The 72,089-nt window shown below is 43.9% G+C and overlaps 2 protein-coding genes and 1 pseudogene across 2 annotated transcripts; 1 reads left to right on the top strand and 2 right to left on the bottom strand.

Annotated features, from left to right (window-relative positions):
* The first annotated feature begins 26,682 nt into the window (after positions 1 to 26,682).
* On the top strand, positions 26,683 to 28,476 carry LOC123058677 (polyphenol oxidase I, chloroplastic-like; annotated as a pseudogene).
* Positions 28,477 to 37,400: 8,924 nt separating this feature from the next.
* LOC123062288 (pentatricopeptide repeat-containing protein At1g61870, mitochondrial) lies at positions 37,401 to 40,670 on the bottom strand. Its single transcript, XM_044485743.1, has 2 exons — positions 39,407 to 40,670; positions 37,401 to 37,679 (listed from the first exon to the last, which is right to left on the bottom strand). Exon 1 carries the CDS (start codon positions 40,592 to 40,594, stop codon positions 39,422 to 39,424), a length of 1,173 nt encoding a protein of 390 aa, XP_044341678.1. The 5' UTR covers positions 40,595 to 40,670; the 3' UTR covers positions 37,401 to 37,679; positions 39,407 to 39,421.
* Positions 40,671 to 44,268: 3,598 nt separating this feature from the next.
* Positions 44,269 to 46,314, bottom strand: LOC123062287 (probable serine/threonine-protein kinase PBL23). Its single transcript, XM_044485742.1, has 5 exons — positions 45,987 to 46,314; positions 45,713 to 45,894; positions 45,426 to 45,615; positions 44,954 to 45,345; positions 44,269 to 44,862 (listed from the first exon to the last, which is right to left on the bottom strand). Exons 1-5 carry the CDS (start codon positions 46,249 to 46,251, stop codon positions 44,557 to 44,559), a joined length of 1,335 nt encoding a protein of 444 aa, XP_044341677.1. The 5' UTR covers positions 46,252 to 46,314; the 3' UTR covers positions 44,269 to 44,556.
* Positions 46,315 to 72,089: the final 25,775 nt, after the last annotated feature.

Here is a 72,089-nt window from a genome sequence, read left to right as displayed (position 1 = left end):
ATGCTATTGGGTAGTTGTGGATTGTAGAAATACTTTTGTTGAGGTTAGTGATTCCCGTAGCATGCACGTATGGTGAACCGTTATGTAACGAAGTTGGAGCATGAGGTATTTATTGATTGTTTCCTTATGAGTGGCAGTCGGGGACGAGCGATGGTCTTTTCCTACCAATCTATACCCCTAGGAGCATGCGTGTAGTACTTTGTTTTGATGACTAATAGATTTTTTGCAATAAGTTTGTGAGTTCTTTATGACTAATGTTGAGTCCATGGATTATACGCACTCTCACCCTTCCATCATTCCTAGCCTCTTCGGTACTGTGCATTGCCCTTTCTCACCTCGAGAGTTGGTGCAAACTTCATCGGTGCATCCAAACCCCGTGATATGATACGCTCTATCACACATAAGCCTCCTTATATCTTCCTCAAAACAACCACCATACCTACCTATGGGTGACACTCTGGTCCGGGCCAAATACCAAATAGACATCGCACAAAAGACTAACATCTAACGCCGGATGCCCCATCCAAAGCCACATAGGCGGGACTGGGTGACACTCTGGTCCAGCGCACTATTAGTGAGTACCACACGCACACGCTGCAAAGGGCCGTCACCTCTATCTTTCCTCGATCCATCCTCAAAGCATGTACTGACGTATCGACCTTGTCAGGCCTCTCTGCCATCAACGCCACCACGACGCCAGACAACGTCGACCCCCTGCGCGTGTCGATCGCCACACATCTGACGCCAAGCCTCCACTGCTCCATGCCACCGAGAACCGCCGCCATGAATATGTATAAATAAACACCGCTCCACCGAAGAAGCCATCCGCTGGTCCCTCGAGCCTGAGTGCTACTCCAAGAATGCCACTCCCAAGGGGGTAACGACACATGAATGTCGTCGTCATCCGATCAACTGATCTAGGGTTTCCCCCGAAGGTAGTGGGTGGGGTTGGGAGCTTCACCTTGATGATGCCTTCATGAAGGAAACGATGATAAGGGCATCATCATCACCGGCTCCGGCCAACGACCGAACACCAAGTTTGCACCCGGATCTGTCCCAAGAAATCCACCTGACAATCCATGCACTGTCTCGACCGCCTTCAAAGCCCAAGATCTAGCGGTCTAGATCCGGCGAGCCACCGCAACAGCAGCGCCACCGTAGGAGCCCTGGCGCACCGGCCACTGCCTGAATGCGCCACCACTTGAGCCTGGGAGGAGGGCTCCCACCCCACCTCGCCAAACCGCAAGAGCCGCCGAGATGGGTCCCGCGCGCTCATCACCGTCTCTGATCTGAACCAATCCGCGGCAAAACCACGAGATCGGCGATGTAGATCCGCCTTGGATAGGGACAGCACCACGCCATGCCGTTGCGGGAAGCCCGAGCTTCACCCGCTGCCACCTTCTAGGGCTGCTGCCCCAGGATCCAGCCGCCACCGACAGGCCGAGCCACCGACCACCGCGACCAAGGCCGCCATGACCCCGCGAGCCCATCGAACGGCCGGCGCCACCAGATCTTCCTCGGAGCCTAGCAGCTCCGCCGCCCCCGCCCAGCACCACGCCGTTGCCTAAGACGTCGTGCCGACGTGACATAGATCGGGGGAAAGCGCCCCGATGCCATGGGTAACCTGCGCTCACCAATCTGGCGCGGGAGGAAAGAGAAGAGAGCCTCCACCGCCGCCATCAGCCGCTTGGGGCTTCGCCCGGCAACCTCCTCTAGCGGCGGTGGAGGGGAAGGGGAGGATGGACATGCCCGGCGGCGGGGGGCTAGGGTTTCCACCTGAGCCGCCCTAGCGGGAGGGCGACACGGGGGCGTGTAGTTAGCATGACATGACTAACCATATTTTGACGAGGAGTAATCTTCTCAAAGGTGATCTCACGGAGCTCCATTTTACTTTTGATCGCATGAATAAGATGACAATCATCTACTACAACAAGCTTTGCCCGGCTACAATGAGGGAGGGGCGATGATGGTGGCATGTCTTCAACTCATTCCAGTGCTTTTAGTCATCGCTACATGGTCAACGGATCCTGATGTATTTTTAACTTCTACTGTTCTTTGTACTATCTTGCAATTGATGAATAGATTGAAAGTTTTCCTCAACAAAAAGGAAATAATAAGATGCCTATATATAAACGACCACAAATATCAGTCCACTGCAAGGCCAGCGCAACTCCTTCCATGGTCCATGGCTGCAGAAACCTCCACCTCATAGGCATCAACACAAGTAAACAAAACATCGGCATGACGTAAACATCATACTGCCATCACTGTCACGCAGTACCATACAATGCGTCCTCCTCCAGGAACAAGTCATCCACAGACAATATCACTCACCAAGGCGGTGATTTTGGCCAAGGTAGGCCATTCAGGAGCCGGCGACGCATGATGACCCGACGCCGGACAAGGAACGGCGGAGGACTTCCCTCCCAAAAATGCCATCTCCATCTTCCTGTTGAATTTGCATCGGCGACGAAAAGTAACCATTGAGAAAATAACATCGCGGAGCTGCCACGTCCATCAGATGATCGGAAGAACCATAGCTTTGAGAAGTGTGAGATGACGGTTGAAGATGTCATGCATGGCCAGGCAGAACCACATCCATGGCGTGTCCGGATGGTATCTGATGAATGTGTTTCTCCTCCCGTCTCTCTATCTACGTGCGTGTGTCGTGTGATTCTCTCTCGCGCTGCACATGGAAAATTCGTAAGCGAGAACCTTGTGCATGGGAAGACATTTTTCGTTGCCAAATACTCCATAGAACAATAGATAGATGTGCGAAAGGTTGGACGTAAACGCGTTATGATTTTACACAAGCTAGACATCTTGGCTTGGTAACCACATATTTCCTCGAATAAGGTCTTTTCTAACTGGTTGCGCGTGTAACCAGTATCATCAGTGCATACGGGGGGATACAAGTCCTGTCGTATCTGGCGTCCTACCTACGATAGCGCCTAGCTCGTACTCGCCTACCTCCCCCGTCTACTACCCGTAACCAGGCTGCACCATCCACCCAAGCTGGAGACAATTCAAATTTTGAATCCCCTTAGGCACAGGCAGCTGCATTGAGTGAAGGAACCACACCCTCCCCGTCCCCGCGCCTGGTTCTCAAGAATTCTTCACGATTCGCCAATGAATTTCGGTGCGGAGTCATTCATCGATCTCTTGTTCAGGTTTCTTATCTCACAAGATCCACTTTTCATTTCTTGCGTTTTCTCCGGCGAATCCTCAAATCTTCATCTTGGCATGCCCATGGGCAGCTTCTGTTCCCAGCCGGTTGATATGTCTCCAACGTATCTATAATTTTTGATTGCTCCATGCTATATTATATACTGTTTTGGGCAATATTGGGCTTTATTTTCCACTTTCATATTACTTTTGGGACTAACCTATTAACCGGAGGCCCAGCCCAGATTTGCTGTTTTATGCCTATTTCAGTGTTCTGAAGAAAAGGAATATCAGACGGAGTCGAAACGGAACGAAATCAACTGGAGAAGTTATTTTTGGAAGGAAACACACCTGATGGACTTGGACCCGACGTCAAGGAAGGAAGGAGGTGCTCACGAGGGTGGGGGCACGCCCCTGTCTCGTGGGGCCCTCGTGGCTCCCCTGACGTACCTCCTGTACCCATATATACCTACGTGGCCTAAAACTTCCAGAATGCAACATAGATCGGGAGTTCCGCCACCAGAAGCCTCCGTAGCCACCGAAAACCAATCTAGACCCATTTTGGCACCCTGCCGGAGGGGGCAATCCTTCTCCGGTGGCCATCTTCATCATCCCGGAGCTCTCCATGACGAGGAGGGAGTAGTTCTCCCTCAGGGCTGAGGGTATGTACCAGTAGCTATGTGTTTGATCTCTCTCTCTCTCTCTCGTGTTCTTGAGGTGATACAATCTTGATGTATCACGAGCTTTGCTATTATATTTGGATCCTATGATGTTTCTTCCCCCTCTTCTCTCTTGTAATGAATCGAGTTTCCCCTTTTGAAGTGATCTTATCGGATTGTCTTTAAAGACTTGAGAACACTTGATGTATGTCTTGCCGTGGATATCTGTGGTGACAATGGGATACCACGTGCCACTTGATGTATGTTTTGGTGACCAACTTGCGGGTTTCGTGACATTGGGAACCTATGCATAGGGGTTGGCACAGGTTTTCGTTGTGATTCTTCGGTAGAACTTTGGGGCACTCTTTGAGGTCCTTTGTGTTGGTTGAATAGATGAATCTGAGATTGTGTGATGCATATCGTATAATCATACCCACGGATACTTGAGGTGACATTAGAGTATCTAGCTGACATTAGGGTTTTGGTTGATTTGTATCTTAAGGTGTTATTCTAGTATGAACTCTAGGGCTGTTTGTGACACTTATAGGAATAGCCCAACGGATTGATTGAAAAGAATAACTTTGAGGTGGTTTCGTACCCTACCATAATCTCTCCATTCATTCTCCACTATTAGTGACTTTGGAGTGACTCTTTGTTGCATGTTGAGGGATAGTTTTATGATCCAATTATGTTAGTATTGTTGAGGGAACTTACACTAGCGAAAGTAAGAACCCTAGGCCTTGTTTCAACGCATTGCAATACCGTTTACGCTCACTTTTATCACTTGTTACCTTGCTGTTTTTATAATTTCAGATTACAAATACCTTTATCTACTATCCATATACCACTTGTATCACCATCTCTCCGCCGAACTAGTGCACCTATACAATTGTTGGGGAACGTAGCATAAATTCAAAATTTTCCTACGTGTCACCAAGATCAATCTATGGAGTCATCTAGCAACGAGGGAGGAGTGGATCTACATACCCTTGTAGATCGCGCGCGGAAGCGTTCAAGAGAACGGGGTTGATGGAGTCGTACTCGTCGTGATCCAAATCACCGATGATCCTAGCGCCGAACGGACGGCACCTCCGCGTTCAAAACACGTACGGAGCAGCAACGTCTCCTCCTTCTTGATCCAGCAAGGGGGAAGGAGAGGTTGATGGAGATCCAACAGCACGACGGCGTGGTGGTGCAAGTAGCGGGATTCCAACAGGGCTTCGCCAAGCGCTGCGGGAGGAGGGAGATGTGTCATGGGAGGGAGAGGGAGGCGCCAGGGCTTTGGTATGGTTGCCCTCCCTTCCCCCCACTATATATAGGGCCAAGGGAGAGGGGGAGGGCGCAGCCTTGCCCCTTCCTCCAAGGAAGGGTGCGGCCAAGGGGGGGAGGAGTCCATCCTCCCCAAGGCACCTCGGAGGTGCCTTCCCCTTTTAGGACTCTCCCCTCCTCTTGTCCCTTTGGCGCATGGGCCTCTAGGGGCTGGTGCCCTTGGCCCATGTAGGCCAAGGCGCACCCCCTACAGCCCATGTGGCCCCCCGGGGCAGGTGGCCCCACCCGGTGGACCCCCGGGACCCTTCCGGTGGTCCCGGTACAATACCGGTGACCCCGAAACTTGTCCCGATGGCCGAAATAGCACTTCCTATATATAATTCTTTACCTACGGACCATTCCGGAATTCCTCGTGACGTCCGGGATCTCATCCGGGACTCCGAAAAACTTTTGGGTTACCGCATACTAATATCTCTATAACCCTAGCGTCACCGAACCTTAAGTGTGTAGACCCTACGGGTTCGGGAGACATGCAGACATGACCGAGATGACTCTCCGGTCAATAACCAACAGCGGGATCTGGATACCCATGTTGGCTCCCACATGTTCCACGATGATCTCATCGGATGAACCACGATGTCAAGGACTTAATCAATCCCGTATACAATTCCCTTTGTCTAGCGGTACGATACTTGCCCGAGATTCGATCGTCGGTATCCTGATACCTTGTTCAATCTCGTTACCGGCAAGTCTCTTTACTCGTTCTGTAACACATCATCCCGTGATCAACTCCTTGATCACATTGCGCACATTATGATGATGTCCTACCGAGTGGGCCCAGAGATACCTCTCCGTCACACGGAGTGACAAATCCCAGTCTCGATTCGTGCCAACCCAACAGACACTTTCGGAGATACCCGTAGTGTACCTTTATAGCCACCCAGTTACGTTGTGACGTTTGGCACACCCAGAGCACTCCTACGGTATCCGGGAGTTGCACAATCTCATGGTCTAAGGAAATGATACTTGACATTAGAAAAGCTTTAGCATACAAACTACACGATCTAGTGCTATGCTTAGGATTGGGTCTTGTCCATCACATCATTCTCCTAATGATGTGATCCCGTTATCAACGACATCCAATGTCCATGGTCAGGAAACCGTAACCATCTATTGATCAACGAGCTAGTCAACTAGAGGCTTACTAGGGACATGGTGTTGTCTATGTATCCACACATGTATCTGAGTTTCCTATTAATACAATTCTAGCATGGATAATAAACGATTATCATGAACAAGGAAATATAATAATAATAACTAATTTATTATTGCCTCTAGGGCATATTTCCAACAGTCTCCCACTTGCACTAGAGTCAATAATCTAGTTCACATCGTCATGTGATTAACACTCATAGGTCACATCGCCATGTGACCAACATCCAAAGAGTTTACTAGTGTCACTAAACTAGTTCACATCATCATGTGATTAAGACTCAATGAGTTCTAGGTTTGATCATGTTTTGCTTGTGAGAGAGGTTTTAGTCAACGGGTCTGAATCTTTCAGATCCGTATGTACTTCGCAAATTTCTTATGTCATCTTGTAGATGCAACTACTACGCTACATTTGGAGCTATTCCAAATAACTGTTCTACTATACGAATCCAGTTTACTACTCAGAATAATCTGGATTAGTGTTAAAGTTTGCATCAGCGTAACCCTTTACGACGAACTCTTTTACCACCTCCATAATCGAGAAAATTCCTTAGTCCACTAGTTACTAAGGATAACTTTGACCGCTGTCTTGTGATCCATTCTTAGATCACTCTTGTACCCCTTGACTGACTCATGGCAAGGCACATTTCAGGTGCGGTACACAACATAGCATACTGTAGAGCCTATGTCTTAAGCATAGGGGACGACCTTCGTCCTTTCTCTCTCTTCTACCGTGGTCGAGCTTTAAGTCTTAACTTCATACCTTACAACTCAGGCAAGAACTCCTTCTTTGACTAATTCATCTTGAACACCTTTAAGATCATGTCAAGGAATGTGCTCATTTGAAAGTACCATTTAAGCATTTTGATCTATCCTTATAGATCTTGATGCTCAATGTTCAAGTAGCTTAATCCAGGCTTTCCATTGAAAAACACTTTCCAAATAACCCTATATGCTTTCCAGAAATTCTACGTCATTTCTGAACAACAATACGTCAACAACATATATTTATCAGAAATTTTATAGTGCTCCCACTCACTTCTTTGGAAATACAAGTTTCTCATAAACTTTGTATACACCCAAAATCTTTGATCATCTCATAAAAGCATACATTCCAACTCCGAGATGCTTACTCCAGTCCTTAGAAGGATTGTTGGGGCTTTGCATACTTATTAGCATCTTTCAGGATTGACAAAACCTTCCGGTTGTATCACATACAACCTTTCCTCAAGAAAATCGTCGAGGAAACAATGTTTTTTGACATCCTATCTGCAAGATTTCATAAATAATGCAGTAATCGCTAATACAATTCCAACAGACTCTTAGCATCGCTACGAGTGAGAAAGTCTCATCATAGTCAACTCCTTGAACTTGTCGGAAAACATTTTAACGACAAGTCGAGCTTTCTTAATGGTGACATTTACCATCATTGTCTGTCTTCCTTTTAAAATCCATCTGTACTCAATAGCCTTACGACCATCGAGCTGTTCTGCCAAAGTCTACACTTTGTTTTCATACATGGATCCTCTCTCGGATTTATGGCCTCGAGCCATTTATCGGAATCCAGGCCCACCATCGCTTCTCCATAGCTCGTAGGTTCATTGTTGTCTAGCAACATGACTTCCAAGACAGGATTACGTACCACTCTGAAGTAGTACGCATCCTTGTCATCCCACGAGGTTTGGTAGTGACTTGATCTGAAGTTTCATGATCACTATCATAAGCTTCCACTTCAATTGGTGTAGGTGCCACAGGAACAACTCATGTGCCCTGCCACACACTAGTTGAAGAGACGGTTCAATAACCTCATCAAGTCTCCACCATCCTCCCACTCAATTCTTTTGAGAGAAACTTTTCCTCGAGAAAGGACCCGATTCCAGAAACAATCCCTTATTGCTTTCGGATCTGAGACAGGAGGTATACCCAACTGTTTTGGGTGTCCTATGAAGATGCATTTATCCGCTTTGGGTTCGAGCTTATCAGCCTGAAACCTTTTTCACATAAGCGTCGCAGCCCCAAACTTTTAAGAAATGACAGCTTAGGTTTCTCTAAACCATAGTTCATACGGTGTCATCTCATCGGAATTACGTGGTGCCCTATTTAAAGTGAATGTGGTTGTCTTTAATGCCTAACCCATAAACTATCGTGGTAATTCGATAAGAGACATCATGGTATGCATCATATCCAATAGGGTGCAGTTATGATGTTCGGACATACCATCACACTATGGTGTTCCAGGCTGTATTAGTTGTGAAACAATTTCCACAATGTCTTAATTCTGTGCCAAACTCGTAATTCAGATATTCATCTCTATGATCATATCATAGATATTTTATCCTCTTGTCACGACGATCTTTCAACTTCACCCTGAAATTACTTGAACCTTTCAATAATTCAGACTCGTGATTAATCAAGTAAATATACTCAACATCTACTCAAATCATCTGTGAAGTAAGAACATAACGATATCCACTACATGCCTCAGCACTCATTGGATTGCACACATCAAAATGTATTACTTCCAACAAGTTGCTTTGTAGTTCCATTTTACTGAAAACGAGGCTTTCAGTCATCTTGCCCATGTGGTATGATTTGCATGTCTCAAGTGATTCAAAATCAAGTGAGTCAAAACGGTCCATTTGCATGGAGTTTCTTCATGCATATACACCAATAGACATGGTTCGCATGTCTCAAACTTTTCAAAAATGAGTGAGTCCAAAGATCCATCAACATGGAGCCTCTTCATGCGTTTTATACCGATATGACTTAAGTGGCAGTGCCACAAGTAGGTGGTACTATCATTACTATCTTATATCTTTTGGCATGAACATGTGTATCACTATGATCGAGATTCAATAAACCATTCATTTTAGGTGAAAGACCATTGAAGGTATTATACAAATAAACAGAGTAACCATTATTCTCTTTAAATGAATAACCGTATTGCGATAGACATAATCCAATCATGTCTATGCTCAATGCAAACACCAATCTCGATGGTAGAGGGAGCGTGCGATGCTTGATCATATCAACATTGGAAACACTTCCAACACATATCGTCAGCTCACCTTTAGCTAGTCTCCATTTATTCCGTAGCTTTTATTTTGAGTTACTAACACTTAGCAACCGAACCGGTATCTAATACCCTGGTGCTACTAGGAGTACTAGTAAAGTACACATTAACATAATGTATATCCAATATACTTCTATCGACAGCCTTCTCATCTACCAAGCATCTAGGGTAATTCTGCTCCAGTGGTTGTTCCCCTTATTACAGAAGCACTCAGTCTCGGGTTTGGGTTCAACCTTGGGTTTCTTCACTAGAGCAGCAGCTGATTTGTCGTTTCATGAAGCATCCCTCTTTGCCCTTGCCCTTCTTGAAACTAGTGGTTTCACTAACCATCAACAATTGATGCCCCTTCTTGATTTCTACTTTTGTGGTGTCAAACATCACAAATATCTCAAGGATCATCATATATGTCCCTGATATATCATAGTTCATCATGAAGCTCTAGCAGCTTGGTGGTAATGACTTCGGAGAGACATCACTATCTCATCTGGAAGATCAACTCCCACTCGATTCAAATGATTGTTGTACTCTGACAATCTGAGCACAAGCTCAACAATTGAGCTTTTCTCCCTTAGTTTGCAGGCTAAGAAAATCGTTGGAGGTCTTATACCTTTTGACGTGGGCACGAGCCTGAAATCCCAATTTCAGTCCTTGGAACATCTCATATGTTCTGCGATGTTTCAAAAACGTCTTTGGTGCCTCAATTCTAAGCCGTTTAATTGAACTATCACGTAGTTATCAAAATGTGTATGTCAGATGTTCGCAACATCCACAGACGACATTCGAGGTCCAGCACACTGAGCGGTGCATTAAGGACATAAGCCTTCTATGAAGCAATGAGGACAATCCTCAGTTTATGGACCTAGTCCGCATAATTGCTACTATCAACTTTCAACTAAATTTTCTCTAGGAACATATCTAAACAGTAGAACTGAAGCGCGAGCTACGATATAATTTGCAAAATCCTTGACTATGTTCAGGATAAACAAGTTCATCTTATGAACTCCCACTCAGATAGACATCCCTCTAGTCATCTAAGTGATTACATGATCCGAGTCAACTAGGCCGTGTCCGATCATCACGTGAGACGGACTAGTCAACATCGGTGAACATCTTCATGTTGATCGTATCTACCATACGACTCATGCTCGACCTTTCGGTCTTCTGTGTTCCGAGGCCATGTCTGTACACATGCTAGGCTCGTCAAGTCAACCTAAGTCTTTTGCGTGTGTAAATCTATCTTACACCCGTTGTATGTGAACGTTAGAATCTATCACACCCGATCATCACGTGGTGCTTCGAAACAACGAACTGTCGCAACGGTGCACAGTTAGGGGGGACACTTTCTTGAAATTTTAATGAGGGATCATCTTACTTACTACCGTCGTTCTAAGTAAACAAGATGTATAAACATGATAAACATCACATGCAATCAAATAGTGACATGATATGGCCATCATCACTTTGCTCCTTTTGATCTCCATCTTCGGGGCTCCATGATCATCATCATCACCGGCATGACACCATGATGTCCATCATCATGATCTCCATCATTGTGTCTTCATGAAGTTGTCTCGCCAACTATTACTTCTACTACTATAGCTAACGGTTAGCAATAAAGTAAAGTAATTACATGACGTTATGTTGACACGCAGGTCATAAATAAATTAAGACAACTCCTATGGCTCCTGCCGGTTGTCATAATCATCGACATGCAAGTCGTGATTCCTATTACAAGAACATGATCAATCTCATACATCACATATATCATTCATCACATCCTTTTGGCCATATCACATCACATAGCATACCCTGCAAAAACAAGTTAGACGTCCTCTAATTGTTGTTTGCATGTTTTACGTGGCTGCTATGGGTTTCTAGCAAGAACGTTTCTTACCTACGCAAAAACCACAACGTGATATGCCAATTGCTATTCACCCTTCATAAGGACCCTTTTCATCGAATCCGATCCGACTAAAGTGGGAGAGACAGACACCCGCTAGCCACCTTATGCAACTAGTGCATGTCAGTCGGTGGAACCAGTCTCACGTAAGAGTACGTGTAAGGTCGGTCCGGGCCGCTTCATCCCACGATGCCGCCGAATCAAGATAAGACTAGTAACGGCAAGCATATTGAACAAAATCAACGCCCACAACTACTTTGTGTTCTACTCGTGCATAGAAACTACACATAGACCTAGCTCATGATGCCACTGTTGGGGAACGTAGCATAAATTCAAATTTTTCCTACGTGTCACCAAGATCAATCTATGGAGTCATCTAGCAACGAGGGAGGAGTGGATCTACATACCCTTGTAGATCGCGCGCGGAAGCGTTCAAGAGAACGGGGTTGATGGAGTCGTACTCGTCGTGATCCAAATCACCGATGATCCTAGCGCCGAACGGACGACACCTCCGCGTTCAACACATGTATGGAGCAGCAACATCTCCTCCTTCTTGATCCAGCAAGGGGGAAGGAGAGGTTGATGGAGATCCAACAGCACGACGGCGTGGTGGTGGAAGTAGCGGGATTCCAATAGGGCTTCGCCAAGCGCTGCGGGAGGAGGGAGATGTGTCATGGGAGGGAGAGGGAGGCGCCAGGGCTTTGGTATGGTTGCCCTCCCTTCCCCCCACTATATATAGGGCCAAGGGAGAGGGGGAGGGCGCAGCCTTGCCCCTTCCTCCAAGGAAGGGTGCGGCCAAGGGGGGGAGGAGTCCATCCTCCCCAAGGCACCTCGGAGGTGCCTTCCCCTTTTAGGACTCTCCCCTCCTCTTGTCCCTTTGGCGCATGGGCCTCTAGGGGCTGGTGCCCTTGGCCCATGTAGGCCAAGGCGCACCCCCTACAGCCCATGTGGCCCCCCGGGGCAGGTGGCCCCACCCGGTGGACCCCCGGGACCCTTCCGGTGGTCCCGGTACAATACCGGTGACCCCGAAACTTGTCCCGATGGCCGAAATAGCACTTCCTATATATAATTCTTTACCTCCGGACCATTCCGGAACTCCTCGTGACGTCCGGGATCTCATCCGGGACTCCGAACAACTTTCGGGTTACCGCATACTAATATCTCTATAACCCTAGCATCACCGAACCTTAAGTGTATAGACCCTACGGGTTCGGGAGACATGCAGACATGACCGAGATGACTCTCCGGTCAATAACCAACAGCGGGATCTGGATACCCATGTTGGCTCCCACATGTTCCACGATGATCTCATCAGATGAACCACGATGTCAAGGACTTAATCAATCCCGTATACAATTCCCTTTGTCTAGCGGTACGATACTTGCCCGAGATTCGATTGTCGGTATCCCGATACCTTGTTCAATCACGTTACCGGCAAGTCTCTTTACTCATTCCGTAACACATCATCCCGTGATCAACTCCTTGATCACATTGTGCACATTATGATGATGTCCTACTGAGTGGGCCCAGAGATACCTCTCCGTCACACGGAGTGACAAATCCCAGTCTCGATTCGTGCCAATCTAACAGACACTTTCGGAGATACCCGTAGTGTACCTTTATAGCCACCCAGTTACGTTGTGACGTTTGGCACACCCAAAGCACTCCTACGGTAACCGGGAGTTGCACAATCTCATGGTCTAAGGAAATAATACTTGACTTTAGAAAAGCTTTAGCATATGAACTACACGATCTAGTGCTATGCTTAGGATTGGGTCTTGTCCATCACATCATTCTCCTAATGATGTGATCCCGTTATCAACGACATCCAATGTCCATGGTCAGGAAACCATAACCATCTATTGATCAACGAGCTAGTCAACTAGAGGCTTACTAGGGACATGGTGTTGTCTATGTATCCACACATGTATCTGAGTTTCCTATTAATACAATTCTAGCATGGATAATAAATGATTATCATGAACAAGGAAATATAATAATAATAACTAATTTATTATTGCCTCTAGGGCATATTTCCAACAATAATTTACCACTGTATTGGGTGTGTTGGGGACACAAGAGACTCTTTGTTATTTGGTTGCAGGGTTGCTTGAGAGAGACCATCTTCATCCTACGCCTCCTACGGATTGATAAACCTTAGGTCATCCACTTGAGGGAAATTTGCTACTGTCATACAAACCTCTGCACTTGGAGGCCCAACAACGTCTACAAGAAGAAGGTTGTGTAGTAGACATCAAGTTCTTTTCTGGCGCCGTTACCGGGGAGGTGAGTGCTTGAAGGTATATCTTTAGATCTTGCAATCGAGTCTTTTAGTTTCTTGTTTTATCACTAGTTTAGTTTATAAAAGAAAATTAAAAAAAAGGAATTAAGTTTGTCTCATATGCTTCACCTTTTTAATATCTTTCATGAGTATGATAGAAAGGAAAATTATGCTAAAGTTTTAGAAGAAGAAATCTACAAAATGTTTGGCACTAAATCTTTGAATGATGAGCATGATTTCAATGTTCTTAGTACGAATTCTTTGAATATCCATGATGCTAATGATGATTGTACTAGTTATGATGAAAATACCTCCTATAAACATGTCAATTTTTGTGGAGTAGATTGGGTTTGCAAGTACACACCGAATAGGGAAGATAGATATTGTAAGAGGCATAAGTACTTAGAAACTAAATTGTTGCAAGAAAGTCTAGATGAATGTGCTGAAAGATTCAATATTTTCGTGCCCCTTGTGAACTTTGCAATGAACATGGTCATTTAAAGCTCCAATGCTATTTGTTTCATGATCAAGTCGTGTCCAAACATTGTGATAATTTGATTACCCTTGAGCATCATAAAGAGCTTAGCCTTCTTTTGGGTTATGAAGAAATGAAACGTATAACTGAGGGTATTCCAAAGTTTAATCTTGATAGAGTTCTTGATTTTGATCTAGAGAATATTTATATGTATTGTGTGGTGAATTGCATTGAGAATCCTTATATTGCCAACTACATAAAGAAAATGAAACAAATAGAAGATGAAGAGAATGCTAATAAAAGGGAAGAGACTTCCCAATATCCTCCTATTATCTCTTATGATGAATCAGGTAACGAGGAGGAGCCTCCTATTCAACTAATCTCATTAATAAGGAGCTCCAAAAATAGGATTGAACCCACACACGATGTGGTAAAGAAGAAGAAAAGAAAAAGGAAGAGAGGTAAAAAGGTATCTCTCCCAAATAAAGTTGCTCCTATTATTGTTGTGCCTCATGAAAATGAAGATGATACACTTGATGATGATCTCATTATGCCTATTGCTTGTTGTGATGATTATGATTGGGAAGATAATGATACTTCTTATGATCTTGAAAATCTTTTTGGTACTTGCTTGGAAGAATATAATAATTGCTATACTATTGGTGCTATCCATGCTATTAATGATGAGAGTGATTATGCTTATGATACGAAAAGGCCCAAGCTTGGGGAAGCTATGTTTGATGAGGATGACATATTTGAGAATATATTTGCTACAATTAATGTTTGTCCCAAGCTTGGGGATGCTACGCTTAATGATGATATTTTTAGCCTTCCATGTTTAGATATGCAAAGTGATTATGATGAGAACAAAGTTGCTACTTATGATGATTATTGTGATAAAACTTATGCTATAAAGAGTAGTGATGATTATATTTATAAAACTTGTCATGATTATGAGTACCCTTTCTCTAAACATTACTCCTTTAACGTGGAAACAATTTATAGTATTCAAGTCTCTTATGATACTCCCACTATTCCGAATGAGAAGAATTTTGCTTATGTGGAGAGTAGTAAATTTTCTATGCTTGTAGATCATGAAAAGAATGATTTAGGTGCTGGTTATATTTTTGAATTCATTCATGATGCTACTGAAAATTATTATGAGGGAGGAACATATGCTTGTAGGAATTGTAATAATATCAAGTTTCCTCTCTACGTGCTTAAAGTTTTGAAGTTATGCTTGTTTTACCTTCCTATGCAAGTTGATTATTGTTCCCATAAGTTGTTTGCTCACAAAATCCCTATGCATAGGAAGTATGTTAGACTTAAATGTGCTAGTCATATTCTTCATGATGCTCTCTTTATGTTTCAATTCTTATCTTTTATGTGAGCATCGTTGAAATCATCATGCCTAGCTAGGGGCGTTAAATGATAGCGCTTGTTGGGAGGCAACCCAACTTTATTTTTATTCCTTGCTTTTTGTTCCTGTTTAGTAATAAATAATTCATATAGCCTCTGTTTAGATGTGGTTTTATGCTTTTAATTGGTGTTTGTGCCAAGTAGAACCTTTGGGAAGACTTTGGGAAAGTCTTGTTGATCATGCTGTAAAAAAACAGAAACTTTAGCGCTCACAAGAATTGCTGACATTTTTATTTGGAGAGTGCTATTTAGTTAATTATTTTTTCAGATGACTAATAGATAAATTCCTCAGGTCCAGAAATTTATTTGAGAATTTTATGAGTTCCAGAAGTATACGTTTGATTTAGATTACTACAGACTGTTCTGTTTTTGACAGATTCTGTTTTTCGTGTGTTGTTTACTTATTTTGATGAATCTATGGCTAGTAAAATAGTTTATAAACCATAGAGAAGTTGTAATACATTAGGTTTAACACCAATATAAATAAATAATGAGTTCATTACATTACCTTGAAGTGGTGATTTACTTTCTTATACTAACAGAGCTTACGAGTTTTCTGTTAAGTTTTGTGTTGTGAAGTTTTCATGTTTTGGGTAAGGATTCGATGGACTATGGAATAAGGAGTGGAAAGAGCCTAAACTTGGGGATGCCCAAGTCACCCCAAGGTAATATTCAAGGATAGCCAAGAGCCTAAGCTTGGGGATGCCCCGGAAGGCATCCCCTCTTTCGTCTTCGTTCATCGGTAACTTTACTTGGAGCTATATTTTTATTCACCACATGATATGTGTTTTGCTTGGAGCATCAATTTATTTTGTTAGGATTTGCTTGCTGTTATTTAGAACAATGTTTTGCATCTTTTATTTCAATAAAAGTGTCATTAATAGTCTTTACTATGCCTATGTTACAAGTATACATGTTGCTGTTTGAAAACAGAAAGTTTACCGCTGTTGCAATAATTCCCTAGAAAAGTCAGAATGTGATAAAATGTTGAAACCTTTTGCATATTAAGCTCTGATAAATTTACTACAGTGGAAATTTTCTTTCATAATTTTTGGAGCTAGGGAAGTATGGATGTTGAAGCATTCTTTACAGATTATCCTGTTTAGGCAGATTGCTGTTATGTTTGCATTGTTTGCATATGTTTGCTTCTTTAATGATTCTATTTCAGAATAGAACTATTAAATATGCAGAGGCATTTAGTATGCAATGTTGAATAATAATTTTAGTGATTTTATACAGTATAGTATGATAAGGTTTGGCAATGGTTTATACTAATTTATCTCACGAGTCCTTGTTGAGTTTTGTGTGGATGAAGCTTTTGAGATTTAGGGAGACCGTGATATGAGAGGAATTAAGGAGACAAAAAATCTCAAGCTTGGGGATGCCCAAGGCACCCCAAGATAATATTTCAAGAAGTCACAAGCGTCTAAGCTTGGGGATGCCCCGGTTGGCATCCCACCTTTCTTCTTCAACAACTATCGGTTAGTATCGGTTGATCCTAAGTTTTTGCTTCTTCACATGATGTTTGCTATTCTTAGATGTCATTTTATTTTGCTTTGCTTGCTGTTTGAATAGAGTACCAAGATCTGAAATTATTAATTGTTAGAGAGTCTTCACATAGTTGCATAATTATTCGACTACTCATTGATCTTCACTTATATCTTTCGGAGTAGTTTGTCATTTGCTCTAGTGCTTCATTTATATCCTTTAGAGCATGGCGGTAGTTTTATTTTGAAGAAATAGATGAACTCTCATGCTTCACTTATATTATTTTGAGAGTCTTAAATAGCATGGTAATTTGCTTAAAATCCTAATATGCTAGGTATTCAAGAATAATAAAATTCTCTTATGAGTGTGTTGAATCCTATGAGAAGTTTGATACTTGATAATTGTTTTGAGATATGGAGATGGTGATATTAGAGTCATGCTAGTTGAGTAGTTGTGAATTTGAGAGATACTTGTGTTGAAGTTTGTGATTCCCGTAGCATGCCCATATGGTGAACCGTTATGTGACGAAGTCGGAGCATGATTTATTTATTTATTGTCTTCCTTATGAGTGGCGGTCGGGGACGAGCGATGGTCTTTTCCTACCAATCTATCCCCCTAGGAGCATGCGCGTAGTACTTTGTTTCGATGACTAATAGATTTTCGCAATAAGTATGTGAGTTCTTTATGACTAATGTTGAGTCCATGGATTATACGCACTCTCACCCTTCCACCTTTGCTAGCCTCTCTAATACCGCGCACCTTTCGCCGGTATCATACACCTACCATATACCTTCCTCAAAACAGCCACCACTATTATGGCATTTCCATAGCCATTCCGAGATATATTGCCATGCAATTTTTCACCACCTAGTTCATCATGACACATTCATCATTGTCATATTGCTTAGCATGATCATGTAGTTGACATAGTATTTGTGGCAAAGCCACCATTCATTATTTCTTCATACTTATCACTCTTGATTCATTGCATATCCCGGTACACCGCCGGAGGCATTCATATAGAGTCATACTTTGTTTCTAGTATCGAGTTGTATCATTGAGTTGCAAATAAATAGAAGTGTGATGATCATCATTCAATAGAGCATTGTCCCAAAAAAAGAAAGGCCAAAAAAAGGCCAAATAAAAAAATAAAACAGGGGCAATGCTACTGCCCTTTTACCACACGTGTGCTTCAAAGTAGCACCATGTTCTTCATATAGAGAGTCTCATATGTTGTCACGTTCATATACTAGTGGGAATCTTTCATTATAGAACTTGGCTTGTATATTCCAATGATGGGCTTCCTCAAAATGCCCTAGGTCTTCGTGAGCAAGAAAGTTGGATGCACACCCACTAGTTTCTTTTGTTGAGCTTTCATACATTTATAGCTCTAGTGCATCTCTTGCATGGCAATCTCTACTCACTCACATTGATATCTATTGATGGGCATCTCCATAGCCCGTTGATACGCCTAGTTGATGTGAGACTATCTTCTCCTTTTTGTCTTCTCCACAACCACCATTCTATTCCACCTATAGTGCTATGTCCATGGCTCACGCTCATGTATTGCGTGAAGATTCAAAAAGTTTGAGAACATCAAAAGTATGAAACAATTGCTTGGCTTGTCATCGGGGTTGTGCATGATTTAAATATGTTGTGTGGTGAAGATGGAGCATAGCCAGACTATATGATTTTGTAGGGATAACTTTCTTTGGCCATGTTATTTTGAAGAAACATAACTGCTTGGTTAGTATGCTTGAAGTATTATTATTTCTATGTCAAAATGAACTTTTGTCTTGAACCTTTCGGATCTGAATATTCATATCACAAGTAAGAAGAATTACATTGAAATTATGCCAACTAGCATTCCACATCGAAAATTATCTTTTTATCATTTACCTACTCGAGGACGAGTAGGAATTAAGCTTGGGGATGCTTGATACGTCTCCAACGTATCTATAATTTTTGATTGCTCCATGCTATATTATCTACTGTTTTGGGCAATATTGGGCTTTATTTTCCACTTTTATATTACTTTTGGGACTAACCTATTAATCGGAGGCCCAGCCCAGATTTGCTGTTTTATGCCTATTTCAGTGTTTTAAAGAAAAGGAATATCAGACGGAGTCGAAACGGAACGAAATCAACTGGAGAAGTTATTTTTGGAAGGAAACACACCTAATGGACTTGGACCCCACGTCAAGGAAGGAACGAGGTGCTCACGAGGGTGGGGGGCGCCCCCCCAGGGCGCGCCCCCTGTCTCGTGGGGCCCTCGTGGCTCCCTTGACGTACCTCCTGCACCCATATATACCTACGTGACCTAAAACTTCCAGAACGCAACATAGATCAGGAGTTCCGCCGCCAGAAGCCTCCGTAGCCACCGAAAACCAATATAGACCCGTTCCGGCACCCTGCCGGAGGGGGCAATCCTTCTCCAGTGACCATCTTCATCATACCGGAGCTCTCCATGACGAGGAGGGAGTAGTTCTCCCTCGGGGCTGAGGGTATGTACCAGTAGCTATGTGTTTGATCTCTCTCTCTCTCTCGTGTTCTTGAGGTGATACAATCTTGATGTATCGCGAGCTTTGCTATTATATTTGGATCCTATGATGTTTCTTCCCCCCTCTTCTCTCTTGTAATGAATCGAGTTTTCCCTTTTGAAGTGATCTTATCGGATTGAGTCTTTAAAGACTTGAGAACACTTGATGTATGTCTTGCCGTGGATATCTGTGGTGACAATGGGATACCACGTGCCACTTGATGTATGTTTCGGTGACCAACTTGCGGGTTTTGTGACATTGGGAACCTATGCATAAGGGTTGGCACACGTTTTCGTCGTGATTCTCCGGTAGAACTTTGGGGCACTCTTTGAGGTCCTTTGTGTTGGTTGAATAGATGAATCTGAGATTGTGTGATGCATATCGTATAATCATACCCATGGATACTTGAGGTGACATTGGAGTATCTAGGTGACATTAGGTTTTTGGTTGATTTGTATCTTAAGGTGTTATTCTAGTATGAACTCTAGGGCTGTTTGTGACACTTATAGGAATAGCCCAACGGATTGATTGAAAAGAATAACTTTGAGGTGGTTTCGTACCCTACCATAATCTCTTCGTTCGTTCTCCACTATTAGTGACTTTGGAGTGACTCTTTGTTGCATGTTGAGGGATAGTTTTATGATCCAATTATGTTAGTATTGTTGAGGGGACTTACACTAGCGAAAGTAAGAACCCTAGGCCTTGTTTCAACGCATTGCAATACCGTTTACGCTCACTTTTATCACTTGTTACCTTGCTGTTTTTATAATTTCAGATTACAAATACCTTTATCTACTATCCATATACCACTTGTATCACCATCTCTTCGCCGAACTAGGGCACCTATACAATTTACCATTGTATTGGGTGTGTTGGGGACACAAGAGACTCTTTGTTATTTGGTTGCAGGGTTGCTTGAGAGAGACCATCTTCATCCTACGCCTCCTACGGATTGATAAATCTTAGGTCATCCCCTTGAGGGAAATTTGCTACTGTCCTACAAACCTCTGCACTTGGAGGCCCAACAACGTCTACAAGAAGAAGGTTGTGTAGTAGACATCACCGGTCGCAACAGAGGGCATCCCAGATCTGGATTGCTAAGGAGGAGGAGGAGGAGGACGAGTAAATTCATCCTAATTTCGAGAGCGATTCTCCTTCGTCAAGCCAAGATGGAGAGAAATATGGTGCTACCGATTCAGGATCCCATGAATACCAGGCCATGCCAGATTTCTCCAATGCCCCAGATAGTGACAAGACCGACAACCACATATTTGAGGATGCTCATCTAAATCGTTGCGCACTCCAACTCCGTGGCCTCAAAGGTACTGGCGTACTGAATATCTCCCCGCCATGGGTTGCTCCACATTCAGTGAACTAGGCATTTTTTCAGTATTGGCTTTACCTCGATTTGTCAATACTGGTCGGCCCAAATTTAGCATGGTCAGTGACATGTTCAGTTTCTAGTTTTTGGATTAATGAATGTTAACATCTATGCAGTTGTTGAATATGTAAAAGAAATTATTGATCTTGTTCAGTTGTTTGCTGACAACAGTTTGTTTATTTGGAGCAGATTATTGTTATTGTGCAGTAGTCGAATGATGTTACAAGACCACCCGTTATTATCAGTGATCATAAACAGCACATTATTTCAAATTTTGATCTGTGTCAAGGAATCATGTAACTCGGCTCTTGGTTACAGTAAATCATATAGTCAGAGTTTGCTGCCTTTTTTGCAGGCTTTTATACTGTCAAAATTGGCGCAGGCATTTATACTGTCAAAATTGGCGCAGGCATTGGCATGTACAGTCTGCAGAGGGATCAAAGTAAAGAAGAATCTAGCACCCCATGTATTGAGTTTAGTCAGGCAAACACTAGTTGCAAATGTACCATTACCATCTCGTTTGGAATGCCTACGGTTTAGTTGGTTGTCTCTTGTTTATTTTTTCTTGCTGCAATCAATTTCACGCATGCAGTTTATGCATTTTTTTTCTGTTGACTTTTAAGTTCTGGAGCTAGCTAGATGGACTTCTGTCCATAGAAAAGCTAGCACACAACAGCCTCTCTAATTATTTGTTTGCACTAACTACAAGTTTGTGGATGGAGTTGTGCCTGAATATAGGTAGTAGGACGTTTTAGCCTTTCACTCTATTGGGCTTTGTTCAGATCAATTAAGCTGCAGCTTATTCATCGTGTTTTTGCTTGCACTGAAATAGGACTTTCACGTACTCTGACCGGTCCTTTATGGCCGAGGTACAAGAAATTTAGTGGCACACACTGAATTCTGTATCTCAACAACGCCTTTTGAAGGTCTTTCATGACATATGTAGAAACTTTAATGAGACACCCAAAGTCTACAAATGACACAAATGAGCTACCTCGATTTCTATGTTGGGCCATTCACGTCATGCTTAGGAGAACTTTAACGATTCACGCTTGAGATCGGGACTCTCCTCTCCTATGTTGATACTGTTCTCGGCAAGCGAAACGATATTTTTTTGAGTTCGCCAACGCACTTGAAATATGAACTTTGACATACTATGACCAGTCTTGTATTGATTAGGTAGGGCATATGTAGAAGAACTACAACAAGACACACCCAAGTCTAGTAATCACACACATAAGCAATCTCGGTTTCTATGTTGGGCCCTTCATGTAATGCATAGGAGAACTTCAATGATACATGCCCGAGATCGCGACTCTCTCTTCTATGTCGGTTCCATTCTTGACTAGGGAAAGGATATTATGTGAGTTGGCTATCGCACCCAAAATATGGACTCTCATATAATATGACCGGTCTTTTATGGACTAGGTAGAAGAACTTTAGTGGCACACGCCGGATTCTAGATCTCAACGATGCCTTTTGAAGGTCTTTCATGGCATATGTAGAAGAACTTAATTGAGACAGCCCCAAGTCTACAAATCACACCAAGAAGTTGTAGGGCCCTTCATGTTATGCTTAGGAGAACTTTAACGATATACTCTAGAGATCTCCTCCCCTATGATGATACCGGTGTCGGCTAGTGAAAAGATATTTTTATAAGTTAGCTATCACACCTGAAATATGAACTTTGAAATACTATGACCGGTCTTTTATGGCCTAGGTAGAAGAACTTTAGTGGCACACACTGGAGTCTGGATCTCAGCAACGCCTTTTGAAGGAATTGCATGACATATGTAGAAGAACTACAATAAGACACACCCAAGTCTAGTAATCACACAAATAAGCAAGTTCGGTTTTTATGCCGGGTCCTTCATGTCATGGATAGGAGAACTTTAATGATACACGCCCGGCATCGGTACTCTCCTCTCCTATGTCGATTCCATTCTCGTCTAGAGGGAAGACATTATGTGAGTTGGCAATCGCACCCGAAATATGGACTCTCACATACCATGAATGGTCTTTTATGGCCTAGGTAGAAGAACTTTAGTGGCACACACCAGATTCTGGATCTCAACAACGTCTTTTGAAAGTCATTCATGGCATATGTAGAAGAACTTCAATGAGACACCCCCAAGCCTACTAATCACACAAAGAAGCAACCTTGATTTCTATGTCGAGCCCTTCACGTCAAGCTTAGGAGAACTTTAACGATATACTCTAGAGATCTCCTCCCCTATGATGTTATCGGTCTCGGTTAGCGAAAAGATATTTTTATAAGTTGGCTATCACACCTGAAATATGAACTTTGAAATACTATGACCAGTCTTTTATGGCCTAGGTAGAAGAACTTTAGTGGCACACACCGGAGTCTGATCTCAACAACGCCTTTTGAACGAATTGCATGACATATGTAGAAGAACTACAACAAGACTCTCCCAAGTCTAGTAATCACACAAATAAGCAAGTTCGCTTTTTATGTTGGGTCCTTCATGTCATGGATAGGGGAACTTTAATGATACACGTCTGGCATCGGTACTCTCCTCTCATATGTCGATTCCATTCTCGTCTAGAGGGAAGACATTATGTGAGTTGGCAATCGCACCCAAAATATGGACTCTCACATACCATCAATGGTCTTTTATGGCCTAGTTAGAAGAACTTTAGTGGCACACACCAGATTCTGGATCTCAACAACGTCTTTTGAAAGTCATTCATGGCATATGTAGAAGGACTTCAATGAGACACCCCCAAGCCTACTAATCACACAAAGAAGCAACCTTGATTTCTATGTCGGGCCCTTAACGTCAAGCTTAGGAGAACTTTAACAATACACTATAGAGATCGGGACTCCCCTCTCCTATGTTCATACCATTGTTGGCTAACGGAAAGTTTTTTTTTGAGTTAGCAATCGCATCCAAAATATGAACTTTGACATACTATGACCTGTCTTTTATGGATTAGGTAGAAGAACTTTAGTGGCACACACCGGAGTCTCGATCTCAACAACATTTTTGATGGCATATATAGAAGAACTGCAATGAGACACATCCAAGTCTATTAATCACACCAAGGAGCTACCTCGATTTATATGTTGGGCCCTTCACGTCATATATAGATGAAGCGAGTTTAAGTACGGTCCATATATAGATGAAAAATAATATGGGAACAATGACCGAAAAATTTCTAAGATAAGATGGGAGCAGACGACAGTAACCTCTGTCATGGTGATTAACTTGCCGAGAATAATGCATAACCGTAGTGTCTAGACATTGCGAGGAGTTCGAGTGGCTGCGAGCTAGCAGGAGAGACGAATCTAGCTTAGCGGTGAATGAAAGAGGAACGACAAGGACGAGAGCAGCGAGCACAAGATAGAGTAAAGTGTTGTAGATAGGGATGGCTAAAGTATGAGGTAAATACACCGATGGTGCTTGAACTTGCCATGGACGTTCATTTTAGTGTGTGAACTTGAAAAATACATAGAACTGGTTCTATAACTTGGCATGTACGTGCAAATACGGTTCAAATCTCATATGTATACATCCATGACGCTGATGAGGCGTTCCAACATGGCACGTGGCCCGCTGTCAGTGACTGGATGGCAGGAAAGTGGGCGTGTGGCCTAGTTTTTCAGGAAACCCCTGAAATTATTATTTTTCTTAGAAATAGGACCTTGGAGAAAAACAGCAGACATCTGTAGAATAAAAATTACAACTGTAGGGAGTTTGAACATGGGTACTGTTGTTACGATGCATGTGTGGCTAGCCAATCGACTACCAAACACTTGATGTTTGGAGGGATTGACACCCTTTATATACACTAGGCGGAACAACATAAATTAAAGAAGTTTAATCCATAAAAAATAGTGCCGGGTCTGTGATTCAAACATCCGGCCAAATGCTATATAGCAACCTTGGATACCACTCCAACCAAAAAGATCTCATGTTTCTAAAGTATAATTAATATTTATGACTGTATAACAAACATAATTTGAAATAATTTGAAAATTTACGTGTCATTTTAAAAAGTATCCAAGTGTTACTTAAAAACATAATCATACAATTTAAAATATTTATAAATTGTAACAAATTATATGAATCAAATATTATTCATGTAACGATCTGCAATCTGAGGGCGCACTAGAACACACAAACTTTTATATACTATATAAGCTTTTTAAAACAACACAATTTTTTTAAAGCATGAACACTTTTATGTACTACATGATTATTTTATTAAAAACATGGAAAATTTGAAACAAATACGAGAATTTATTTAAATATACGAAAATTTCTAAAATTACTTTAATATTTTATTAAAAATGAGAGCACTTTAGAATTATAAAATTATTTTCGTAAAGTATTTTTGTTATGTGTAGATATTTTATGAAATTATACAACTTTTCAAATATTTTTTTTTATAACACATGATTATAATTTACATGTTTTTGGAAATTTCTAAATGGAAAAAATGAACACGTTGAAAGTGGGTCGTGGTGTGGTTTGTTTTACCCACACGAGCACATTATGTTGTAAAGTTAAATTTATCTTTTGTAACATTATGTTTCTTGGGTTGTATTCATATGTGGGGCCGCTATATAACCTTAGGATACATGTTCGAATAATTGACCCATTATTATTTTTGTTGGAATAAATTACTTTGTTTATGTCGATCAGCCTTATGGTATATAAAGTATTCAAACATTTACATGTGTATAAGGCCTTGTACAATGGAAGATGCTTAGGGGAGGTGCTTAGAGAAATAAACCGGTGTTTTTTAAGCACCGGTGCTTATTTGTACAAGATAAACGCTTAACTAAGCGTCTCTCCTATAGAAATAAGCACCGGTGCTTCAGAAAAACCCGGTTTATTTTTCTAAGCATCTCTCTAAGCACCTCCCATTGTATAAGGTCTAAATGTGATTAGCTCTACTGGTTAGCCACGCCTCATGCGAGCGATAGGTCGCGGGTTTGAACACCCCCCCCCCCCACCCTACCATTCTTTTACAAATTTGTGTTGTTTCTCTCCTATTTGTAAGAAAAAAATATAATTCCAGGGTGTTTTTGAAAAGAAAATAAACAGGTCGCGCGCCCTCCTCACTGCCATCTGGTCGCTGACAGCGGGCCTAATGCCATTTTGGCTGCCACATCAGCATGGTGGATATATACATATGAGATGTGAACCGCATCCGCACGTCCATGTCAAGTTATGAAACCAGTTCCATGTATTTTGCAAGTTCAGACACTAAAGTGCACATTCATAGCAAGTTCAAGCACCAGTGGTGTAATTACCTCCTAAAGTATCGATCCGTGAAGTAGGGAAACTGTACCTCGCTTGCGTCGAACTTTCCGTCTTCAGTCAGAGAACTTTATATCGTCCAAACGATTACCAGATTGCGCTAAAAAATCAAACTGGTCCATGAAAACTGTCCACCCACCTTAATTAGTGTTGCGGCTCATTATTTGTGCATAACAGTTCTTAGCGATGTACTGTCACCTAAATGAGTACATCGTGGGAAAAGGTAGCATGCGTCAGGCATGTGGTACCATGCGTACGACAGAGAGGAAGTAATATACATAGGACCTCCTAACAAAGGAATCTAGAGGACCTCGTATGTAATACGGCAGAAAATACGAGCTATAGAAATGCCCATGGCGGTAGAATCTCATGCATGGCTGACAATGAGTGGGCCTATGCGATTGGACAGCACGCAAGATGAAGGGTGAGGATACAAGTTATGCGCGCAATGTGTTAGGAAAAATCCACTGAGCTTTACATGTCCGTCCTCTGCTGCTCCGAGACAAAGTAGATGTAGGCATAGCCAAACAAAATAGCCGGCGGAACGCCTGTGCGAAGCAACAAGCTGCTAGCACCTGAAGCCATGGCCAATGGACACCGTGCTCCACTCGCGGCCTGCGTCTTTCTCATCTGCGCCTCCGCCGCAGCCACGGTCATCGTCGTCTACACCGCCTTCCTGGTCTCCCTAAACCCATGCACTTACTCTCTGCCCAGAGCGCTCATCACCGTCTCCGGCCTCGACCCGTACATCGTCTCATGCGCAGGCGACGCCGACACCGCCCCACTCTCCGACGGCAGCGGCGGCAAGAAGAAGATTGGCGGTCCTCTCGTGACCAGCCTGCACACGTGCGTCAAGGTGACGCTGCCACCGCACCCGATCCCGCCCTTCTAATGCTGCCCGCCGGCGCCCGCGTCGGAGCCGATCAACTTCACGCTCCCGGACCCGGCGGAGCCGCTGAGGGTCCGGCGGCCGATGCACGCCGTGGGGGCGGAGCACATGGCCAAGTACGAGCGCGCGATAGCTCTGATGAGGGCGCTGCCGCACAGCGACGCGCGCAGCCTCTACCAGCTGGCCAACGTCCACTGCGCCTACTGCACCGGCTCCTACCGCCAGACGGGGGACCCGGAGCTCAACATGCAGATCCACTTCTCGTGGTTCTTCCCGTTCCACCGCGCCTACCTCTACTTCTTCGAGCGCATCGCCGCGAGGCTGCTCGGGGAGCCCGGCTTCGCGCTGCCCTTCTGGGGCTGGGACGTGCCGGAGGGAATGCGGATGCCGGCGGAGTTCGCCAACTCGTCGTCGCCGCTGCACGACCCCGTGCGGAACCCGGCGCACGCGCCGCCTACGGTCGTCAACCTGGACTTCGCGCGCGTCGAGAACAACCTCACTGACGAGCAGCAGATCCAGCAGAACCTCAGGATCATGTACAAGCAGATGATCGGCAATGCGGCCCTGCCGTCCCTCTTCCACGGCCAGCTTTTCCGTGCCGGCCAGTCTGACAGGCCGGGCCCTGGGACAGTGGAAATGACCCCGCACAACACCATGCACACTTGGACCGGCGATCTGGCCTTCCACAACGTGGAGGACATGGGCACCTACTACTCCGCCGGCCGAGACCCGCTCTTCTACCCGCAGCACAGTAACATCGACCGCCTGTGGGAGGCGTGGCGAGATGTCGGCGCCGCCCGCGGTTATCGCGGCCACGTCGACTTCACGGACTCCGACTGGCTCGACTCCTCCTTCCTCTTCTACGACGAGGAGGCCCGCCTGGTGCGGATCACCGTCCGCGACGTGCTCGACATCGACAAGCTCCGGTACAGGTTCGACGGCGTCGGCATGCCGTGGGCCGACGCACGCCCATCTCCTACTCCAAACGTGAACAGAGGTAAAGGCTCGTCGTCGTTGAAGTCCGTCAGGTTCCCGCTATCCCTTGACGCGGCGGTGACCGTGGAGGTAAGACGGCCGCGGGTGCTTCGAAGCCGGCGAGAGAAGGCGGTGCGGGAGGAGGTGCTGGTGGTGGAGGGCATCGAGACCGACGGCACGGAAATGGTCAAGTTCGACGTCTACGTGAACGCCATGGAGTACGAGAAGGTCGAGCCGAGCGGGCGGGAGCTGGCCGGGAGCTACCTGTGCTTGAGTCATCCCAGGATGGATGGCACAGGGAAGGGGACGAGGATAGAAACAAGCATGAGGGTGGCGTTGAACGAGCTCCTGGAAGATTTGGGTGCCGACAGAGACGAGAGTGTGACAGTGACATTGGTGCCTAGACATGGGAAGGTTAAGATCGGAGGCCTGAAAATTGTGTACATGATGGAGTGAGATTTATGTATTTATTTATTTATTTATTTATTGAATGTGTGAGATTTTTGTTTCGAGAAGATGATGGGGTAAGATTACACCACGAACAAGCTGCATACAGAAGTGTAGATTACTGTGCATGCATCCACCGCTTGTCGTTGCTTTGAGATCCATGCTATGTTTTCTGGTTTTCGGTAAAATTGCCTTGTTTGAAAGGATCTTTTTTTTCTTGTTTCGAAGTGTATAGTCATGTTTCATTGTTAGAAGAAATTAATTGATACGTGGTCATCACTACAGACATGAATTTTTGGAACATGGTGCCACGCGAGGATGAAATTTGAGCTGCCCATCTGTGCTATGAGATTAGCACTTAATATAGCGAATTAATGAACACGAAAATGATACAGTGGTTTAATTTGGTGAATACACGTCAGTGATACAAGAAGTACGTGGATTGAGTTATGCCTCAGTCAGTGGTCTGCGATTTAAATGCACATGTGACTGTTGTCAAGGTCTTAAATGTCATCAATTTGTATGGGGCCATGTTCACTTAATGGTGCTGCTCCCTCCCGAGTGTGTGGACGAGAGTTTGGATTAGAGACCTTACATGTTTGCGGCAGATATTTTTTTATGCATGAACAGTAGGGGAAGCCCCTCTACTGTAAATTTCTATTATAAATAAACAAGGGAAAAGTCTGTCCAGAAACTGCATCATTTACAAAGAGGGTTTCAATCTCCGAAGAACAAGAAAACATAAGGAAATTTAAATTTTTATCATGTATAAATAGTAACTCACATCACCCGCAAAAAAAAAGTAACTCACATGACACTGGCATCGAATATTTTAATTAACTTGCTGGGAAAAATTACATTTAAGCGCTTAGAACATTAGCGCTCAACAGAATCAAGAATGGTAAACTACTAAGCTAATTATGTCACCCTAGGTACATCTGAACGTTTGTGCACACGAATGAACCTCAACTTGTGGTGACTAGTGGGAATAGAGGGAGGGAGGGAGGGAGAGGCTACATCTCCATTTTTACAAAGAACTAGCAAGATGTTTTATGAAACATCTTTTGTGATTGACCCATGTGGGAGCAATTCCATGTGTAAGAACTATCGATATTTTTTTTATAAAATATTCAATCCTGCTTCCAAACAAAATTGCATATCTTATGATAGCGATTAGGAGGGTGAAGTGATGGTGCCGGGTGGTGAGGCAACTGAGGTGTTGGGACACGGACGGCGCCGTTGACATGCTTTGCGGAGGTCAGCGTAGGAAAGGATATGCATCAATGGCGTAAGTGATGAGTTATGTGTGGGGGAGATGAGAAAGAGGAGAGATAAGGTGAGGAGGAGTGGGGCGTGATGGTGGTCGGACTGAGCGGAGGCATGGAGATGGACGACGCGAGCAGTGGCCGCCATGCCATATTGTTCCAGAGACTTCCTTTTTTTAATTGCTCAACAATAAGGTTGTGGGAGGTAAAGATGAACGAGGGAAGGCTTTCTCTGCAAATGTGGAGAGGGGTGCGAGTATCTTTTTGCAAAATTGACATAGCTTGCTTCTCATCTATCAAATATAGATTGAACGGTCTATATTGCAGGATGACAGGCACATCATCATCACCAACTCTTTTTTATAAGAGTAGAGATAAGGAGCTTTATATCTCCATGGATGAGTTATAGCTAGCTATGAACATGAACTAGAGAATGAGGATGAACAGAGTCCATGAACTAGAGGAGGATGAGTGAGAGAGGAGCTGCAGGTGGTGCAGGTTGCCCATTAACTTGTAAACAATAGCGTGGAATCAGTGCAGTTAGGCTGGTCGTAATGGTAGTATCATAGCTAGTATCATGCATGCCAACTAGACAATTTTGATGAAGTGTCATAGCATTAAATGAAGAAAGAGATGGTGAAGTATCATATTATGATACCGTATCATAATAAATGTTGTGCTACTTTATGTCATGCATGGCAATAAATAGAATACTACATAATACTAATATATGATACTATGCATTAGGGAGGTACTCCCTCCTTTCCGGTTTATAGGGTTTATCTCAAAATTTTAGTTTTTCCATTTTATAAGGCTCAGTTTGGTTGTTCCCCATCACATGTTCAGACTTCAAGGTGCATTAAATCATTGGATGCAAGTATTAAGAGAAAACTGACCAATGCATACACTTTATGCATGCATGCATTGCAATTAATGCATTCGTAAACATAAATTTTTAAGGAAAACAAGAGCATTAATTGGGTGCTTTTGCAAACTACAAAAAATATTTCACCACTCATTATCTATCTTGGTTGGTGAGATTTTTGAATTGAGCCTTATAAACCGGAAAGGAGGGAGTAGTATCATACACTAGTATCATGTGCATGATACTACTCCATATTACAACCAGCCTTATTGTGTGGTGGGACACACACACACTTATTGACCATGTAACGGGTGAATGATTAATTGCATGTCTGGCTGTTCCATGCAACTGACGTGTGGGACTTGTAGCTGCCCCCTCTGATTTAATATAAAAACTATGCAAACGTTTATATGCGTCGGGGATATCATTATATAAGCTCGCCGTATAATAAGTGCACTAATCACGTGGGAGTGGACGGAGCTGATTTTCTCCTCGCGTGACTGCATGGCCACTCGTGATTTATCGCCATCACTACCTCCTTTCCTATTGCCACTGCCTGAATGAAAGAAATGAATATACAGCTATGGTGCGGAATTTATGCAAAACCCGGCCCATAGTGACCAACATTAAGACAAACCTGTTATAAACCAAACGCAAGCTCCAAATCATCCGTGCATTTCTACTTTAAGAAGAAGCGTGTGGGATTGTCCTATTTCTATGGGATTTTTCAGTATTTAGTATTCCCTCCGTTCACAAATATAAGATGCTCTTACTTTTTTTTGTGAATCGGGGGTATATGGACATGTTCTGGTGCGTTTGTTCACTCATTTTGATCCGCATGTAGTCTATGTGAACGGAGGGAGTACAAAGCATGGTTGCTGATATTGTCTGGAAATCAAGCTTGGTGATAAAAAAAAATGCATACTACCTTTGTATTTTGAACTGCAAAAACATCTTATAGGTGGTACATATGTGGTGATACTTCTGGTTCCAAATGTTTGGTAGTACAAAACATGCTTTGCCGGTATTGTTGACATTTTTCATCATCCGCGTTTGCTGATATCGTTCAAACGAGCAATTTACACGCGTTCTAAAATAGCTGAGAGAGAGAAAGTATGATGATGATGATATATCACAGGTTATATCTTTCATGGTGTTTGTCCTTCACACCAATGGCTTCTTCCAGCTTTGTGTGTGCATAACAGAGGCCACACCGACCAAGATCCTGTGCTGAAAAGGACAAAAGAAGAAGTCCAAATCTCAACTTGTATTAACGGCCATACGAGGCACCACAGTTTCAGCCTGTGGAGAAGAACTGATTCCCCAATTTTTTTCATTTGTTTTATTAGATGAATGGGATGTCTGTCGACTTGTTAGCAGGACTCCACTTGGAAACGGATGGTATCTCAAGTTTGGTAGAATGGTCGCAGTGACCACAAGCATGTTGGAGGACATGCGGTGTGGCTGCTGGTCGATTTGCGAATCGGTACAGTTACTAAGCGAACTTTGCTACAGCTACGGGCAGTTTCTACGAAAAGTGCTTACGGAGATGAGCTAGAGACCTAGGATTCATCATAATTTGGGTTCCACAGCTAACTTTATGGAGAGAAAATCAATGAGATTCAGCCATGCAATCCCGTAACTTGCGTCCGTAGTGGGATTTCTGTAAGTCTAGCATTTTTGTTACTAAGCTCCCAGGAATTTGAGGCTCCTGGTGCATCGAGGCTGGTTTTTACTGCCATGGACCCACCTGTAAGGGAGGTGGAATCCTGGTATTTACGATTAGCGTCCAACTGCAGGCGAACGTGGCGCGCGTAGGATGATTCGTGTGGTACGTGTCGATAGTATGGGTGGATGGTCGGTTGGGCTCGCTGATATTTTCCGCCACCACCCCTCATCCCCATCGCGCACCGTCTTTCCCTTGACAGCGGCGGCTGCTAGGTCCAGAGATGTCGTGTGGAGGCGGTATGGCAGGAGGCGTTCGCGATCTGGTGCGACGAGACCATGTGAAACGCCAAGGACTAGCAGTGCAGCGTACAAACACAGGTATTCTTCGACTTCGATGCTGGAGTACGAGGACTCCTGCCCCGGGAGGACCATCTCGATGACTAGCTGGATTAGATGTGGCGATCTGCTTTCTTCACGGCCTCCCCGTGTTGGTCACTCTGATAGGCGAAGCGCAGATGTGGGAGTCGAAAGCCGGCGCTGTGGCCTAAGCAGACAAAGCATGATGAGCGGCAGGAGAAGCAGCAGCGCCAACGACGCAAGCAGCAACACCGCCAGGATCGCCATCGGCGGCATGGCTTCCCTCTCCCTCAGTCTTTGGCAATGGTGCACGCACCAGCGGCATCTTGCCTGCCCCGCCTCCCAGCTCGCTATTTCTACCACGCCCTCATGCGCATGCCTGCTCGCATTAAGCCTTACAATCGCTGACGGCACGTCTTCCGACCATGTTCCCTGATCTACTGGCCGGCGTTTGGTACTTCCTTTATGTGCATCAGGTTTATTGTACTGATGATTATGTGTTCATTGCTGTGCTTGATTTTGGGTTTGCATAATCCATACCACAGAATTTTTCTTCACATAATGCTTGGGTTAGACCAGATCCTTACTAGTAGGCTCGATGGGAAGCACCAGTAAGGCAGCCTGTGTTCTTGTGTAGTTCCTCACCTCTGTATGATGTACATGAAGAATTGAGAGTAGAGGGGAATCACATTGCTAGAACCTTTTTCCGCTCCGATGATATCACCAGATTGGCATAAGCATGAATGAAGGTTAATTAGTGTATTATTGTGAACTGCTTGAATTCACATTGCAATGGTTACTAGCTGGGAATACTGTATGTGCACAATCATTTTGACCTATGCCCAATGAGTTAAAAATAAAGAGTTAGCCTGCAGATGTAAGTTGCTGAATCTTTTTTGTACATTTCATGCTCATATCTGATAATATTTACCAAGCAAGAATCATTTCCCAGATGTATTTTTTCCTCCCTGTGCTTATTTCTAACAATGTATACATGCTCTGTTATTTAGGGAGGAGATTAGTTGAGGGCTCAGGAGAATACTTTAATTTCCCTACCTTTTACTGTTATTTCTTTTCTTTAGGATGGTTCCCAATTTCAATATTATTTATACATATTAAGCTAAGTTTTATCATGCATTTCGTAATTGATAGCTACAGCAGAAAGGTTAACTATTGATCGTGCATTTTAGGAAGGTTTGCATTTTTTGCATCTTGTTGCTGTTTTTGCATTAGATATGCCCCCTCTAGATATATATACCATTAAGTAAAACTGTGGCAAACAGAAAATGGATGAGATTCCTTTTTCAGATTATGATGAGCAAGAGACCAAGAAAGAGATAGAGAATGCAATATTTTAGTGGGTACTTAACGGACGGTCTTGGAGTAATTAATTGATGAATGGTTGTCAGTTAAAATTTATAACATTTTGTAAAAGCAGTGTAACCTCACTACATTTTTTGTAGCCAGATATAGTTACATTTTAACCTTTACTGAAGTAGGAACAAGTGTCGATCTTGCTATAATATAAATTCTACAGTGTTGTTGATTGTAAGGTTAACTTAAGCGAGATGCACTGGGAAGGCAATCCTCTGATGAACAAACTTGCTGGGGCTTGGGGATTGGGTCAGCAATAATCTGACCCTAAGCTTCTATTTCTATACAGATGCACCAGCTTAAGCTAATTGCTGCACGTATTTTAGATACTTGTGTACACGGGAAAACAAAAGATTTGTGTTCTTGTATGATGGGGTTGATGTGTTATTGTTTTTTCTTCTTCAAATAATGATGTATATCTTTTTTGCCTGAGGATTTCATTATTTTGCTGCCATAGTTAAATGATTATTTAGGTATTATGCAATGAAATGATTTTTAAGCGCTGCAAGTACATTTTGGGCTAACCTAACAACAAGTGATGATGGCAGTAGCCGACTATTTTCTACTACCTGCTTTAGTGATGTTGTATGATATGAGTGATGCAGATACATGTGCTTTTACTAACAAGAAAGTTTGCATTTTGAAATGTGCATGTCATTAGGTTGCTTTTGTTGGACATTGCCATATTAATTGATGCATTCGGTCTAAAAAGAAAGAGAAGCTGGTGTCATCCAGCAGTCCAAGTCAAGAAATCAACAAAGAAAAAATAATATCCCAATGTTCAGTATGGATTGACAATCTTTACAGAGTTACCGCGGCATGCTTGTTTAAGTTATTTATTCCCGGCCGCAGCAACGCGGCTTTTCTTTTACTCCCTCCGTTTCTAAATATCTGTTTTTTTAGAGGTTTCAAATGGTGACTATATACGGAGCAAAATGAGTAAATCTATACTCTAAAATATGTCTATATATATTCGTATGTGGTGACCATTTGAAATCTCTAGAAAGACAAATATTTTGAAACGGAGAGACTAGTAGATGAATGATAAGTCGACACAACCAAGCAGCCTCGGCTTTGCCGCTCTGGACACAAGCAACCACCGTGACGTTGTAAATTTCTCAAAATGCTGGTCGATGGCCTCTTTTATTCCCACGATTATCAAAATGTAGGAACAGAAAAAGCATAGGCTTTGGAGTGGCATGTCATGCTGACCCCTACAAGTAAACCACAGGAACTTGGAGCAATGAGTGCTTTCATGCCGGGAAAAAACAAAGAAAATGTACAAAGAGGTTTGAGTGGATGGAAATTTTCTTTCAAAACAGGGTGCAAAACCCCCAACAATTGCAATCCTACGAATCAAACAGCCTGTGTAGGAAGAATTCCCAAGGATACAAATTCTCCAAGATTTCTATGAAGTTCCTTTGAGTCAGAGGGATCCTCCAACAGAGAAGATTGAAAACAAGGAGATTTCTGAACTGCGTTAATCAGACTGGTTGTAATGGGAAGTATCATATACTAGTATCATGTATATGATATTATTGTATGATACTATCTCCGTAATGTATAGTATTATATATTAGTATTATGTAGTACTCTATTTATTGACATGCATGACACAAAGTAGCATATCATTTATTATGATACGGTATCATGATATGATACTCCACCATTTCTTTCTTCATTTAATGCTACGACACCTCATCAAAATTGCCTAGTCGATATGCATGATACTAGCTATGATACTACCATTACAACCAGCCTAAGAGTATGATTCCTTTTTGGCGAAGAAAGGTCGGGAGAAGTGCATGAGTTAATGCAACTGCATTAACCAGATTATGATTCCTTTTTGGGAAAGAATTTATGGTGAGGTCAGAAAAGTGCACGAGTTAGAACAAATACAATAGAGCTGAGTCAGCGAGCTATAAGAAATAAATTAGTATATTTTTACTTAGTTGGAAGAAAGAGAAAAGGAGAGAGAAGGTAAGCGGGTTTTTCGTGAAGAGCCAGCTCTAGCACGTGCTGCTCCTAGGTACTTTGTGAGAACGAAAAATGGGCCACATAATAAAAAAGTAGTACACTCTTTTGATCTACTATTGTATATGTTAGTTATGGCACTGGCTTATAGCCAACAGCTGGCTATATTATTAACCATGCTCTTAATGAAATCACGTCAACTGGAATGAAGAGATAGGAATGACATTTATTTGCAACTGAACACCTGTGAATTTCTGTCCACGCAGGCAAATGGTTTTAGATTTCTGGCTAGGTAACCTAAGTATTTTCGGCTATTTGTTGTATTTTCTGAAACAGTCTGTGCATGACAGTAATTGTTGCTTTTAGCTTGGAAGGCATCATAAGGATTCTTGGATGCTGATGTCTGATCACCCTCTTCACTTTCGTGTGAGGTTTTCTGTCAAATTCTGGACCATGTACGGAGACAAGTTATGTAGATCTCATTATATCCAGCGAGGGCGCTACCTACTTAGACGCATCCAGTGAGGGCGCTGCCTACTTAGATGTATGGTTCCGAAAATGACAAATGAAAAGAAATGAGGTATGGAAAACTTTAAGACACAATCTGATAAGATAAGCAATTAGGATGCAAAAATAAAATAGTATGTCGCACAATGTCACAGGGTTTGGTTGACTAGTTGATCCTTGCAACTCTAAAATCGGTTCGTCCATACCCCGTCAACAACCTAAAACTTTTAGAGGAAAAAAATTGAGCTACCAGTCAAAGATAATTAGAGGTGCCATGGTGAAAACAAGTCCTATCTGGCACATTGCTAGCATCCAGGAAAAAAAAACGGTCACAAATTCTGGATAACGAGCTAAAGCTGTGACAAATACTACCAGCAAACCTCAATTCTTCACTAGAGTTCAAAGTCATCTATCCGTTAAGAACATTTTCGTGATAAGGAATGCATGATCTCATGGATTAGAACCTAAGTATCAAATCTATTTATCTAATTTTAGTACACTTGTAATAAACTTATTTAGGTCCTAGACTGAATAATGTAAGTTGTTTGTAAGAATATTCTTTGAGGTGTACAATGTTTACATTCTAGCTTTCTTTTGCTTTTCCAGGAGACAGCAGCAAAGCACCCTGCTAAACACAGTTATACAGGGGTATTCCGCCTTCAATCCAAGAAAGTAGTACTACACAACATGCATGTGGCCCTGCTGCATTAGTAACCTACTGACATGAATCAGCAGAAATCACAGAATCATGCAGACTGCTTGCCCTCTTCACTTTCGTGCGAGTTCTGGACCATGTATAGACAAGCTATGCAGATCACACTGTATCCATTGTGGGATACCCACTTAAGGTATGGTTATTATTATCTCCTACACCTTATAAATAAATTAAGCTATAACTTGCATGAGCATACTAAAGAACAGAGTATCCAGAAAGTATCGGACAGGTGCCTTACCTCAAAGGTCATGGTTTTGACAACCGCCTCAACAATTCTTTGACGGGAGATATTTTATAACAGCAACTGGAACTAGCATATTCTAATAGAAAAATTACATCTTAAACAAAGCTCCATGTGCTTAGAACAGTCCATCAAATGTAATTGCAGTTCCCAACTGCTAACCACATTTTCGGCACGCAAGAACAAACACTTTGAGAAGGGACGTTCAGCGACAAACTTCAATTTGAATCACTGACCAGTCTTCATCTGGAAAGCAAAATAAATTATGCAATGTGCATTAATATCCCATCTCTATACGAAGCCACATAAAATGAATGTAATGAATTTTATGCTAGTGATACATGATGATCAAGTTTTTCAACTGGAACAGGGGCTTGAAATGAAGCATACTTTTATAGATTTGATGTTTACTGAAAGGAAGTAGAATTGTCAGGTCATATGCTCGTACTGTTATAAATGTTAGTATAAAATCAAGATGCTTGCAACCAGAATTTTACATGCTCAGATTCACAACTTTGCTCTTAAGGTTTATTTAGAACATTTTCAAAGTCCCTGAGTTAAGACTCCTGAATTAACCTAACTTAATTAATCCGGCTAAAAATCTCTAAGCCACCGGCCATCAGCAATAATAATAGGCATTCTCAAGAAAAAGTAAGGAGAGAATCAGAAGAGACGATTCTTGTGCTGTTTGCCTATTCGGAATACATTACTTGCAACTTTTATGCACTGACCTTTTGTAAGGTGAGACAGTGGTTCACAACAATTCTTCTGGACTAGAAAACTAGTTCAAATGGGATGACGCCATTGATATGTTTAATTTAGCACAAAAAGATTACAAGATGACATACAAATGTTACAAATTGTACTACTCGGTCACTGTACAAACAATTCCATTCAATGGCGGAGATCGTCACCAAAGTAATGACCTCAAATCTCCACTTGAAAAACTATGTGGGTTCTCAAATAACTAGTAGTAGTTTGACTCGGGTCAAGTACCCACTGCTCAAGATGTGCATTCAATATTGTCAGGAGTTTCTCTGCAGTCTCGACATTTCTGTCAACATTCTCTTATGCTACCAGTTATGAAAGAAAATATGAAACTCTAAATCTAAATCGTCTGCCTGGTGTGCCTCTAACTTCCTATTAGTTATGTACTCCCTCCGTCCCAAAATTACTAAACCAGCGACACTTATTTTGGGACGGAGGGAGTACTAAACCAGCGATACTTATTTTGGGACGGAGGGAGTATGATTTAATACCTCCGAGGGGAATAAAATCTACCTCACGCTCTATAATCTAATTAATTTTCCACAGTTATTACAAGTACTACTTAAACAGTTCCAATTTCTTAAAAGCAGTGCCGATCTACTATAGAGTGCATCCTTTTCCTTACAAATTTGAAAATCATGATCAGCTGTCCGGATAAATGAAGCACCCCCATTCCTTTCAGATCCTATACTAACATACATCAAACTAATGAATACAAGGTTCTTGCTAATATACACAACTATTGTGCCAGTCATATATATTCTTATAGACATGGATATGCTAACTGACAACAATTTTGTAAATCCTATATTACTATGACCTTTTGCAAGCAATCTATGTTACTGAAAAGTAACATATTATGTCCTATAGAGGACTGAAACACTGGAACGCAGAAAAAACAGCTCTAAGATGCAGTTCATTCTGGACTCGAACCAAGAGGAACAGATACTGAAGTGAAACGGAAAAACATCTCAGTTGCAGAGCCTCATGGTGTAGATTAAGGTCCTACAGAAGGACACTACTTTACCATAAGTTGAACTGCAACATCTTCAGGATATAGAACAGCTTGTATAATGCATATTGTAATATTGCAGGTTTATGACATGTGAAATGGCAAATTTAATAAGCAACATACTCAGACATCAGTATTCTCAAATTGCAGCTGTGTAATTGTTTCTAAGAACACTTTAGTAGGAAAACAATACCTGTGAGTGGTGATTCTATTGAGGCAATGCCGCCTCTACCTCTTTCCACCCTTCATCCCTGTCCGGGAATTTCTCCTTCATCTTCTCAATGATCCCCTTTGCCTCATCGATTCGCGAGCTCCCAGCAAGCCCATTCACAAGCATCTTCATGGTCGAGAAGCAGGGTACCCAGTTCCTAGGTATTATCTCATTGTATACACCAAGGGCAGTATCAAAATCGCCAGCCTTGCAAAGGTGAAAAATGACAGTAAAATAGAAGCCACTATCCCCAACAAGCCCCTTCTTTCCCATCTCCTTGTACAGCCGCTTCGCTTCCTCCAAATCCCCTTCCTTACAGAATCCATAAATCAAATGGTTATAAGTAACCCAGTTTGGCTTCGTCCCTTTCTTGGCCATCTCACTCAGTAATGCCTTGGCATCACCATTCCGGCCAAGCTTGCACAGCCCCTGGACCCTTGCATTGTACACTTGCAGTGACTCGCCACAACCGTGCTTCTTCATGAGCTTAATCACCTTCTCTACATCATCAAAGCGCTCCTCCTTGTAAAACCCAGCAATCGCGGCAGTAAATGTGGTGGCAGTGGGCTTCACGCCCTGCTTGCACATTTCATCGAACACCGAGTAGAAGGACCTTGTGGTGCCGGACTCGGAGAAGGATTTTATAATGGAGTTGAATGTCTCGGCGTTGGGCTTGACGCGGTGGGCGTCCGGGAAGGTCTGGAAGATGCGAGCGGCCTCGGTGTGGTTGCCGGCGACGATGCAGGCGAAGAGGAGGGCGTTGAGGGAGCGGGTGGAGGGGGATGACTGGAAGGTGGAGATGGCGTCGGGGAGGAGGCCGGCCTGGCCAAAGAGCACGATGGCGTGGTGGGCGTGGTGGGGGATGAGAAGAGAGGACGTGAGGTCTCGGAGGGAGTCCGGGGCGGTGGAGAGCCTCGAGGTGGCGAGGGAGAGAGCAACACGGTCGAGGTGGGTCTTCGGGGAGAGTGCGGCGGCGCGGCAGATGGAGAGGATCTGGTCGGGGGGCGGCGGCGGGGAGGACTTGAGGAGGGAGATGGCGAGGCGGGTCTTCTGCCGCGAGGTGAGCGGGGTGGTCGGGGAGGAAGGGTTGAGGATGGAGGCCGGGGTCGGAGGCGTGGCGGTGGCCGTGGCGAGGCGGCGGCGCAGGAAGAGGCGGACGGCGGCGGCCATGGCGGCGGCTGGGTTTAGGGTTTACGAGTGGGAACGATCGACACTCTGACTGAGAACGAGAAAGCTTTCTTTCAGTTCGCTTGTAAGTGGCCCCGATATGTCAGCCCCTGGTAGCAAATTTCCCCTTTTCTCGCAGTATAGGCGCCGGCCGACCGGCCAGGATCCAGAACGGGGCCGTGACAAGCCGTTTGATCTGGGTTACCGTAGCCGTCGGATTCTCCCTCGATTCATCTTCTTGCTCACCAACACGTACAGAAAAAAATCCTCTCATGTCGGCTAGTCGCCACCACTGACTGCATGCTTCTCCTCCAAGGTGCATCCCTTGCGAGGCACGACGGCCACGTTCATCGGTGTTGACGGCCTCGGCAGCACCAGCGTCGTAGAACCCTCTCGCCTGCCACCATCGCTTGCAGCTCGCGAACATTGTTCATAGTTTGCGCACCAAGCCGTTGCATCACCTGACGTCCGTTGATGTAGCCGTCGTCACCCGCCATTTCTAGCAAGTCTTCCCCGCATGCATTTTTCGCAACATCGACCGACTCACCCTACGGCATCCCGACGACTCCCCTGTGGTCCCGGTTCCAACTCGTTGTGTTCGTCGTTGCAGCATTTGAGGCGTGCGGTTATAGCTCGCCATGACCACTGTTGTAGCTCGTCGTGGTCACGTTTCAAGCAAAAAAAGCCATCGTTGCCACGCTCGTAGCGACCACCACTGGCGAGCTCGCACCATGACCCTTCGCCGGCTGCAGCACCAGAGAACTCTAGGGCCTCAACATTGGCACTGCCAGTTCAAGGCCACTACTTGAGCCCTACAAATATTCACATACAATCATTATTTTCCAAAGTGCATCTAGGTCTTTAATGTTTGTTTTGGTATTGATGACATTAAATTGTAGGGATTGATACATTAATCGAGTGAATAGACAGATTTTAGTCTCTTATGCAAGTGGTGTCGATGATCGCCGTCCTCCAAAATAAAAAAGACCCAAGACAAGTGCTTTTAAGAAGAGTAAAGTGTAGCTTTTCTTTTCAATCTTGTGTTATGGGGATCCCACACTATTGAAGGGGATCAAATGTAGCAGAGTATTTTCTCAAGTCAACCATCGCTTGAATTCTCACATATCCGCCGAATAGTCCAAAGATAGACAGCCACAAGAAACCCTAGGTCAAAGGTAGTCAAGTGGTAAATTTCAGTCGGGCCGACTTTGCATGCCAATTCTGGTTAGACAACATGGGTTTGTATCTTTGCCCTCACTCGGGGGTGATTCAATAGTCGAACAAGCATAAGACTGTTCGGTTGCAATGGGCCTTGGGGTATTCCCGACATGACAAGTGCTGGACTATTCAGGTGCGCTTAGCCTCATGAAGTCGTGGTGCATAATTTGTATGCCCTTGATGTTTGTCTGTGTGGCTGCCTACTGGATCGACTGCCGCTTCTGGCTAGACATTGCAGCTGGATTCTTCGAGCACTTCCAAGCCAGATTGTCCATTCATGTAATTCTGTTTAAACATGCTAATTCTTCACATACTACATAAGTCACCTACCCTTTGGGAGGTAGGTTGACCACTCCATTCCAAAACATTCTAGATTTGAGAAGAACCCTCCTGACACTCTCCCACCCTAAAATGTTTGATTCCTTGAGTTTAAGGTATTTGAGAGAGGAGCACCCTAGCCAAGATTCAACCTCCATCTCTCTCTCCACCAACCGATTTCTTGATTTGAGCAAGTATCAAGCTTTCCTCCTTCAATCTTGTTACTCTTGGAGATTGGAGAATCCTAGGCGGTAGGAGGCATCGACGAGGATTCAAGCTGTGATTTAGCCCATCGTTTGTAAAGATTTGGAGGCCGCCCCAAGTTCTACCATGAGTGATTGAGAATTGTCTTTGTGGTTATATCTCAAGGAGAATAATGTGAGCCATTGGTGTAGAAAGCCTTTGTTTGGTTTCCCGCCTCTCCAACGATGACTAGGTCTCCTCCAAGGAAGTGAATATCTAGATACATCTTTGTATTTCCATGTCTTTGGTTTTCTCTTACCAGAGCTCGTTCACTTAGTGCATTACTTTGAACCATTAACCTTGCAAGCTTCATGTAGGCTATCACACCATTATATTATGCAAAGACCGAATTTGGTAAGAAAAAGGTTAGATTTTGTAGTGACTTATCCACCCCTCTAGGTCCATCTAGATCATTTTACATGCATCCACCTCTCATGTAGTGGCTTCGCACTGGGGCCCCGTTGCATCATATATCGTTTCGCTGTCAACCTCGCTTTCCCATCCTCCTTCCCTCCATCACCCTTCCTTGCTCCCCTCCACCCGTCCAGAGGTCTTTCGTGACCTCTTTTGTCCATCCCGAGTTTTTTCTATCATGGGCTCCACTGGGAAGCGACAAGAAGGTAGAGGCGAGGCCTTGTCGCAAGCACTAGCGGACTAGATAGAGAAAAATGAAGAAAGAAAGAAAGGAAAACTATTGGTGATCCTACGTGTCATTGTGTTGTAAAAGAATATAGATATTACTGCAAATGAGGGCATATTTTGTGGATTGTCGAAGTAGAGGAGCCCTCAAATAGCTTTTTGAAGGGTTATTTCACAGAATATTGTTCATGGGGGTTGTGAGGACTATTATGGGAGATGCTCTGATGTTTTTTTCTTTTGAAAAAAAATCAGTTTAAATACTTAACATGTTGCAACATTACAAAATTAAAAATCCAAACTTGAAATGTAGCAAGAGAAATTAGAAATAACAAATTCAATACTAGCTGCAGAAATTGACCGAATTCATGGCCAAATTTGACTAGCTACTGTATGTATCTAGAAAAAGGTTTATCTTGTATATTTATAAAGTTGTGCTTGAGATTGGATTTAAAAATCTTGCAACGTAGTATATATATGTGTTGTGTCCATATATATATGAATGACTTTTTTCAGAACTTCACAAACTTGTAAAATAACTAATGGAAGTGGGCACCACGAGTTCCTATGCGATTGATGTGATCTTGATGGTGATGGTAGCTAGCGGAGGCGCGGTCAGATGCATGCGGCAAACGTCATAGTGATGAGCCGTCTGTCATGAGCTAGCGATGGTCTTCAGAGTTGTGCTAAATTCTCGCTCTTATGAAATACTTTCTCCGTTTCAAAATAAGTGTTGTGGTTATTTTGGAAGTGAGGGAGTATGTAAATTTCAGTTGCTTTCAAATAGGAAAGAAAAGACAATATTAACAATACATTATCCCCACCCAACAAAAATGAACATTACTTATTATTCCGTCCCAAAATAGTGTGTATCACATTTTTTAAGTCGACATATGTAAACTTTGACGGAGATTTTAGAGAAAATTATCAATATCTAGATTGCAAAATCAACGAATCAAATACTGTTATTAGATTCACAATGAAATATATGGTATGATATATAATGTGTATTGTGGGTCGGATAATTTCTCTCCGTAAACTTGGTCAAAGTTTTTGAAGCTTGACTCTCTTGAGACCAATGCTCTCTATATTATTCGACGAGAGACTAGAATTGGAAGTCTTTTCATTATTCAATCACGGTTCATCGCACCCAATAATTATTTGCAACTTCGATCACCTTTTGTTTTTGAGTACGTTCTACTAGAGTTATCAATTCCACAAATCCTTGGCGGGATATATTTTAGATTACATGCAGACCAGAATGATGGAAAATGGTAATGTTTGCATGTTGATCTAGAAGCTAATAATGAAGGTGGCAGTCCTTGGAACAGCTCAGGAATAGACGGCTCAGCTCTTGGCTTTTGCTGCTGGAATTTGAGGCCTTGACTAACAAATCAGCATCATCAGTCAAGATGATTCGTTGCTGCTCTTACATCCTGCCTATGTGGTGTACGGTACACAAGAAATGTGAGGGGGGCAGAGATATAGTTCTGCTGCATCTCCTCCTTTATGCATCTCTTATATTATATTATATTCTATGGTCGTCTGGCTCATCGCTGCTTCATGTCATCATCGGCTTTGATCTCAGAAACCATGTCCTTTTTGCGAGGAGTGCTGCAGTCCCCGCCCTTCGCCTGAGCAGCTTCCCGGTCTCGTTGAGGATAGTACTTCTGTTCAGCGAGGAAGGTGAGCGCGTCCACGACGTCGCCGATCTTGGGCCTCTTGCTGGGATCCTCCTGCATGCACATGGAGGCGATGGCGAGCGCCTGGTACAGCCCCTTCACCGGGAAGTCCTTCCCCAGCAACGGATCCGCCAGCCTCACGAACATTTTCCTGTCCCTGATCAGAGGCGCCGCCTGAATACAGAGGTGGTCTCGAGCTTGTAATTAGTAATATTTGCATTGGATTAAACGTTCGATTGGAGTGAGTATATGCTTAGTTGCTTACCCAGTGGATGAGAACCTGCTCCTCCGTGGGCTTGGTGGGGTCGATGGCCCGCCTGCCGGTGATGAGCTCGAGCAGCACGACGCCGAAGCTGTAGATGTCGGACATCTTGGTGAGCTTGCCGGTCATGGCGTACTCGGGGGCGCAGTAGCCGTAGGTGCCCATCACCCTGGTGCTGACGTGGCTCTCGTCGCCGAGGGGGCCGAGCTTGGCGAGCCCGAAGTCGGAGAGCTTGGAGTTGAAGTCCTTGTCCAGGAGGATGTTGGAGGCCTTGAGGTCCCGGTAGATGACCGGCGGGTTGGCCACCTCGTGCAGGTACTCGATGCCCTTGGCCGCGCCCACCGCGATCCTCATCCGCGTCTGCCAGGGGAGCGCCTTGGCGTTCTCCGGGAGATCTGCGCCATTGATCGACTCGATCGATCAGCCAAGCCGACGACAAGGAAGGAATCGACCTCGAACGCATGCAACAGCTTACCTAGGAGATGATCCTCCAGCGAGCCGTTGGGCATGTACTCGTAGACGAGGATCCGCTGGTCGAGGTCGGTGCTGTAGCCGATCAGATTCACGAGGTTGGGGTGGCTCAGGAGGCTCAGCATCAGCACCTCCACCAGGAACTCGCGGTTCCCCTGGAACCCTTCCTTGTCGAGCCGCTTCACGGCGATATCCTACGTGACAAAGATAATACTCATCCAAGTTACATGAGAAGGGAAAATGATGATACAATCTGCTGCAGACTATTGATCGGCTTGTTGCAGTAGTCACCTCCTTGGTGTCCTTGAAGTGCCCCTTGTACACCATCCCGAAGCCGCCCTCGCCCACAAGGTTATCGCAGCTGAAGTTGTTGGTCGCCGCGGACAACTCACGGAAGGTGAGCACTCTACTGGGGATGTTATGGTTGGTGATCCGCAGGATCTCCTCGGCCGCGTACATGTGGCTGGTAACGTCTGCAGCACGCATGCGCATGTTGCAGTACGTCAAATATCGGCATCAAACCAATCGGCAGCCTAGTGTAAAATCCTAGTGTCATTTTGGTTACCTGACTTGGCCGAGATGTTGTTGACGAGGTCGGCGATGGCCTCGCACTCGGCGCGCCTGGTGAGCTCGGTGAGGCTGACGCAGGGGACGCAGCCGAACTTCTTGCTGGACTTCTTCTTCCTCCAGAAGCGCTTCTTCCTCGACCGCTTGTGCTTGCTGGGCGTCAATGGTTGTTCCTTGCCGCGCACACCACACGGAGATGAAGAGCCGCCGCCGAGGAGCATCTTGCTGTTACATTTCCTCACGGCGGACGACAACAACCCCATAGCAGATCGACGCGAGAGTGGCCGAGGACACCCTCGTACCGATCTGCGGGGTCCGGTTGGACGATTCGTTGGGATATATACTTGAACAGCCATGCGCACAAGGATCTGTGGACGGGAATGCTAAAGCTTATTTTGTACTTGAACAGCCATGCGCACAAGGATCTGTGGACGGGAATGCTAAAGCTTATTTTGTCCTAGGGAGGCGAGGACCCAAATTTGGCAAAGTGTGCGCTCTTGGTTCCGGTTCCTGCCACGGCGTCAGCTTTAGCACCAGGAATAGGGAGAGGACGCATGGTGACCTACCGCTGAGGCCCAGTCTGGGACGACCAAGGACATTCTAGGGACCCCTCAAAAACAGAAGGAAATTCTAAGGCCAACAAATGTTTTCCATTCTTTTGATAATTTTTCACTACATGTTGCATTTCCATTTGCCTAATACCTAATCCTGGCAATTACATGGAAATTTGTATAACTTTTTTCGTGAGAAAACCTCCCCGTGTTCCAATTAAATGGTGCACAAAGTTGATTCTTTTTTTGAACAATTTGGCACTCCTTGTCTTGTGATCTTTATCCACATTTGTTATATTCTTAGGAGATTATGTTCTTAAATCCCCTCACAAGAATATCCGGCCTCATATGCGTACCAATCCCACCCTGAGGAGCAAATGCGCAATGACGCCAAGGAGCTGGTTTGGACAACAAAAGCATCGACATGCGCCGAAATGTTCGATTGTTTTGCCATTTAAAACTAGTGCCTCAGATTGTGCAATCAAGGGTATCTCGAGACAAATATGCATATTTCACTAGAATCTTGTTGAACACACATGAATTTAATTGTAAGAACCTAGATTCACTAATGCCGAACAGGGCAGTATCACCGGTTTGTAAGGGCCTTTAGTACCGGTTCTGCACGAACCGTCACTAAAGGGCCACCACGTGGCACGTGTTAGGGCCGTGGGCGGGGAGACCTTTAGTACCGGTTCGTAACACAAACCGGTACTAAAGATTGGGGGTGTTTTGGTTTTATTTTTATTTTTCCTTTAATTTTGTGTTTTTTATTTAATTTAGAGATTGTTTTTACATTATAATGAGTTGTTAAATCACTAGGTGAAAGTACCGCGGATTAGTGGATATATATATGCATGGATCGTTCTAAGATATCATCGAGTTCAACAAGGTCATGAGATTATAAGCGTTCATAAGACCACAAAAGCACAAATCACTTTGAGAATAAGTTCAGGACGAAGACATGAGAGGACAAGTACTAATTAAGAGCATGAACTAGCTAATCACTCCTGCTGCTCTCTCTCAGGTAAAATAGCATAGAACATGTGTAGAAATCCCGATTCATTATATTGAAGCATGCAGATGAACCTGTCTCCTAATCATGCGATGCGCTTCTGTTTGCTGCCCCCTAGTACTTCTGTGCGATCATTCACAATTTTGGTCCAGTCTTTCACTATTAAGCATTCCTCGGTTTTAGAAATCCTGAATGCACTCATGTGCGTTGTAGGATGTCTTGGCCGCAAGCGAACGATTGACATGAGACCTTTAGTCTCGATCCACTGAGGCACAACTATCATCGGAAGTCCCTGTAGAAGAACATCGTATAGTAATATACTTAGCAATGAAGTTTAGTTTAAAAAATAATTATGCAAAAGATGCAATGAGGACAAATAGTAAAAAACTTACCATCATGCTTAAATAGATGTGACCGTAGTTCAATATGAACACTATTGGTCGCACGTTTTGAGTACTAAGATTTTCAAATTAAGGACATCATCAAGATCCTCAAGCCATGAAACATAATGACTTATCTCTTCGCAGTTTAGTTCAACCCCGGGATAGTGGACGATCCTGTCTACGAAGCGTCGGACATGTTTGCTTGAATGGAAATAAGATGTCAATAAAAAATAGTTGTCAACTATTTTTTAATAAACAATATCAAAGACATAAATATGGTTGAGAAACTCACATAATGGTAGAACTGGAGACGTCTGCACATCGACCCAAATGTCTCTATTACCTTCAATATCATCTTCCGACGAATATCAAAGGTGATAACCATATCAGGCTCAAATGCATAAGTCTTGCATAGTGTTTGCCGAGTTTTGCATTCAAAATGGGTGTAGGTGTCTTCATTGTATAATTTGACGTCCAAGGTATAACCATGCTCGGTCTTCAACTAAACTCTCTTTACCTCCGTAATTTTGTTAGGACTGAAATCTATCTTATCCAAGACAAAAATTCTTACATGACAAGGGATACGCTAGTAGAATAGTGAAAATTTAAAATTATAAGTTAAAGCAAATGAAGGATAAGTCATGCTTAATTACAGGAAAAGACTTGTCGTTGTGACTTATTGTATCCACTTCGAAGGTCTCATCCAGCTTGATGCTGAAGTGCCTATCATCAACTAGGAAATTTTTGTCGCACAGGCCGCTTTCGTCTTCACAGTATTTGCACATAACGAAATCGTTTTCGTTGTCAGACGATATTTCCTACGTTCATAGTTGAAACATTAATTGATAAACACTTACTAGCTAGCTAGTTCTATTAATTCAAATAATTAATTCAATTAGCTAGTTCTATTAATTCAACTAATTCAACTAACCACTTACTAAAAATAAACTAGTTCTATTAATTTTCTTACTAAAAATAAAGTAGCTAGTTCTATATATAGTAAAATTTTAATTAGATGATCAAATCTCATATACCTAAATTTAATATATCTAATTCATCTAACATTTGACATTAATATATCTAATTCATCTATAACTAAAAGTATAAAAAACTAACTCATCTAACATTAATATTTAGCTAATTCATCTAACATTAGACATTAATATCTAACATATATTTCTATCTAATTCATCTAACATTTGACATTAATATCTAACATTCATATATATATATATATATATATAATCATCTAACAATTGACATTAATCTAACATTTATATAAATTAAAAGTATAAAAAACTAAAAAACAGAAAAAATCATTAAGAAAAATATGTCTCTGTTTGTGTGTGTGTGTGTGTGTGTACATGTGTGTGTGTGAGGCCGCCGGCGGCGCGCGGCAGGGGGCCGGGGTGGTCGATCTTACAGCGCGGGGCGACGGCCGGCGATGCGAGGAACGGGGGCAGCGACGGGCTGGGGCGGCGACGGGGACGGGCCGGGGCGGCGACGTTACGGCCGGCCGGGGATGGGCGCGCGGGGGCCGCTGGCAACAAGGGCGGGGACAGGCGCGCGCGGCGACGAGGGCAGGGACGGGCGCGCGCGATGGGGGCGGCGACGGGGACGGGCCGGCGCGCGCGACGGGGGCGGCGACGACGACGATGGGCGCGACGAAGCAGAACAGAAACTAACTGCAATTTTCGGAAGTGTTGTATATATAGGACGGACCTTTAGTACCGATTGGAGCCACCAACCGGTACTAAAGATCAAATTTGGCCAGGTCAAGCGGCAGGAAGCGACCCCCTTTAGTACCAGATCGTGGCTCAACCCGGTACTAAAGACACCCCCTTTAGTACCGGTTGGAGCCACGAACCGGTACTAAAGTGGGTGCGCTCCCATTCCGCGATGCACAAAGTTTAGTCCCACCTCGCCGGACGAAGGGTGATAACCCACAAGTATAGGGATCAATTGTAGCCTCTTTCGATAAGTAAGAGTGTCAAACCCAACGAGGAGCTAAAGGTAGAACAAATATTCCCTCAAGTTCTACCGACCACCGATACAACTCTATGCATGCTTAACGTTCGCTTTACCTAGAACAAGTATGAAACTAGAAGTACTGTGTAGGTGTTGTTGGATAGGTTTGCAAGATAATAAATAGCGCATAAATAAAAAGTAGGGGTTGTTTAGATGAAGACACAACTAAGTTAGTTTTAGTAGATAGCTTTTTGTCACGAGAAAGTTATTTGTCCCTAGGCAATCGATAACTAGACTGGTAATCACTATTGCAATTTTATTTGAGGGAGAGGCATAAGCTAACATACTTTCTTTTCTTGGATCATATGCAATTATGATTGGAACTCTAGCAAGCATCCGCAACAACTAAAGATCATTAAGGTAAAACCCAACCATAGCATTATAAGGCATCAAATCCTCTTTATTCCCATACGCAAACAACCTACTTACTCGGGTATGTGTTTCTATCACTCACGCCACCTACCATAAACAAATCATGAACATATTGCAAACCCTACAGCGGGGATCCCTCACACTCGCGCGACACGGAGAGCACCATAGGACAACACCAATAATAAAACATGCAACTCAAACCAATCACGATCATCAATTAACCCATAGGACAAACGGATCTACTCAAACATCATAGGATAGCCATACATCATTGGGAAATAATATATAGCGTTGAATACCATGTTTAAGTAGAGATTGCAGCGGGTAAAAGAGGGGTTACCCTGCTGCATAGAGGGGAGAAGAGTTGGTGATGATGGCGGTGAAGTTGTTGGTGTAGATTGCGGTGATGATTATGGCCCCGGCGGCGTTCCGGCGCCACCGGAAGAGAGGGGGAGAGTCTCCCCCTTCTTATTCTTATTCCTTGACCTTCTCCCTCGATGGGAGAAGGGTTTCCGCTCTGGTACATGGCCTCCATGGCATGGGAGGGGCGAGAGCCCCTTCGAGATTGGATCTGTCTCTCGGTCTCTCTCTGTTTCTGTGTTCCAGATTCTGCCCTTTCACTGTTTCTTAAATTCCCGGAGATCCATAACTCCGATTGGGCTAAATTTTGGACATGATTTTTATCCGGATATTAGATTTCTTGCAGCGAAAGAAGGGCACCAACCGCCTTACAGGGTGGCCACGAGGGCCCAGGGCGCGCCTCCCTGCCTCCTGCCCCCCTCGGGCATCGTCTCGCGTTGATTCTTCTTCCCAAAAATCACATATATTCCAAAAAAATCTCCGTTAGTTTTTATCCGTTTGGACTCCGTTTGATATGGATTTTCTGCGAAACAAAAAACATGCAACAAACATGAACTGGCACTGGGCACCAGATCAAGATGTTAGTCCCAAAAATAGTATAAAAAGTTGCCAAAAGTATATGAAAGTTGTATGATATTGGCATGGAACAATAAAAAATTATAGATACGACGAAAACGTATCAAAGGGCAGCCGCACTGGTTTATAAACCCAGCCGCGGCTGCTCCTTCGAGCTCCTCTCTAAAGCAGGCTTTTGGGCCTAACTTTGGCGCACTACCCTGTGAGCCTGCTGGGCCTTATGGGCCTGCATATCCACGCCCAAGGCCAAGCAGGCCCACTGGGCAGCGCCCAATTTTTTTATGTAGTTTTGTTTCCTTTTTGCTTTATTTATTTTCTTCTATTTATTTCTGAGTAGTTTTTTGTTGTACTTAGAGTTTCTTTATGAATATTTTTGCTTTAGGTATGATAACCCACAAGTATAGGGGATCAATTGTAGCCTCTTTTGATAAGTAAGAGTGTCAAACCCAACGAGGAGCTAAAGTTAGAACAAATATTCCCTCAAGTTCTATCGACCACCGATACAACTCTATGCACGCTTAATGTTCGCTTTACCTAGAACAAGTATGAAACTAGAAGTACTTTGTAGGTGTAACGGATAGGTTTGCAATAATATAAAGAGCACATAAATAAAAACTAGGGGCTGTTTTAGGTAAAGAAGCAATAAAATTAGTATAGCGAGTGTGGAAAAGTGGTGGTAGGAGTTGCGAAATTGTCCCTAAGCAATTGACTACTTTACTAGACCGATAGCAAGTTTTATGTGGGAGAGGCCACTGCTACCATGTCATCCCTGACTTGGAATTCTATGCACTTATGGCTGGAACTATTAGCAAGCATCCGCAACTACTAACGTCCATTAAGGTAAAACCCAACCATAGCATTAAGATATATTGGTCCCCCTTCAATCCTGTATGCATCAATTTCTATGCTAGGTTGAAGCTTCTGTCACTCTTGCCCTCCAATACATAGTCCTATCAACATACATTTAACCCTATGGTGTGATCCACGTGCGCGCTCATATGACGGGCACCAAAGGACAACAACATAACCACAAACAATTTAAACCAATAGCAATTCACCAATTACCGATAGGACAACGAAAATCTACTCAGACATCATAGGATGGCAACACATCATTGGATAATAATATGAAGCATAAAGCACCATGTTCAAGTAGAGGGTACAACGGGTTGCGGGAGAGTGGACCGCTGTAGATAGATGGGGGAAGGTGATGGAGATGTTGGTGAAGATGACAGAGGTGTTGGTGTAGATCGCCGTCACACGATGATGGCCCCAGCGGCGTTTCGGCGCCACTGGGAGAGAGGGGGGAGAGCCCCCTTCTTCTTCTTCCTTGACCTCCTCCCTAGATGGGAGAAGGGTTTCCCCTCTGGTACATGGGCTCCATGGCATGGGAGGGGCGAGATCCCCTCCGAGATTGGATCTGTCTCTCTGTCTCTCTCTATTTCTGCGCTCTGGGATTCTGCCCTTTCACCGTTTCTTATATATCCGGAGATCCATAACTCCGATTGGATTGAAACCTTCGCCCAGATTCTGCCCTTTCACCGTTTCTTAAATTCCCGGAGATCCATAACTCCGATTGGGATGAATTTTGGACACGATTTTTATCCGGATATTAGCTTTATTGCGGCGAAAGAAGGGCACCAACTGCCTTACGGGGTGGCCACGAGGGTCAGGGGCGCGCCCCCTGCCTCGTGGGCCCCTCGAGCATCGTCTCGCGCTGATTTCACTTTCCAAAATTCACATATATTCCAAAAAAAATCTCCGTCAGTTTTTATCCCGTTTGGACTCCGTTTGATATGGATTTTCTGCGAAACAAAATACATGCAACAAATAGGAACTGGCACTGGGCACTGGATCAATATGTTAGTCCCAAAAATAGTATAAAAGTTGCCAAAATTATATAAAAGTTGTAGAATATTGACATGGAACAATAAAAAATTATAGATACGACGGAGACGTATCAGCATCCCCAAGCTTAATTCCTGCTCGTCCTCGAGTAGGTAAATGATAAAAAAGATAATTTTTGATGTGGAATGCTACCTAGCATAATCTTGATCATGTAATCTAATCATGGCATGAATATTAAGACACGAGTGATTCAAAGCAATAGTTTATCATTTGACATTAAGACAATAATACTTCAAGAAAAATAAAGCAATCATGTCTTTTCAAAATAACATGGCCAAAGAAGTTATCCCTACAAAATCATATGGTATGGCTATGCTCCATCTTCACCACACAAAATATTAAAATCATGCACAACCCCGATGACAAGCCAAGCAGTTGTTTCATACTTTTGACATTCTCAAACCTTTTCAACTTTCTTGCCATGCAACGGATGCACTAAGAGCTATAACTGTATGAAAGGTCAAACTCAAACTAAGTGGGTGTGCATCCAACTTGCTTTCTCATGAAGACCTAGGGCATTTGAGGAAGCCCATCGTTGGAATATACAAGCCAAGTTCTATAAAGAAAATTCCCACTAGTATATGGAAGTGATAACTCAAGAGACTCTCTATATGAAGAACATGGTGCTACTCTGAAGCACAAGTGTGGTAAAAAGATAGTAACATTGCCCCCCTTTTTATTTTTTTATTTTTTTGTCGGGCTTCTTTGGCCCCCTTTTTTATTTAGGCTTCTCTGGCCTCTATTTTTTTTTCTTTTTTTTCATGGGGCAATGCTCTAATAATGATGATCATCACACTTTTATTTACTTACAACTCAATATTACAACTCGATACTAGAACAAAATATGACTCTGTATGAATGCCTCCGGTGGTGTACCGGGATGTGCAATGATCTAGCGTAGCAATGACATCAAAAAAGGGACAAGCCATGAAAACATCATGCTAGCTATCTTACGATCATGCAAAGCAATATAACAATGAATTCTCAAGCCATGTATATGAAGATGATGGAAGTTGCATGGCAATATATCTCGGAATGGCTATGGAAATGCCATAATAGGTAGGTATGGTGGTTGTTTTGAGGAAGATATAAGGAGGCTTATGTGTGATAGAGCGTATCATATCACGGGGTTTGGATGCACCGGCGAAGTTTGCACCGGCTCTTAAGGTGAGAAAGGGCAATGCACGGTACCGAAGAGGCTAGCAATGATGGAAGGGTGAGAGTGCGTATAATCCATGGACTCAACATTAGTCATGAAGAACTCACATACTTATTGCAAAAATCTATTAGTCATTGAAACAAAGTACTACGCGCATGCTCCTAGGGGATAGATTGGTAGGAAAAGACCATCGCTCGTCCCCGACCGCCACTCATAAGGAAGACAATCAATAAATACCTCATGCTCCGACTTCATCGCATAACGGTTCATCATACGTGCATGATACGGGAATCACAAACTTCAACACAAGTATTTCTACAATCCACAACTACCCACTAGCATGACTCTAATATCACCATCTTTATATCGCAAAACTATTGCAAGGAATCAAATATACCATATTCAGTGATCTACAAGTTTTATGTAGGATTTTATGACTAATCATGTGAATGACCAGTTCCTGTCATCTCTCCAAATAGATATGAGTGAAGCAAGAGAGTTTAATTCTTTCTACAAAAGATATTCCCACGCTCTAACAAATATAAGTGAAGCAAAAGAGCATTCTACAAATGGCGGTTTTCTATGTGTAGGGAAACAGGCAATCCAAACTTCAAATGATATAAGTGAAGCACATGTAGCATTCTATAAAGCCATACTCAAAAAATATAAGTGAAGTGCAATGAGCATTCTATAAATCAACCAAGGACTATTTCATACCAGCATGGTTCATAAAAGAAAAGTGAAAACTAGATGCAAAAGACGCTTCAAGATTTACGCATATCATGTGACGAATAAAAATATAGCTCCAAGTAAAATTACCGATGATTGTTGGAAGAAAGAGGGGATGCCATCCGGGGCATCCCCAAGCTTGGTTGCTTGGGAGTCCTTGAATATTTCCTTGGGGTGCCTCGGGCATCCCCAAGCTTAGGCTCTTGCCACTCCTTATTCCTTCATCCATCGCGATCTCTCCCAAAACTTGAAAACTTCAACCACACAAAACTTAATAGAAAGTTTGGTAAGATCCGTTAGTATAATAAAGCAAATCACTACTCTAAGTACTGTTGCAAACCAATTCATATTTGTTTTTGCATTGTAGCTACTGTAATATAAATTTTCCATGGCTTAATCCACTGATAGAAATTGATAGTTTCATCAAAACAAGCAACCTATGCATCAAAAACAGAATTTGTCTTAAACAGGACATTCTGTAGTAATCTGAACATTCACCATACTTCTGGTACTCCAAAAATTCTGACAAAATTAGGAAAAATAAAAAATTTGTATAGAAAGACAGTGCAAAATGTTTCAGAACCGTTTGATGTTGCAGTAAAAAATGTAAAATCACGCACTACAGCCAAAGTTTCTGTCCTGCACTGCACAAACCAACAAGCAATGTAAACATCCTAAAGGCAAATCTTGGCACATTATTTTTATAATATAATGGAATTGTACAAGGTGTCGTGGAATTGACACGGTAGATGTCCTAGAGCAAGGACTTAGTCGTAGGGCCATCGCGCTAGGAAGCTTGAAGGGGTTAATCGGGACAAAGGACACGAGAGAGTTTTATACTAGTTCGGCCCCTTACGATGAAGGTAAAAACCTACGTCTAGTTGGGATTGGTATTGCTGAGATTTCGACTTCCAAGAGGCTCAACTCGCCGGCTTGGTTATCAACTTGGTTGTTTCTTGCCCTAAGCCGCCACCGGGTCGTCCCCTTATATACACGGGTTGACGCCAGGTGGCCTACAGAGTCCCGGCCGGCTCATAATCGTGTCCGGCTCGGTGACTTCTTTACATGTCTTTCTTTACAAGTCTTTCCTTACATACGGCGGTTTACAATATCGGGCCTTAAGCCGGCCTCCAGGCCTTGGGCCTTCTATAAGGTTTAATAAACTATCAACTTGGATGTTTACTGAGCTTCTTGCGTAACCCGCCATTGAAGCTGACCCGACCCCTCCTGGGTGGGTCTCAACTTATAGTAATATCCCCAACATTAGGCCCCAGGTTGACTTTGAACTTTGTTCTTTGTCAATCTTCAATACTTAGTCAGAATCCATCCTCTGTCTGAAAACTTCTGTAACCCGCCGTGACGTCATCTTTTGAAAACACAAAAAACCTTCATGACATCATCTTACAATGGATCTTTCATTTTTTTAATGCCTTCTGAGAATCGAGGCGTCTGTTCAGTTGGATAATTATTATTGGGTCTTCTTGATTTTCGCGCCCGCCTGTTCGCATCTGCCCTTATAAATAGGCACGCGGCCGGTCCTTCCCATTCTCCTTTCTTCCTTATATTCTTCCTCTCGCAACCTCCGTCGCTGCTCAAGCTCCGCCGCCGCCGCAACTCTCATCGTCGTCGTCAAGCTCGGCCGCTGCATTATCCTGAGTCCGGCCAGAGAACGCGGCGACTCTTCGCGGCAAGCCTGCATCTTGTAAGTTTTCTTCTCTCACACACCTAGGTCTGTTCTAGGTTTGCAAGTTCTTCAATGTTCTTCACTTGTTCGCCATGGATCATCTTGTACATCTTCTCTGCAACTTCTTTTGATCCAAAGAAGAGATATAACTCATGCGGTAGTTGTTTGGCATTCATTTTTGATATCAGTAGATCCCTTTTGTCTGTATAGATGCTTCTTTACAGTCGACAAACTCATCTATACTAGGTTTTTATGTCTAGAATATTTTCCTTTTTGAAACAGCCTTTTGATCCAGAATGATAATGATAGCTTGGTGAAACTTGTTTATGTCAACACTTAGCTGAATCTGATCAAGAGAAGAAACCTGTAGTCATGGCGGCTTACCATTCCGGCTTTCTTTTCCTTATATGTCATTAGCCCTTAGTTAAGCCGCCGTTACTTGTTTCACAATTTCAACCTTTAACTGTTAATTGATCCGGCACTTTATTTTTCCTTTTCTAGTTCGTTGTTCATCACGCCATCAAAGACACCAACCATCTGCAATTGGGTTCCCTCAACCATCACTGAGGAGCGTTTGAAAGAGTTCTTCCTCGTTGGGTTTCTGCCCTCAAAGAATGTCATGTCTTATCGTGCTCCTGACCCGGAGGAAGAACATCCCAATCCAAAAGACGGAGAAGTGATTATCTTCACTGACCACATGAACCGTGGCTTTTCACCGCCCGGTTCAAAATTCTTCAGAGAGGTCCTTCATTTTTTCAAACTCCATCCTCAGGACCTTGGACCCAATTCTATTTCCAACATTTGTAACTTCCAAGTGCTCTGTGAAGCATATCTTCAGCAAGAGCCCACCGTAGAGCTGTTTAGAGAGTACTTTTATCTGAATCGCCAGAATGAATGCACCAATGGTTCTAGCTTAGAACTTGGAGGCATCTCGATTTAGCGCCGTCAAGGTGCTGTTTTCCCTCTCATCGGCTTACCGAGCCACCCAAAGGACTGGAACCAAACTTGGTTTTATTGTCAGGATACTTCTCCAGCAAATGAGAAGCCTCTGCCGGGTTACCGCCCTAGTCGTCTTGACTCCAAGTTCACCCTTCCGGATAAGCTTACTGTCGCTGAACGTAGGAAGCTTCTTCCCTCCATTAGAAGAATCAACGGCTTGTTGGGTAATGGTTTAACCGGAGTAGATCTGACCCGTTGCTGGATCTCATGGCGGGTTATTCCATCAAGTCGTCGATCTCAACTGATGTATGAATATGACGGAAGCCCGGATAACCCTCTTCGTCACAGCCCAGTTGAACTCACCGAAGAAGACATTGTTTCGATGTCAACCCTTTTGGGAAATGGGAAGTACGAAGATTGCAGTATTGTTGGGTTGAGTCCCTTCTGCAAGATTAATCCGGCGCCAGAAGTAAGTACATTCTGATCTCTTTTTTCTTCGTGTTTTGCCCAGCTATTAGTACTTAATACTGATCTTTCTTCTTGTCTTTATAGGCCAATTCTGACTTCTGGAAAGTGAAATATGACCACGAAGCTGCCAAGAAGGCGAAAGCCGCCGCTATGAACACCAAGAAGATGACCCAGAAATCAAAGAAGAAGAAGAAAACTACTGCTGAGGATTTAATGAAGCTTGATGACTCGTCTGACTCGGTGGTAGCCCTTGATTCCTTTGGTCAACTTTTTAACAATCTTATTGATACTGATCCTTACCAGGATGACATTGGGGCTAGTCAAGCCGGGGAAGCAGAGGTAACTATCATTTCCTCTGACTCAGAGCCCTTACCAAGACACAAAGTTCAAGAGTGATCCGTAAAGTAAGGTTTTCTAACCCCTTAGCTCACTTCGATGCCAACTTTCATTTGAAAAAGCAGCAGCATGAAAGCCGTCGTGAAGTTGAGATTGAAGATGAGCCGACTGTCGTCCCTGAACAGACCCCTCGGAAACGTCCGAATGAGGTTTACTTATTACTGTCCTTACCTTTGTTTTAATGAATCCTGCTCCTTGTATTTCCTTTAACTCCTTTCATTTACCTTATCAGGAGGTGTCTCGTTCCTCGGGCAGCTCATCACAAACACAATTTCCGGCTTTCAAGACAGCTCCTGGGTAATTAAAAATCCTTTTTTCTTCCGAGTTTGATCAATTGTTATCTTAATGCTGACTATCCTGCAATATTTTTCTTTAGCGGTCAAGCTAAGTCAAAGAAAGCGAAGGCAACAAAACCAGTGCAAGACCCGCTAGTACAGGCATCTGAGCCGGCTAGGCCACCTTCCCCATTAACTGTCGCCCCAGAAGACCCGCCTATTGTTCATGAAGCAAATCCTCCAGAGCCATCCCTTGTCAAGAACACTATTAACCCTTCCGCAGCTAGTCCATCAAGCTCAACCGGCCCACCGTCTCCCGTGTTCAAGATGTTCAAATTACTGGGAGCCGCTATGTTGAGCTAGGGAACCCGACGGTACTAGCACGGTGCATAGCTAAGCAAGAAGCTTTGGAGAGGAGAAAGGTTCGTCTTGATGTTGCCAACTATGACCGTCTTAATGCCAGTGATATTTTATCCGGCTATCTCAGTCATGTACACTCCAGTCGTGATTCTGAGATTGAGATGGTCAAGCAGCTTCAATTGAAGTATGAGGTATGTAGTTTCCGGTTTACCAATATTCCTTCAGCCCCCAAGTCTGTAGATTATGAGAGAAACAGAATAACCTGTAGACTTAAAATATAGACCGATACCTTTACTTCTGAATCTTTGCCTGATATTGGTAGAACAAGACTTCACCCATAGTCCCCAAGGACCGGTTTATTTAATCATTAATGAATCGGTACTTCAGAATTGAACACTATCTGTAAAATACTTAACATTCTGGTTTATCTTTGATAACCTTGCTGAACTGCATACATTAGCCCCCAAGTGCCAAGTGCCGTTACTTTGTAAAGGACTTGGGACTTCTAATATGCTGGTAGAGTTACAAAAATTTTGATTTGGCATACATTATCCCCCAAGTGCCAAGTGTTTTATTCGTAAAGCACTTGGGACTTTGAATTTTGAATATGTATACTAGAATTTAACACCAAATCTTGACTTATCTGAATGTTTCACAGAATGCATTATCTGAACTGAACTCCCAATTGACTGACGCAAAGACCCAGCTAGCAAGCCAGGAGTCAAAAATTAAATCTTCCACCTCCAAGTTGCAAATGAGCCTTTATGAGACGGAGACTTTGAAGACCAGCTTTGCTGCCAAGGAGAAAACTTGGGAGAATGAGAAAACACTCCTGACCCGCCGAGCCGAGACAGCTGAAATAGCTCTGAAAGAAATTTCAACAGAGCTGAACAATTTGAAGGGCCGGGTATCTCAGATGGTTGCCGCGATTTTTGGTAATCCGTCTGAATTGATCTTGAATATAAATTTTGTCAAACCGGAATATGATCCGCCAACTGACTCTGTTAAATATATACAGGTCCGCGAAGCAAAAACCTGAGCCAAGACTCATTGATTAAACTGAAGGCAGTATACACCTTGGTTCAACAATTGTACATTGGTACACAACGGGCTCTGGCCGCTATCTCTCCGGTAAATCAAGGATCCAACCGGCTCAGCGATGTCTTGAAGAAGCTATCCATCCTTCCTGCTAGATTCCAAGAGGTAAAACGCTCCTGTGCACGAGCCGGTGCACTGACTGCCCTAAGCCGCTCCAAAGCTTGGGTGCCAGACCTAGACCCGACGGACGTTACAAGGGGCTATCCTACCGTGAAGGAGGACGGGTCTCCTTTTGATCAAGATGACTTTATAGCCTGCGTCCGTGAAGTCCGGCCTTAGGCGACTAGCCTTGGAGATGATACCAACATGGAAAAATACCAGCCGGGTTTCGATAGTGCAAATAAGAAGATGGCCACTCCTTCATACAAAGATGCTGATCTGATCCCACCTGTGAGAGAAGATACCTTTGCCCCGGAAATTGACCCGGTCGGCCTGATTGACGACGAAGCTGAATTTGTCGCCATGAATGGCTTTGATTGGTCCAAATCCAACTTCCAGCAGACTCAAGATGGTGAACCGGTGAGGGAAGGATAATGATCATCTTCATGGGCTTATAAAGCCGTGTAATAGCTTAACTGTTTAAAACACCGTGTTTTTGCTTATGCCATCATGCAAAAAAACACTTCTATGTGAATCTGTGCTTCCGGATGCCAATGTTTAATGCTGTCTTAAGCATCGTTTAATGCTTGTCTCTGCAATGTTTAAACTCTGTTCCTGTGAACACAAGGAAAAACCTGGCAAGGCGGTTTAAAACCAACTGGGTTTAAACACCCAATTTACAGCCCATATCTCCACCTCAAAAACAGAGACAAATATAAATAAAGGATAATGTTTTAATACTAACTCTTAAGTTAACGCAGTCGGTAAGCGCGTATAAGTAAGAATCATACCTTGTCCTTGTTGATTCTTAGATCGCCGGTTCAAATAACCCGGGTGATGAATTTGATAATTCAATATGTATAAAAGTTAATACTCCTTGAATATTCAATAATCATCATATCTCAGTAGCTCATACCTTCGGATCCTTAGACCACCGGCTTGGATAACCCGGGCGGCTGTGTTGTCCAATAATTGAGCCGGCGAAAAAACCAGGCCATCTCATTTGTAATATTGAAACAACAAAAACTAAAAGGCAAGCAACAGATAACAAACATAATTTTAACTCTATATTTAAAAGATTGGGGGTTTCTGATTCGAATACGATCAGTAAACCGGACCAAAGGGGTTAAGCTAAGGTTCGAATACGACCATATAGCCCCCAGTGGCTTTGGCGTTGCGCCGATCAAGAGGGTACCGACAGCTATGTTCTCTTTGGTTCGAATACGACCTATGTTTGAACAGGAAGCCCCCAAATGACCTTGAGAGGTTTTTAACGACCCTGATTCGAATACGATCCAAGTCGGCTCAAAAGGGGTTAAGCTATGATTCGGATACGATCAAGAAGCCCCCAAGTGAGTTTGGCCTTGAGCCGATCAAGAGGGTTACGACAACTATGTTCTCTTTGGTTCGAATACGACCTATGTTTGAACAGGAAGCCCCCAAGTGACCATGAGATTTACAGCTAGATTCGAATACGATCATAAGCCGGACTAGAAAAGGTTAAACTTGATTCAAATATGATCAGCTCCTTAATAGTCATTTGTGAAAAAATAATAAAGATGCATAATCTTTGAAAAGAAAAGAGACCGATGGTCTTACTTTATTGCTTATCATCGTATATACAATGTGAACGTATGTACATGATGAGAGCCGGTGGCTCAGGTATAGTACGGCCGAAGTTGAGCAATGTTCCACGGCCGGCGGGTCTCCTCTTCCGACTTACGTGAGTCTGCATGCTCTCGAACGTCAATGAGGTAGTAAGACCCGTTGTTTAAATTTTTACTGACCACAAAGGGTCCTTCCCAAGGTGGGGATAACTTGTGTGCATCTGAAAGATCTTGGATGAGCCGGAGCACCAAGTCGCCTTCCTGAAAAGTCCTGGTCTTAACCCGGCGGCTGTGATAACGACGCAGGTCCTGTTGATAGATTGCTGACCGTGCTGCTGCTAAGTCTCTTTCTTCATCCAACAAGTCAAGCGCATCCTGTCTGGCTTTTTCATTGTTAGCTTCAACATAAGCCGCCACACGGGGCGAGTCATGACGGATGTCACTGGGCAATACTGCTTCTGCCCCATAAACCATGAAGAAGGGTGTGTAACCCGTAGACCTGTTGGGTGTAGTATTGATGCTCCATAACACTGAAGGCAACTCCTCTACCCAACAACCCGGCGTTCGCTGTAAAGGAACCATAAGCCGGGGTTTTAGCCCTTTCAGAATTTCCTGATTGGCTCTCTCAGCTTGACCATTGGATTGAGGATGAGCTACAGAAGAAACATCAAGCCGGATGTGCTCTCGCTGACAAAACTCTTCCATAGCCCCTTGGGATAGATTAGTGCCATTGTCCGTGATAATACTGTGTGGAAAACCGAAACGGAAGATTATTTTCTTCATGAACTGAACCGCCGTGGCTGCATCACACTTACTCACAGGCTCCGCCTCAACCCATTTAGTGAACTTATCAACAGCCACCAGGAGATGTGTCTTCTTGTCCTTAGACCTTTTGAAAGGTCCCACCATGTCAAGCCCCCAGACTGCAAACGGCCAAGTGATTGGAATCATCCGGAGCTCTTGAGCCGGCACATGCGCTCGTCGTGCAAATTTCTGACATCCATCACATCTACTGACCAGATCTTCTGCATCAGCGTGAGCCGTCAACCAGTAAAAACCGTGACGAAATGCCTTGGCCACTAAAGATTTTGACCCGGCGTGATGACCACAATCGCCTTCATGGATCTCACGAAGGATTTCTTGACCTTCTTCGGGGGAAACACACCGTTGAAACGCTCCGGAAACACTGCGATGAAATAACTCTCCATCCGAAATCGTCATGGACTTAGACCGCCGGGTTATTTGTCGAGCCAGGGTCTCATCTGCTGGCAATTCTCCCCGGGTCATGTAAGCCAAGAACGACACCGTCCAATCTGGGATGACATGAAGAGCCGCCACCAACCGCGCCTCCGGGTCAGGAACAGCTAAATCTTCTTCTGTGGGCAACTTGACAGAGGGGTTATGCAAAACATCTAAAAAGGTGTTGGGTGGTACCGGCTTACGTTGAGACCCCAGCCGGCTCAAAGCATCAGCTGCTTCGTTCTTTCGACGGTCAATGTGTTCCACCTGATAACCTTTAAAATATCCTGCAACAGCATCGACCTCTCGGCGATAAGCCGCCATGAGAGGGTCTTTGGAATCCCACTTGCCAGACACCTGCTGAGCCACTAGATCTGAATCACCAAGACATCTGACCCGGCTCAAGCTCATCTCCTTTGCCACTCGAAGACCATGGAGCAATGCTTCATACTCTGCTGCGTTGTTAGTGCACGGAAACATCAATCGTAACACATAACAAAATTTATCACCTCGTGGGGAAGTTAATACAACTCCAGCCCCCGAGCCCTCCAATTGCCTGGACCCATCAAAATGAATAGTCCAATATGTGTTGTCCGGCTTTTCTTCTGGCATCTGCATCTCTGTCCAGTCATTGATGAAGTCAACCAGAGCTTGAGACTTAATCGCAGTGCGTGGAACATACTTCAGCCCATGAGACCCAAGCTCAATTGCCCACTTGGCAACTCGCCCTGTAGCTTCTCTGTTTTGAATAATGTCTCCCAAAGGAGCAGAGCTAACCACAGTGATTGGATGTCCCTGAAAGTAATGCTTAAGCTTCCGGCTCGCCATGAACACCCCATAAACAAGCTTCTGCCAATGTGGATATCGTTGCTTAGACTCAATTAGCACTTCACTGACATAATAAACCGGCCGCTGAACCGGATGCTCTTTGCCAGCCTCCTTGCGCTCTACCACCATAGCCACACTAACAGCCCGTGAGTTGGCAGCTACGTATAACAATAGCGGCTCTTTCTCAATTGGAGCAGCTAGGACCGGCGGCTCAGCCAGTTGTGCCTTCAGATCCTCAAAAGCGGCGTTCGCAGCATCGCTCCAAACAAACACATCTATTTTCTTCATCAACTGATACAGAGGCATAGCCTTTTCCCCTAACCGGCTTATGAATCGGCTCAAAGCAGCCACACGACCCGCCAGTCGTTGAACATCATTGACGCAGGTTGGTTTGGCCAGGGATGTAATTGCCTTGATCTTCTCCGGATTAGCTTCAATACCTCGGTTAGACACCAGAAAACCCAAAAGCTTGCCGCCTGGCACTCCAAAAACACACTTGGCCGGGTTAAGCATCATCTTGTAAACCCGAAGATTATCAAAAGTCTCTTTCAAGTCTGTGACCAAGGTTTCCTCTTCCCTGGACTTCACTACTATATCATCCACATAGGCATGAACATTGCGCCCAATTTGATCATGAAGACAATTCTGCACACACCGTTGGTAAGTCGCATGGGTACTCTTGAGCCCAAAAGGCATAGACACATAGCAGAAAGCTCCAAAAGGAGTTATAAACGCTGTCTCCTCTTGATCCTTGACTGCCATCTTAATCTGATGATACCCGGAGTAAGCATCTAAGAAACTCAACCGTGCGCAACCCGCCGTAGCATCAATGATCTGATCAATACGGGGAAGATCAAAAGGATCAGCCGGACATGCCTTGTTTAAATCTGTGTAATCCACACACATACGCCAGGTGCCATTCTTTTTTAGCATGAGCAACGGGTTAGCTAACCATTCTGGGTGAAAGACCTCCACAATAAACCCGGCCGCCAGGAGCCATGCCACCTCCTCTCCAATGGCCTTGCGCCTTTCTTCATTGAATCGCCGAAGAAACTGTCTGACAGGTTTGAACTTTGGATCGATATTAAGAGTGTGCTTAACGGTTTCCCTCGGGACACCCGGCATGTCTGAAGGTTTCCATGCAAAGATGTCCCGGTTCTCACGGATGAACTCGATGAGCGCGCTTTCCTATTTCGGATCCAAGTTTGCGCTGATGATGAACTGTTGGGATGAATCGCCAGGCACAAAGTCAACCATCTTAGTGTCATCAGCCGATTTGAACTTTAACTCCGGCTCATGCTCTGTTGTTGGTTTCTTTAATGATGTCATGTCCGCCGGGTCAACATGATCCTTGTAGAATTTCAACTCCTCTGTTGCACAAACAGATTCAGCATAGGCAGCATCCCCCTCTTCACATTCCAAGGCGATCTTCCGGCTCCCATGGACTGTAATGGTGCCCTTGTGACCCGGCATCTTGAGCTGCAAATACACGTAACACGGCCGAGCCATGAACTTGGCATAAGCCGGCCGCCCAAACAGAGCATGATATGGGCTTTTGATCTTAACCACTTCAAAGGTTAATTTTTCTGCCCTGGAGTCATACTCATCCCCAAAGGCTACCTCCAGCTCGATCTTACCAACTGGGTATGCCGACTTACCGGGTACTACACCATGAAAAACAGTGTTGGATTGTTTAAGATTTTTATCCGTCAATCCCATCCGGCGGAACGTCTCATAGTAAAGGATGTTGATGCTGCTGCCTCCATCCATGAGTACCTTAGTAAACTTGTACCCACCAACCTGAGGTGCCACCACCAAAGCCAAGTGACCCGGATTATCAACCCGGGGCGGGTGATCCTCTCTGCTCCACACAATAGGCTGCTCCGACCAACATAGATAACGTGGAATTGCCGGTTCAACGACATTGATGGCCTTCTTGTGGAGTTTCTGGTCTCTCTTACATAAACTGGTAGTAAAGACATGATACTGTCCGCTACTCAACTGCTTCGGGTTGCTCTGATAGCCGGATTGTTGCTGCTGTTGATTCCCTTGGCTGTGTTGCTGATTATATCCTCCCTGGTGACCAGGATGACCCTGACCATGAAAACCTCCTCCGCTTGAACCGGCGCCCGGGCCCTGAAAGCCGCCTCCACCTGAGCCGCCACCCGGGCCGTGACCCCCATCAAATGCGTTTGAATTTTTAAACGCCTTCATGATCGTGCAATCCTTCCACAAGTGGGTGGCTGGCTTCTCCCGGGTGTCGTGTCTTGGACAAGGTTCATTCAACAACTGCTCAAGAGTGGGGCCTGACCCGCCCGATCGAGGGGGTTGTCTGCCCTTGCGCCGCTGATTACCACCCTGCGCATTAGTATTAGCAACAAACTCATCAGCTTTACGCTTATTACCTCCTTGATTTGCCGGGTTATGCTGGTGACCCTTGCCATTGCCGTTCTTCTTTCCCTTCGTTGCTTTTTCTTCATCAGATGCCGGGTCTTTGGTGGTATCAGAATCGGCATACTTGACAAGAGCCGCCATCAACGTTCCCATGTCATTACAGTCACGTTTAAGCCGCCCCAACTTCTGTTTCAGAGGTTCAAAACGGCAATTTTTCTCCAACATCAAAACTGCTGAGCCGGCATCCATCTTATCAGATGAATGTATTATCTCCTTGACCCGGCGCACCCAATGGGTTGTAGATTCTCCATCCTCTTGCTTGCAATTGGTCAGATCCACAATCGACATTGGCTGCTTACACGTGTCTTTAAAGTTCTGGATGAACCGTGCCTTCAACTCTGCCCATGAGCCGATGGAATTGGGTGGTAATCCTTTCAACCAGGTCCGAGCCATTCCATCCAACATCATGGTAAAATATTTGGCCATTGCAGCATCACTAACCTCCAACAGCTCCATAGCCATCTCATAGCTCTCAATCCAAGCCCCCGGCTGTAAGTCAGCCGTGTAGTTAGGCACCTTACGAGGTCCCTTGAAATCCTTGGGTAACCGCTCATTGCGTATGGCTGGGACCATGCAAGGTACGCCTCCGGTTCTTGTAGCCACTCCTGCCTCAACCGAGGTTCCTGGATAAGTAGGAAATGTTTGGTGTGCCGCCTGCTCCGCTGCTATCTGAGCCGCCCGTTTCGCCTCTTGACGAATCCTCTCCTGATCCACCAAGTTAAGAGCTCCAGCCCGCCCCGGCTCATACCTATATGGCCGGTTGTGACGTTGAGCATTACTTGACATCTCTGCAGATTCCATGTGCCTACTGTAACTCGGGCTCCAGCTTGGGCGAGGAATTGAATGAATCCTGTCTCGACTGTAGGAGTATGCATCCTGCTGGGCCAAAGCCGTCTGAAGTAATTCTCTTACCCTATGGGTTTCAATTACTGCTGGCGAGTCGCCTTCCATCGGGAGAGCTGCCAATCGAGCCGACGCCACAATGAGGTCCTCCATGGGGTTGAAGAAGTGACCCGGGGGTGTTGACATATAACAAGGAGGAGCTGTATTCATCCGAGGCGGCAACATGGTGCATGGCTGAACTGGTGCACCGGGCGTTGTGACCCGGTTTGCCTCTGGTGGGTTGCTCCCTCCAGCTCCGGGTGTATGGAACAGATTCCTCGGATCCAGTGTTAGAGGCAGACGCGACTGAGTTTTCTGATGCCTCCTCCTCATGACTTTGTTTGACGCATTAAGATCCACCGAGAACCGGAAGGTTTCTGCTTGAAGTTGTTGAGCACGAGCATCCAAAGCTGCTCGTTCTGCTGCCATCCGGGTTTCTTCCGCGGCCAGATTTTCCTTAGCTTGCACCATCTCCTCCCGCACGCGTGCCACTTCCGCGTCATGCTGGGCTTTATCCGCCGGCTCTACCACAACGGTTAACAAAGTCGTCAGTTTATCCATGAGGTCCATGAGAACCTAAGCCGGGGCGCGCGCAGGGTCTCCTGACCCGGCAGCTGCCGACCCGGTGGCTGCTGTTGTCGCTGCGGCGGAGTTCTACCTGGGCTGCGTCCCTACCATGAAGACTCCGGCCCAATTCGGCGGGTCAAGGGGGTCCGGAATACTGCTGCCATCGGAACAGCCCCCGAGCAAGCCGTCTTGCAGTTGGTACAACGAGTCCGTCTCACCTGTTGATGATGCAGTATCAGAGCAGATGGCCGTCTCCCCGCCTTCCATTGATCCTTCGGAGTATTCACCATTGTGGATGCAGCCTACGAAGGCATGCTTCACGACAGATTGAACACGGGTGGACCCGGCGCGCTGAGCCGTTTCGATGAGGTCGGTGTGGACATCCGACTCAGGTCCTGACTCGCCAATCCGGCTGATGAAGACGTGAATTCCGTCGAAGGGGACCCAGTACCCGTACTCGATTGAGCCGGCCTCGGGGCCCCAGCCTTCGTCGTCGATGTAGATCTTGCCGCGACGACTCTTGGTCATCCGGCCCACAACGTATCCCTTGAGCCCCTCGAAGTTGCCCTTCAAGAACTCAAATCCATCGTGCGCTGGCCCCACGGTGGGGGCCAACTGTCGTGGAATTGACACGGCAGATGTCCTAGAGCAAGGACTTAGTCGTAGGGCCATCGCGCTAGGAAGCTTGAAGGGGTTAATCGGGACAAAGGACACGAGAGAGTTTCATACTAGTTCGGCCCCTTACGATGAAGGTAAAAGCCTACGTCTAGTTGGGATTGGTATTGCTGAGATTTCGACTTCCAAGAGGCTCAACTCGCCGGCTTGGTTATCGACTTGGTTGTTTCTTGCCCTAAGCCGCCACTGGGTCGTCCCCTTATATACATGGGTTGACGCCTGGTGGCCTACAGAGTCCCGGCCGGCTCATAATCGTGTCCGGCTCGGTGGCTTCCTTTACATGCCTTTCTTTACAAGTCTTTCCTTACATACGGCGGTTTACAATATCAGGCCTTAAGCCGCCTCCAGGCCCTTGGGCCTTCTATAAGGTTTAATAAACTATCGTCTTGAATGTTTACTGGCTTATTGCGTAACCCGCCATTGAAGCTGACCCGGCCCCTCCTGGGCGGGTCTCAACTGATAGTAATATCCCCAACACAAGGGGATAATTATTTTTGTTGAAAAGTTTCTGTAATCAAGATTCACAAAGTTTCCGTGAGCATGAAGAAAGTTCAAGGAGCTCCCCCACTTCAACAATGCTTGTCTCTCTCACTTTCACTTTCCTTTTTGAAAAAGTTTTGGGTTCCCCTCTTTTTTTTAAACTATATAAAAGCACTCAATAGAAATAAATGACTCTCTAAAACTTCCGGGTTGTATCCCTGGCAGCGCTTTATTTAAAGCCATTAAGCTAGGCATAAGGTGCTCAAGTAATGAATCCACCCCGATCCCAAGGTATATCAAAGCCAATTTTAATTAACAATGATTTGTGATTTAGTAGTGAGCACAAAGTAACATATATCATGCAACAACAAAGTCTAACTCTCTTCCTATGCATCGGCATGTCATAAAAGAACAATTCATGCACACATAGTAAAGGCCAATGCATAGTATAAACAATTTCTTGCAATTTTATCATATTGGAAACATAGAGAGGTGGAGATGTAGTTCCTATCTCATAATAATTGCAAGTAGGATCAGCAAGCACATGCATATTATATCTATCAAAATCATCATGTGTAGTAGTGAAATGCAACCCATCAATATAATCCTTAATAAGGGCAAACTTCTCCGATATAGTGTAGTCGGGAGAATTCAAAAAGATAATAGGACTATCATGCGTGGGTGCAATAGCAACAATTTCATGTTTAACATAAGGAACTATAGCAAGTTCATCTACATAAGCATAATTCATATTGGCATCTTGGCCACAAGCATAGCAAGCATCATCAAAAAGGGATATTTCAAAAGAATCAACGAGATCATAACAATCATCATAGCAATCATCCTTCAGTAAGAACGAAGGGAAATTAAACAATGTATGAGTTGAAGAGTTACTCTCATTAGAAGGTGGGCACGGGTAGCTAATCCACTCTTCCTCCTTTTGTTCTTCGCTCTCCTCATCATCTTTTTCATCCAATGAGCTCACAGTTTCATCAATTTCTTCTTCCATAGACTCCTGCAAAATATTAGTCTCTTCTCGGACAACGGTGACTTTCTCAATAAATTCATCAATATGATAATTTTATTTATAATTCTCATAGTAATATTTAAGGATAGCTAAATTTTTAGGTCTATAAACTGAATCATCAAAATCTTCAAACTCTTTAAACAAAGATTCAATTTCATAAGCACCCATAAAAGCAACGAATTCTTCTATTTGTTCCACATAATAATAATCATATATACCATTAGCATAATAAGCCAAGGTTTCATAATCATTAAGTTCACATGAAAAGGGAAGGTGTGGAGCCTTCATCCTAGAGCAACAAGTATAATCATATCTCAAGCATAGTTGCCGAGCATACCAATGCAATATACAAATTTGATCCCATAATAGTTTCCCTTTTTGAGTCAAGCGTTAATCCCTAAAGTATTCACATTGATCCAACGTTACTCCCATTATAAAGTTGAATGGGGTTTTCTCAGGATTATCAAAGTAGTATATAATATCTTTCACATAATGAGCATCGAGGGTTTTAGGAGGTTCCCCATCTCCATGAGTAGCAAGTAAACCTTTTTTTGGTATTTCGTGTTCCATATCCATAACTAAAGATAGAGAACAACTTAGAACAACAAATAAAAATTACTTGGTGATAAAGCAAACAAGCACACATGAGAATATTCACCCCACTCTATAACTCCCCAGCAACAGCGCCCGAAAAAGGTCTTGATAACCCATAGGTATAGGGGATCAATTGTAGCCTCTTTCGATAAGTAAGAGTGTCGAACCCAACGAGGAGCTAAAGGTAGAACAAATATTCCCTCAAGTTCTATCGATCACCGATACAACTCTACGCATGCTTAAGGTTCACTTTACCTAGAACAAGTATGAAACTAGAAGTACTTTGTAGGTGTAACGGGATAGGTTTGCAAGAATATAAAGAGCACGTAAATAAAAACTAGGGGCTGTTTTAGGTAAAGAAGCAATAAAGTTAGTATAGAGAGTGTGGAAAAGTGGTGGTAGGAGTTGCGAAATTGTCCCTAAGCAATTGACCACTTTACTAGACCGATAGCAAGTTTTATGTGGGAGAGGCCACTGCTAGCATGTCATCTTGATACGTCTCCAACGTATCTATAATTTTTGATTGTCCCATGCTATTATATATTCTGTTTTGGATGTTTAATGGGCTTATTTATACACTTTTATATTATCTCTGGGAATAACCAATTAACCGGAGGTCCAGCCCAAATTATTGTTTTTTGCCTATTCAGTGTTTCACAGAAAAAGAATATCAAACGGAGTCCAAACAGAATGAAACCTTCGGGAGCGTGATTTTTTGGAACAAATGTGATCCAGAGGACTTGGAGTGGACGTCAAGCAACCAACGAGGAAGCCACAAGGCAGGGGCGCGCCTACCCCCTGGGCTCGCCCTCCACCCTCGTGGGCCCCTCGTGGCTCCACCGACCTTCTTCTTTCTCCTATATATATCTACGTACCCTGAAAACATCGGAGAGCAGCACGAAAACCTAATTCCACCGCCGCAACCTTCTGTACCCGTGAGATCCCATCTTGGGGCCTTTTCCGGCGCTCCGTCGGAGGGGGCATTGATCACGGAGGGCTTCTACATCAACACCATAGCCTCTCCGATGATGTGTGAGTAGTTTACCTCAGACCTTCGGGTCCATAGTTATTAGCTAGATGGCTTCTTCTCTCTCTTTGGAGCTCAATACAAAGTTCTCCTCGATTCTCTTGGAGATCTATTCGATGTAATCTTCTTTTGCGGTGTGTTTGTCGAGATCCGATGAATTGTGGGTTTATGATCAAGATTATCTATGAACAATATTTGAATCTTATCTGAATTATTTTATGTATGATTGTTTATCTTTGCAAGTCTCTTCGAATTATCAGTTTGGTTTGGCCTACTAGATTGATCTTTCTTGCAATGGGAGAAGTTCTTAGCTTTGGGTTCAAT

Source organism: Triticum aestivum, chromosome 3A, assembly GCF_018294505.1.
Source record: "Triticum aestivum cultivar Chinese Spring chromosome 3A, IWGSC CS RefSeq v2.1, whole genome shotgun sequence".
In the NCBI taxonomy this organism is placed as follows: Eukaryota; Viridiplantae; Streptophyta; class Magnoliopsida; order Poales; family Poaceae; genus Triticum; species Triticum aestivum.
This window is presented reverse-complemented; position numbering and strand designations above follow the sequence as displayed.

Bases quoted from the DNA above. Each gene is read 5' to 3' on its own strand.
- LOC123062288 (XM_044485743.1), bottom strand. From the start codon at position 40,594: ATGGCCGCCGCCGTCCGCCTCTTCCTGCGCCGCCGCCTCGCCACGGCC.
- LOC123062287 (XM_044485742.1), bottom strand. From the start codon at position 46,251: ATGGGGTTGTTGTCGTCCGCCGTGAGGAAATGTAACAGCAAGATGCTC. The intron at 45,616-45,712 runs GTGACTACTGCA...TTTGTCACGTAG, and splicing joins ACTTCAAGGACACCAAGGAG to GATATCGCCGTGAAGCGGCT. The intron at 44,863-44,953 runs GTAAGCAACTAA...CTCTGTATTCAG, and splicing joins AGCAGGTTCTCATCCACTGG to GCGGCGCCTCTGATCAGGGA.